Genomic DNA, 72,089 nt, shown 5'->3' with positions numbered 1-72,089 from the left:
GACCATAACATGGTTGAATTCCATATTCAATTAGAGGGTGAGAAGGTTGGATCTCAAACAAGCGTGCTAAGCTTAAATAAAGGAGACTATGAAGGTGTGAGAGCGGAATTGAGTAGAGTGGATTGGGAAAATAGATTAAAGGGTAAGACGATACATGATCAGTGGTGTACATTTAAGGAGTTATTTTACAACTTCCAAAAAATATATATTCCACTGAGAAGAAAAGGGTGTAAAAGAAAAGACAGCCATCCATGGCTAAGTAAAGAAATTAAGGATAGTATTCGACTAAAAACAAGGGCATATAAGGTAGCCAAATCTAGTGGGAGGATAGAGGATTGGGAAAACTTTAAAAGACAGCAAAAAATAACAAAAAGATTGATTAAGAAAGGGAAGATAGATTATGAAAGTAAATTAGCAAAAAATATAAAAACAGATAGTAAGAGTTTTTATAGTTATATAAAAAGAAAAAGGGTGGCTAAAGTAAATGTTGGTCCCTTAGAGGATGAGACCGGGAAATTAATGATGGGAAATATGGAGATGGCAAAAACACTGAATGAATATTTTACATCAGTCTTTACAGTAGAAGACACTAAGAATATCCCAACACTGGACAAACAGGGGGCTAAAGGGGGGGAGGAGCTAAACACAATCAAAATCACTAAGGAAGTGGTACTCGGTAAAATAATGGGACTCAAGGCGGATAAATCACCTGGACCTGATGGCTTACATCCTAGGGTCTTGAGGGAAGTGGCGGTAGGGATTGTGGATGCATTGGTAATAATTTTCCAAAACTCCCTGGACTCTGCAATGGTCCCGGCAGACTGGAAAACTGCTAATGTAACACCCTTATTTAAAAAGGGCAGTAGACAGAAGGCTGGAAACTAAAGACCGGTTAGCCTAACATCTGTAGTAGGTAAAATTTTGGAGTCCATTATTAAGGAGACAGTAATAGGACATTTGGATAATCATCATTTAATAGGACAAAGTCAGCATGGTTTTATGAAGGGGAAGTCATGTTTGACAAATTTGCTGGAGTTCTTTGAGGAAGTAACGTATAGGGTGGATAAAGGGGAACCAGTGGACGTAGTGTATTTAGACTTCCAAAAGGCATTTGACAAGGTGCCACACAAAAGATTATTGCTTAAGATAAAAAATCACGGGATTGGGGGTAATATTCTGGCATGGATAGAGGATTGGCTATCTAACAGAAGGCAGAGAGTTGGGATAAATGGTTCATTCTCAGACTGGCAATCAGTAACTAGTGGTGTTCCGCAGGGGTCAGTGCTGGGTCCCCAACTCTTTACAATCTATATTAACGATTTGGAGGAGGGGACCGAGTGTAACATATCAAAGTATGCAGATGATACTAAGATGGGAGGGAAAGTAGTGAGTGAGGAGGACATAAAAAACCTGCAAGGGGACATCGACAGGCTAAGTAAGTGGGCAGAGATTTGGCAGATGGAATACAATACTGGAAAGTGTGAGGCTATGCACTTTGGCAGGAAAAATCGTAGAGCAAGTTATTATCTTAATGGCAAGAAACTGGAAAGTACTGAAGTACAAAGGGATCTGGGAGTCCTGGTGCACGAAACTCAAAAGGTTGGTATGCAGGTGCAGCAAGTGATTAAGAAGGCCAATGGAATGTTGGCTTTCATTGCTAGGGGGATAGAATAAAAAAATAGGGAGGTATTGCTTCAGTTGTACAAGGTATTGGTGAGACCACACCTGGAATACTGCATACAGTTTTGGTGTCCATACTTAAGAAAAGACATACTTGCTCTCGAGTCATTACAAAGAAGGTTCACTTGGTTAATCCCGGGGATGAGGGGATGGACATATGAGGAGAGGTTGAGTAGATTGGGACTCTACTCATTGGAGTTCAGAAGAATGAGAGGCGATCTTATTGAAACATATAAGATTGTGAAGGGGTTGGATCGGGTGGATGCGGGGAGGATGTTCCCGATGATGGGTGAAACTAGAACTAGGGGGCATAGTCTTAGAATAAGGGGCTGCTCTTTCAAAACTGAGATGAGGAGGAACTACTTCACTCAGAGGGTGGTAGGTCCATGGAATATGCTGCCCCAAAAAGCTGTAAAAGCTACATCATTACATAAATTTAAAACAGAAATAGACAGTTTCCTAGAAGTAAAGGGAATTAAGGGTTATGGGGAGCGGACAGGAATTTGGACATGAGTCTAGGTTCGGATCGGTCATGGCCCTGTGGGTAGCGGAGCGGGCCCAGGGGCCGTGTAGCCTGATCCTACTCCTATTTCGTGTGTCTAATTCTGTTAGATTCAGGAGATGGTTCTGTGATAGTAGATTGGCGGTTAGGATCAGATCAGCCATGATCTTATTGAATGGCGCAGCAGGCTCGAGGGGCCGATTGGCCTACTCCTGCTCTTATTTCTTATGTTCTTATGTTCTTATGTTCTTATCCTGGCAGGTTGACAAGCGCGTGGCCTCCTCACAGCTGCAGCTCCACCACTAAAACGGAGCTTTCATCAGGGAGCAGTTGCAGGTGGCAGAACTTTTGTTCCAAAGGTCTTTCAGCACTTTTAGTAGGTCGACCAAAGTCGGAGGTGCTGCAGCTTCTATCTCTCAACTGCGGGACCTCCTTGGAAGACCCTCTCCCCGCTTGGACTGAGCGCTTCCCCAACAGAGGTATCTGCCAGCAGCATGGGAACCATTTATTTCCTTTCACCATGGACCTCAGAAACATAGAAACATAGAAGATAGGAGCAGGAGTAGGCCATTCGGCCCCTCGAGCCTGCTCCGCCATTCAATGCGATCATGGCTGATGATCCAAATTCAGTACCCTGTCCCTGCTTTCTCCCCATATCCCTTGATCCCTTTAGCCTTAAGAAATATATCCAACTCCTTCTTGAATATATTTAATGAATTGGACTCTACTGCCTTCTGTGGAAGAGAATTCCACAGGTTCATCACTCTCTGGGTGAAGAAATTCCTCCTCATCTCTGCCCTAAATGGCTTACCCCTTATCCTTAGACTGTGACCCCTGGTTCTGGACTCCCCGACCATCGGGAACATCTTTCCTGCATCTAGTCTGTCTAGTCCTGTTAGGATTTTATAAGTTTCAATGAGATCCCCTCTCATTCTTCTAAACTCCAGCGAGTACAAGCCCAATCGACCCAATCTCTCCTCATACGTCATTCCTGCCATCCCAGGTATCAGCCTGGTGAAGCTTCGCTGCACTCCCTCCATGGCAAGAACATCCTTCCTCAGATAAGGCGACCAAAACTGCACACAATACTCAAGATGTGGTCTCACCAAGGCCCTGTACAACTGCAGCAAGACATCCTTGTTCCTGTACTCGAGTCCTCTCGCTACAAAGGCCAACATACCATTTGCCTTCTTAACCGCCTGCTGCACCTGCATGCTTACCTTCAGCGACTGGTGCACAAGGACGCCCAGGTCTCGTTGCACTTCCCCTTCTCCCAATCTGTTGCCATTCAGATAATAATCTGCCTTCTTGTTTTTGACACCAAAGTGGATAACCTTGCATTTATCCAAGCTATATTGCATCTGCCATGCTTCTGCCCAATCACCCAACCTGTCTAAATCATACTGGAGTTTATCGGCATCCTCCTCACAGCACACATGCCCACCCAGCTTTGTGTTGTCTGCAAACTTGGAGATATTACATCTAGTTCCCTCGTCCAGATCATTAATATATATTGTGAATAGCTGGGGTCCAAGGACCAATCCCTTCGGTACCCCACTAGTCACTGCCTGCCACTCGGAAAAATAATAATAATAATCATAATCAACTTTATTGTCATTGTTAGTGCACAAGTGCAGTACAACGAAATGTAGGCTTGCGGCTCCCGAGAGTGTACATTTAGATTAAGACGTTTAAACATTTAACATTCATTTGGCTTGTAATACATGAACATAAACATAATAAAGTGCATTGGCAGATGTGCAGGCTTTAGAGTTTATTTGTGGAGTTCAGTAGGATGACAGCCCTGGGAAAGAAGCTGTTCCTAAATCTGGTCGTTCGGGTGCGAATGCATCTGTAGCGTCTCCCAGCCATTGAGCCGCGGAGAAGAAGGAAGAGCGCGGGAGACGCCATTTTTAGAAGCCGCAGCGGAGAAGAAGGGCAAGCGCGGGAAGGAAGGAAAGCGCGGGAGACGCCATTTTGTGCCAGCGGAGAAGGGGAAGCGCGGGAGACGCCATTTTTGACAGTTAAATCACACCCAGGGATGCCAAAGAGTGGCAGTATCTCTACGTTCGACAATGAAGTCGAAGATTGGGCGACATATGTGGAACGTATTGAGGTGTACTGCTGGGCGAATGAAGTGCCAGATGCTAGGAAAGCACTGGTTTTGTTAAATTCCATGGGTGCAAAAACTTACGGGTTACTGCGAAACCTAATAACCCCAGAGAAGCCTGTGGGCAAAAATTTCGAAAACATAGTAGAAATCCTACAGGACCACTTAAACCCCACACCGCTGCTGATAGCAGAACGATTTAAGTTCCATAAAAGGAACCAACACAAAGACGAAAGCAATGCTGAGTACTTAACGGAACTGCGCAAGCTATCGAAACACTGCCAGTTTGGAGTGGGACTAGCAGATACGTTAAGGGACAAGTTTGTGTGTGGGCTGCAAAGTGAAGGAACCCAGAAACGGCTTCTATCAGAAAAGGATCTTACACTGGACAAGGCTTTCAGTATGGCAGTATCACACGAAGCAGCTGCAAGGGGCGCTGCAGAGATACAACGGAGACCGCAAGAATATGGCACCAATGAAATGTCCTATGGAACAGAGAAATGCTATCGCTGCGGCAGAACAACACACGACCAGAAGGATTGTTGGTTCAAGGACCAAGTGTGCAGACAGTGTGGAAAAGCAGGACACATAGCAAGAGTCTGCAGGTCTGGGAAGAAAACCAACAGTAAGAAATCTCCACAGGAGAAGTACAAAAAGGTACACCAGGTGATGGACAGTAGTTCAGACGAACAGAAAAGTGACACAGACTCCAGAAGCAAGGAGCTGGGTTGTCTGAAACTACATAAGGTAAACAAAATGGAGGATCACCAGACTATCTGGGTTACACTCAAGATAGACGGAGTCCAAGTGAAAATGGAATTGGACACAGGATCAGCCCTAACAGTCAAAAACCAAAGGGACTACAAGCGGCTATTTTCACATATACCCTTGAAAGCTACAGAGATTGTCTTGAAGATGTACACGGGGCAAAAAGTCTACCCCAAAGGAAAAATAAGGGTGAAAGTGATATATAAAGGCCAGGAAATACCTAAAATGGACATATATGTATTGCCAGATGGAGGACCACCACTGCTAGGGCATGAATGGATCCGGAAGATACAATTAGATTGGCATTCCATACAGGCACTGAAGGTTGAGGCCAAAAAGGATGATGACGTCACACCTGGACGACTGTCAAAAATGCTAACTGACGCAAAAGAAGTGTTCCAGGAGGGACTCGGAACACTAAAAGGCATAACAGCAATGATTAAAATAGAGGAAAATGCAAGCCCAAAGTTTCTTAAGGCCAGACCAGTGCCTTATGCGATCAGGCCAGCAGTCGAAGCAGAGCTGGAAGGGTTGGAACGTTCAGGAGTACTGTCCAAAGTAGACTGGAGCGAGTGGGCTACACCCATCATTCCTGTAATGAAGAGGTCGTTGAGTAATACGCCTGGGGAACCAAAGAAGGTCCGCATCTGTGGGGATTTTAAGGTTACAGTGAACCCAGTCCTTCACACGGTACAATATCCGCTTCCACGAATTGAGGATATCTTCGCCTCGCTATCTGGAGGTAAACGCTTCACCAAAATTGATCTAGCCCAGGCGTACTTGCAAATGGAGGTAGATGAAGCCTCGAAACAATACCTTATGATTAACACTCATAAAGGTCTCTATCAATACAACCGGCTGGTGTTCGGGGTAGCATCGGCTCCGGCTATTTGGCAAAGGGCGATGGATCAAGTCCTGCAAGGGATTCCAGGGACCCAGTGTTATTTGGACGACATCCTGGTCACGGGCGAAAATGACAGTGATCACCTCGCCAACTTGGAGAAGGTGCTCACCAGATTAAAGGAATATGGGCTACGAGCTAATCGCCACAAGTGCGAGTTTTTCCAGAAGCAGATCTCGTATTGTGGCCACGTCATCGATGAAGAGGGGTTACATAAGTCCCCTGAAAAGATTGAGGCAGTAGTCAAGGCTCCAGCACCGGAAAATGTGTCACAACTGAGGTCGTTCCTCAGGCTGGTAAACTGCTACCATAAGTTCTTACCAAATTTGTCCACGGTATTACACCCACTGAACACCCTACTGCAAACAGGGGTACCATGGAAGTGGAATGACGAACATAGACGAGCTTTCCAGAAGTGTAAAGAATTGATCACATCAAAAGAGGTGTTGGCCCATTTCAACCCAGCACTACCAATTCGTTTGGCATGTGATGCATCACCCTATGTTATTGGAGCGATGCTGTCGCACAAATTCCCAGACGGGTTGGAGAGGCCAGTAGCCTTTGCGTCTCGGTCACTAACCTCAGCCGAGCGCAACTATGCCCAGATTGACAGGGAGGCCCTCAGCCTAGTATGGGGAGTAAAAAAATTCAACCACTATCTGCATGGGCAGAAGTTCACCTTGCTGACTGACCACCAGCCACTTGTCTCCATCTTTAATCCTAAGAAGGGCGTTCCAGTGATGACTGCACAACGGTTACATAGATGGTCCCTGTTTCTAGGGGTGAATCAATATGAAATGGAATATAAAGGCACGAAACAGCATGGAAACGCTGATGGGCTATTGTGCCTGCCACTGCCAACTGTGGAGGAAGCACCAGCAGTGGACCCTATCGAGATATTTTATTCGTCAATAATTGAACGATTGCCAGTAACGAATGCGGATATAGAGGAGACCCGCAATGATCCGATGTTGTCTCGGGTATATGATTTGACGGTGAGGGGATGGCCAACACATGGCGACTCACTGTTGCCAGCATTCTCATCCAGAAGAGAACAGCTGTCAGTATGGCAGGGGACAGTGATGTGTGGATCCAGAGTGGTGGTTCCACCCAAGTTAAGGGAGAGAGTGCTAAATGAACTACATGAAGGTCATCTGGGGGGAGTGAAAATGAAAAGCCTTGCTAGGGCTTATGTGTGGTGGCCGGGAATCGATCAACAAATCGAAGACCTAACCAAGAGCTGCTCAGGATGCCAGAAGGCCCAAAATGCACCACCACATGCCCCTCTACACCCATGGGAGTGGCCCTCCTCTCCATGGCAACGGGTGCATATTGATTTTGCTGGTCCATTCATGGACTCAATGTTCTTAATAGCAGTGGATGCTCATTCGAAGTGGCCTGAGGTGATAAAAATGTCCTCAACCACTGCAGAGAAAACGATTGCAGTCCTATGGACCATATTTGCCAGAAATGGCTTGCCAGAGCAGATTTGCTTTGATAATGGACCACAGTTTGTGTCCGAAGAGTTTCAAAAATTCATGAGAAGGAATGGGGTAAGGCATTACACATCTGCCCCGTATCATCCAGCCACAAATGGATTGGCTGAGAGGTTCGTACAAACCTTTAAGAAGGCGATAAAGGCCATGTGCGACGATGAAATTCCACTACAGCATAAGGTGGACAATTTCTTATTAGCCTACCGAAACGCGACACATGCACTTACCAACCAGACCCCAACCATGATGTTCTTTAACCGAAGGTTGAGATCTCGTCTGGACTTGCTCAGACCAAATGTGCGAAGAAATGTTGAGGATAAACAATTCCAGCACATCAATGAGAAGCCGACAAGGAGCTTCAACGTAGGACAACCAGTCTTGGCCCGTAACTACCGAACAGAGAAGTGGCAACCTGGAACGATATGCACACAGCAGGGGCCATTAATGTAAACAGTGGATGTCGGGGAGAACATTGTGAGACGCCACGTTGATCAGATCTTAGCGTCACAGGAACAAGTCAACCCCATGTCTTGTGTACCTGGGGATGAACCCGACATACCGGTAGCATCTACCTCCGAACCAGTAGCAGTGGAACCCGATGAACTAACCGATAAAAAGGGGCCAGAATCGCCTCCGCACCAAGAACAAGAACCTCAGGAAAGGCGCTATCCCGAAAGGATCAGGAAGCCGCCCCAAAGACTGAATCTATAAATGGACTATTGTTGTTTAATGTACATGTTAAAGTGTTAATTGTTATTTGAATATTATGGGTACTACTAATCTAAAAGGGGAGGAATTGTAGTGTATGTACCTTTAAGAGAGAACTACTTTTACAGCTCCTGTACACTGTAGTACCGGCAGTGACCACACCTGTATATAAGCCTTGAGCATGCCTCTGTACCCCAGTCTTGAGACTCCCCTACTCCAGTAAATACCTGTTGATTGTTAAGTTACAGCATCCGTGTGGTTATTGAAAAACATCATACTCTCAGAATCACGGATCTAACAGATGGGAGGAGGAAGAGACTTTGGGTTCACCGGCCTTTTGAACTTCGTGCCCTGCAGGAGCTGCCTGGGTCACATGGCATCGCCTCCCCTCCATACAGGTCTCACTCTGAAAGTGTCTCTCGCTCTTTGTCTCCAATCAGCAGCAGTCTGTTCCATTAGCCTCAGGGAAAAATTCATCTGCAGCACTTTGTTTGTCCATTAACAAAATATGTAAACGGTTCGTGTTATATTTGGTGCGTTTTTTATAAATGATTAAAATCAGCTCTCGCATTTCGATGTGTTTTCCCTCTCCTCATCTCCCTCTTTTTCTACTTGTTTTCCCTCCTTCTCATTTCTCATTTTGTATTTTCCTTTCTTTCTTTATCTGTCTTTCATATATTTTCTTTTCCCTACCAACATAATCCTCTCATCGATCTCATTTTTCTAATTACTGTTTTAGTCACTGTGAAATTTCACATTTTTCTATTATATTTTTCTTTCCTTCTTGTTATTTTTTTCTGTTGAGCTTTACCTCCGCAGAACAATTTTTGTATTTTCCTGCTTCTCTCCTTCTCATCCTACTCCTTTCCTTAGTTTTTCCTTCCCTCATTGTGCCCATTTTTATTCAGCCTTTCTTCTCCCCAAATCTTCCATGTTTCATCGCTTTCATTTTGATATTTCCTTTCTTTCTCCTGCTCGGCTTTTTCCTGCTTACTTTTCCTCATCTCATCATTATTATTTTCCATTTAGCTCATCCTAATTCTGCTGACCATTTTTTGATTTTCCCTTTTTTGTCCTTTTATATCAGCCGATTCCCTCTACTTATCTCCTTCATTTCCTACTTATATTTCCCTTTCCTGCTCTTTCACTTTCTTGTCTTGCCTTTCCTCTCCGCATCACTCTCAAATTGGCTGCTGCATCACATTCCTACATGAAAACATGACTAACTTCAAAAGGACTGCGATTGCTGTAAAGCACTTTGAGATGTCCTGAAGATGTGGAAGGTGCTATAGAAATTCAAATGTAAGAAGTCACACAACACCAGGTTATAGTCCAACAGCTTTATTTGAAGTCACAAGCTTTCGGAGCGCTGCTCCTTCGTCAGGTGAAGTGGAGAGATGCATAAAGACACAACTTATATAGTCAGAGAATAAGAGAATAAAGCTGTTGGACTATAACCTGGTGTTGTGTGACTTCTTACATTTGTCCACCCCAGTCCAACTCCAGCATCTCCACACCATAGAAATTCAACATCTTTCTTTCTTACTTATCTTTTCCTCTCCTCTCATTTTTCACATTTCAATATTTCTTATCGCTCTCATTTTCTCCTTAAATTATCTTTTCCTGTCATCTCAACTTCTTTTCTTCTCATCTCATTCATTTGTCTCTTTCCCATTTTGATCTTTCTATTTATTCTTAGTTTTTCTTTTCTCATCCCTCATTTTTGTTTTTCAAAACGCCCTGTTTCGCTTCCCTTATTACTCTCACTTATTACCTTTGGGGGTCGGTTCGGCAGTAAAAAAATCCCAGAAGTTGAGTGCGTCGGGAACCCGCCGTCATCCCGTCGCCTCGCGCATTCAACTCGGGCGGCTTTGACGGCGCGACACGGCCCTGATCGGCAGAGGCGGGTGACCCCATTCAAGTCGTTAAATGCTTGCTGAGAGAAACTTGAGGGTTTTTAACGCCAGCTTTTGACTTTTACTGCAGGAGCACGGGATTCGTGCAGCTCGGGAACCTCGCCTGTGAAGGGGAGGCGGAAGCTCAGTGGCCATTGTGCGAGTCCATTCATTGAGGGCTGGGAAAAACACATAAATACTACAACTCATGACTTGCCTCATGGAAAGGCTCTTGCTGACTCCTTTTTGTCCACAGATTTGGGTGCCAGCAGTTTGCAGGTCATTTCTGAAACCTCGGAAGCTACTCTCACCACATTGCTACTCAGCATCAGAGCATTGAGGGATTGGCCCTCTGAACTCCTTTACCTGCCATCTACTACATCAGCGCGGGTGCCACTTACACTGCAGCAAATCACGATGATGCGTCACATTCCGCCTGGGCGTATTGGAGGAAGCCCGCAGAACTGTCGAGGCATCAGGATTATTGATTGAAGCTTCCAATAGCGTACTTGACGATGGTTCTGGTGGATCTGACTGTATCTGTATTGGGCAGGTGTACATTGATTCCCAGAAGGGGTTGTAAATGGGTTAATTAACACACTCCGGAGACAGAATTGGGTGTAACATCAGAATGACCTCACCTCAGAGACCACAGCTGGGGTGGGGGGTGGGGGTGAAGGAGAGATTTGCCAGTAGCCTACACCTAAGAGGGAGGTAGCTGGTTTAATTGGCAGCTCCACTGGCCTGTTGCAGGCACGGAGAGCTGGAGGATGGTCTCTCAGAGATTAAGGCTGGAATTATGTCCAGTTAGGTGGGTTGGAGGCCTCTGCAGCGGGCAGGAAACCCGGAAGGCCAAAGGATCAGCGGGGCCGGCCTCGGCATCAGGGGGGGAGGCTCATGGTGGGGTATCTGATTGCGGGGGGGGTGGGTTAGGTAGGAACCCTGGATCCAAGAAGTAGTTATAAAGCCACTTACTTCCTGGATCCACCAGCCCCCTCCTCGGTTTAACTGCCAGGTTTCACGAATTGTGTGAAACCCGTCCACATGCAGTTAAATTCAAAAAAGGTAAAAAAAAAGTAGGCTTCTAGCTTCAATGCAAGTGGGTTGGGCGCCTGCACCCCCCTCCCCCCAGTCCAGCCTCCGTTAAAACCAAAAGTGGGCGGTTTGGAGGCGGGGTCAGGTTGGGAATCCCATTTTTAACACTTTAACTGCCCCCATGCTCCAAACCCACCCATTTTTTTGAGAGGAAAATTCTGGCCTAAGTTTTCAGCTTCTTGTTCTAGTTGGGAGAAAAAGGGTGGGGGGAAAAAAACCTCTTCTTAAGGTTAGCACCAAATAGTTTCGTAGCTTGGTTAGTCAGTGCCCACTAACAAGGCCTAGTTTGTTATTTTCTATGTTACGAAACTGAAATTCTCTGTAAACTTTATTCTGTTGGTTCATAGGTTAAGTGCATAAAAAAATAATCCAGCGAGTTGGTTTACAAGTGGTGTCGTTTCACTGGTGTTCATCAGTCTGCCTTCCGGAAGATCGGAGAGACTCATGTGGGGGATGGGGTGGGATATTCGAGATGATGGATCCGGTTCCCATGGTTACCACCCCTGCACCACACGTTCCTGTGACTGGACATTCGGCTGTAAACTCCTGATGGTGGGGGAGACCAGTGATGCTGAACTCAATAGAATATCCAGAGCAGGCCCAAACCTTCTACCATTACCACCTGTCACCTTGGTGACCTATTATCAATAATAATAATTAACTCAAAACATGTGAAGCAGTGTTTGTGTCTGCAGGGGGGCAGATTCTCCTGTTGTTGTACTTGGTGTAAAGGACAGGAGTGAAAATCGGACGGTGACGGTCGCACATCCTGAACAGAGCCGGCCCCCTTTTTCCATCCATTTAAATCAACGCCTGTTCCCCGGGTGCAAAGGTCAGGAGTCAGAGGTGGAGACTCATGACATCAGGCCTCCGGCCCACTTATGTGTTCCAAGGATTGTCGGTGTTTCTGCAGAGCAAGGCCTGCACCTGACATTCTCACTGAAGTGAGGCATCTCCCTACGGTTTGACCGGCACTCCCATAGTTTCCAAGGTAATTGCACCCTCTAGTGTTTGGACTGTTGAATATAAAAATAAATCCAAATCACCGCAACCAGACATTAACCACAGCTTGTATTAATCATACTCAGACACCAGAAACCCCGATATACAGCAAGTCTACTCGTGTGTTAACCATGAATCAGGTAAGAGCACGTGCCTGAGAAGTTTTATGGTGCATTTCACCCAACCAATAACAACAGTAATAATAATTGAAATATTCTTAAAAAGTGCGTGTTGTCATTTGGGCCTGCAAGCCCCGGCGATATTACATTCTCAAACATTCCCACATGACAGGATCGATGTTAAATATCATTGTCAACAGATCACCTCACACATGCAGAATGCTGAACTACTGAGCCAAAACAATACAGTAAATTGGAGGATGTGGTGTGACACTGTTTCCGTGCTGTGGCCACACCATACCTTGAGCACTGGGCCCTGTTCTGGTCACCAGGACAAGAAGAGAGATATTCAATACCACGATGCACTGCTCGAGATTGATCCCTGGGGTCAAAGGACTGAATTATGAGCAAAGATGGCAGAAACCTGGGCTTTCTAGCTGGAAAAGGGAAGTGTTTAGAGATACTTAAGTTAGTAAATTGTAAAGAAAAGATAAATCCAGAAATGGGGGAAATGGAGGCACAGGGTCAAAGTGGCAAATTAACTTTGATGTCAGGAAGTTTGTCACACAAAGAGTTGGAATGGACTTCCAGGTAGGGTAGTTGGGGCAAAAATCGGAGGAATTGTTTAAGAAACAATTGGATGATGTGATTGGTGGTCTGTAGAAAGTTTTTCTGGATGGATGAGCGAAGATGGGTCATTGGCTTTTCTGGTCTTTATCTCTCTTGTGATATGAGTTGTTTGGTTTCTGGCAGGGTGTTTTTCTTATTCATACAATGGCCAAACAGCCTGAGAGTGCGCCACTCGTGCTTATGCTTCAAAACCAGCTGGCACAGCTCGTGCCCTTTAGGAACAGACACAGTATTGTGCACAGTGTAAGAGCTCACTTCATCTTTTCTGAGGTGGATTGTGGGACAAGGTGGGGTTTTCTGGTTAATGTTGTGCAACTGCTGTGGCCCAAATCTTTTTCTTTAACTCACACGGCAACGGAAACAGAACCACAGCGCGGCTCTAGAGTAAACATTTAAACTAGGGAAGGCCCCGGGTTCAATCTCCGGCCTGTGTTAAGTTAGCTGACCTCAACTGGGCAACAATTGATGGGTAGACCATGAGAAAATAAGAATTAGGAGCAGGAGTAGGCCATACGGCCCCTCAAGTCAAAAATCTATCTATCTCAATCTTGAATATACTCAACGATTCAGCATCCACAGCCCTCTGGGGTAGAGAATTCCAAATATTTACAACCCTGAGTGAAGAAATTCTTCCTGATCTCAGTCTTAAATGGCCGACCCCTTATCCTGAGACTATGCCCTTAGTTCTAGACTTCCCAGCCAGGGGAAACAACCTCTCAGCATCTCCCCTCTCAATCCCCCTCAGAATCATCTATGTTTCAATGAAATCACATCTCATTCCTCTAACCTCCAGACAGTGTTGTTCCAATCTACTCAATCTCTCCTCATAGGATAACCCTCTCATCCCAGGATCAATCTCGTGAACCTTCGTTGCACTCTCTCCAAGGCAAGTATATCCTTCCTTAGATAAGGAGACCAAAACTGTGCACAGTACTCCAGGTGTGGTCTCACCAAGGCCCTGTACAATTGTAGTAAGACTTCCTTACTCTTATACTCCAACCCCCTTGCAATAAAGGCCAACATGCCATTTGCCTTCCTAATTGCTTGCTGTACCTGCAAGCTCATTTTCGGTGATTCCTGTACGAGGACATCTAAATTTCTCTGAAGACCAACATTTAAAGTTGTTCATCATTTAAAAAATATTCCCTTTTTCTATTCTTCCTACCAAAATGTGAATAACTTCACATTTCCTCACATTATACTCCATTTGCTACCTTATTGCCCACTCACTAACCTGTCTATATCCCTTTGCAGGCTCTTTGTATCCTCCTCACAGCTTACTTTCCCACCTAGCTTTGTATCGTCAGCAAACTTGGATACATTACACTCCGTCCGTCCCTTCATCGAAATCATTGATACAGATTGCAAATAACTGAGGCTCAAGCGCTGATCCTTGCGGCACCCAACTAGTTACAGCCTGTCGCCCTGAAAATGACCCATTTATCCCTACACTCTGGTTTCTGTCCATTAACCAATCCTCTATCCATGCTCATATATTACCCCCAAACCCATGAGCCTTTATCTTGTGTAACAACCTTTTATGTAGTACTTTATTGAATGCCTTCTGGAAATCTGCTGGTTCCCCTTTATCTACCCTGCTAGTTACATCCTCAAAGAACTCTAACAAATTCATCAAAAACAATTTCTCTTTCATAAAACCATTTTGAATCTGCCTAATCATATTATAATTTTTTTTAATTTTTTTTTTTTTTTTTTAAGTACTCTGTTACCACTTCCTTAATAATGGATTCCAGCATTTCCCGACGCCTGATGTCAGGCTAACTGGCCTGTGGTTCCCCGTTTTCTCTTTCCCTCCTTTCTTGAATAGCGGCGTTACATTTTCTACCTTCCAATCCACTGGGACCGTTGTAGAATCTAGGGAATTTTGGAAGATCACAACCAATGCAAGGGGGGTGAGGGGGGAGCTCGTTTCCCCACTCCTTATTGCTTGCATGTGCCTGTGTTTATGTATGTGTATATGGTGTGTGTTTATGAGTGCGTCTGTTTGTAAAGGGAGGGGGTTATTAGGTGAGGACAGTACTTCACCTATGATGACCTCATAATAAAACAGCACACCAGTAATCACGTTCTAGGCTCACAGATTAAGACTCTCGGGCATGGCGCTCGATTGCAGTGCACGCTGAGCTGTAGCCCGTCCGGCATCACCACTTTCAGGAGATGGGGGCTCTTTCTAATCATCATCATCACTCCTAACATTTGGCCGACTTTGATTGCTTTGGGTGTAGGACTGGTACAGTGCCAACACCCAACACATTCAGTCATGCTTTTACTAATTACAGTATAATTATAGTGATTATCCTTTCCATGATCCACGCCCATTGGTAATTAAAAGTCACGAACCTACAGTAAAGTTTTAAAACCCTCCTCCACTTTTTTTTTGTCTTACTCTTTCCCTCTATGCATTTTTCTCTGTTGTTGTTGTTCTGTAACTGCACATGTTCTGCCCCTGGGTTTTCCAGGGTCAAAGTCCGGAGACAGTGTTCAACCAGTCTTCTTCACGACGTGGATGAAATAGCACGGAGCATAATCCTGGCCGGGCTTGTGGGGTTTAAAGTCACCGTACAGGTTGTGCTGACATTTTCCTTGGAAAGCATTCTTCAGCAACTCGATGAAGTGGTCCACGCGGTGAGGGTAGTAGGATAGACGGAAGGTGCTGCGGAAGAGAAAAGGGGACAAAGGCTTTGGCTGGGTTGCATGGTAATGAATGAATCAATCAATCAATCGTTTAAAAAAAATGGCAGCCTTTTTTTTGCTCGTTAACATAGATGTTAAAGGGCAGGGTTTTGGAGACAGAACCCAAGGCACATGAAATAAAACAAGCGAATTAGAAGTGAAAATTCAACTAAAAGGGTAGGACGTAGTGACCATCACTGAGACCTGGCTACAAGCTGGGCATGACTGGCAGATAAATATTCCAGGTTATAAAGGTCTTTAAAAGGACAGGGAAATTGGAAAGGGAGGAGAAGTAGCAATATTGATAAAGCACACTATTACAGTAGTAGAAAGAGGTGATAATAATTATATATAATAATCAACTTTATTGTCAGTTAGTGCACAAGTGCAGTACAACGAAATGTAGGCTTGCGGCTCCCGAGAGTGTACATTTAGATTAAGACATTTAAACATTCAACATTCATTTGGCTTGTAATACATTAACATAAACATAACCATAATAAAGTGCATTGGCAGATGTGCAGGCTTTATAGAGTTTATTTGTGGAGTTCAGTAGGATGACAGCCCTGGGAAAGAAGCTGTTCCCAAATCTGGTCGTACGGGTGCAAATGCATCTGTAGCGTCTCCCAGATGGCAGGAGGGCGAACAGACTGTGGCTGGGGTGGGTAGGGTCTTTGATGATGGACCGTGACCTCCGTAAACAGCGTTTCTGGTATATGTGCTCTATGGTCGGTAGCCGGGTGCCGGTAATGCGTTGGGCAGTTTTGACTACCCGCTGCAGGGCTTTCCGGTCACAGTAGCTACAGCTGCCATACCATACTGTGATACAGTTAGTCAGGATGCTCTCTATTGTGCAGCGGTAAAAGTTAGAGAGGATCAGGGGTGACAGGTTACATCCCTTCAGCCTCCTCAGGAAATAAGTGTGTGCAGGTAGTAGAAACGCTATGGGTAGAATTGAAGAATAGAAAAGGATGCAAGAATTTACAAAGGACATATGGCACAGAAACAGGCCATTCGGCCCAACCAGTCCATGTTTATGCTCCACACGAGCCTCCTCCCATCTTTCCTCATCTAAATCTATCAGCATAACCCTTCTCTCTCATTTGCTTGTCTAACCTCCCCTTAAATGTGTCTATACTATTCGCTTCAACCACTCCCTGTGGTAGCGAGTTCCACATTCTCACCACTCTTTGGGTAAAAAATTCTCTTCTGAATTCCCTATTTGATTCTTGGCGACTATCTTATATTGATGGCCTCGAGTTATGCTCTTCCCCACAAATGGAAACATTCCCTCTGTATCCACTCTATCAAAACCTTTCATAATTTTAAAGGCCTCTATTAGGTCACCCCTCAGCCTTATTTTTTCAAAAGAGACCCAGCCAGTTTGGTGGAAGTTGTTTATAGACCTCCAGATAGCAGTGATAAAGTAGCAAGATACATAAACGTGGAGATCAGAGAAGCTGTTAGAAATCAGGGGTGTTAAAAATGTATATGGTTTTGTGGATAAAACGGTGACGCGAGTAATGCTGTATTTACATGATTGTATTAGAACTAGAGCCAGAAAGTCTCTCAGACTAGTATTAGAATAATTAGATAGATGCGTAGAATCTGCCTGTGTTTTGGTTCCCTGCGGATGTTATAGCATTCTGCAGTGTGACGGTCATAAATAATCTTGTTTTCAAGTTAGGATTTCAACCTTGTTTATGTTTTTCTAATTTTACCAACCAAGGCCCAATGTTATATTTCTTCCATTACTGCTAATAACCATGCAGGAAACTCTCTTTTAACCGGCATCTACATAACCAGAAATCTCTGTTAACCGGCAAAATTCAGGAGTAGGTTCAGGTAAGTTTTACTTCATATTAGTGGCAGTTTCTGGATCTGTGGCTGTGTAACTGGGGTTCGTGCACTTCTTGCTAAGCAACAGGGATGCTTGGTCTGTGGCCAGAGTTCCTGCACATGTTGCTAAGCAACAGGGAAGCCTGAATTTGTTGCTGTGTACGGAGCTCTCGTACCTTTTAAACTATACCTCTCTAATCTGGACTTTTTGATAAACTGGCACCACACCGGTCCCGTTGGTGCCGGATAATAAAGAGTTTCCTGTATTATAATGCTAAGTTAGGATTGTGACTTTGTTTAAAATGCATATTTTAACCAGTGTATGAGAATAGAATAGAAGATATCTTTGGGAATTTAATGATTCATTCCATGGTACAATAGTCTGATAATGAAATAGTTTGTTTTGCATAGCTAAAGCTGCATGAACATAAATAACTGATAACAAGCAGTTACGAACATCTGATGGCCAAGAATGGCACGTCTGACTCCAAACTAGGGAGGATAGAGACAAGAGAGATAAGACACAAATTCTTAAGGAAGAACCTTCAGAAAGATTAAACAATAAGACAAATTGAATGAGGTAATGAGACCCCGTTTTGGGGAGGGCTTTCATCCAAGAACCAAGACAAAGAACTTCGGCTGTCATTGGGTGATGAGGTTTTAGAGAAACCTCTATAGGTTAAATGGTCTTGTCAATAACTTGGCCTCAGGTCCACCCCTAAAAAGAGAATAAAAGTGACACCCCGAGTGCTTGTCCACACAGACGGTGGAGGGGAGAGTCAGACAGAAGTTGGGCTGGTCGAACGTTCTTTTGAGAGTGATCCCACACTCACCAACTCGAAGGCCAATAAAGCATTTGAATTGGAATTGGAATTGGAATTGGAGAGCAGAAGCCAAAGAACTGTTCATGCATGCCAGCCGTCTGTCCAATCAGGACCGGTACCAGCTGCTTGTCACGGTCATATGTTTTTGCTGTATAACTAGCATGTTATATTCCGTCTTAAACTCTGATTAAACACAATATACCCATCATATTGGTTTGCAGTCGATCCTGAATATTTGAAAGACGAGAGATAAGCTACCAATTGGCCTAATCTCTACAAAGCTTGTTGCAAAAACAGAGTAGTTATAATGGGTGACTTTAATTTTCACATAGACTGGGAGAAGCAGAACAACTCGAGCCCCAAAGGTAGCAGATTTTTGAGAGTGTATTCGGGACAGCTTCCTGCAACAACATGTTTTTGAACCAACAAGAGAACAGGTCATATTAGATTTAGTAATGAATAATGATCCTGAACTAGTTAATAATCTAACACGAAGGGACCACCTAGCTAACAGTGGCTGTAATATGATAGAATTCGGTATCAGGTGGAAAATGGTGAGTTACAAACCAAGGTTTTAAATTTAGGTAAGGCTGAGGCAGGAATTGACCACAATAGACTGGGCAGAACTACTAACTGACAAAACTGTGGGTGAACAGTGGGCAGTGTTGAAAGAAGTATTTGGTAGAATACAAGACCTGACAATACCCCTAAAGGGCAAGAGCTCTACTTGTGTAATTAAACAACCTTGGTCAATCAGAGAAGTGAGAGATAGTATAAAACTAAAAGGAAAGCTTTATACAAAGGCAAAGAACAGAAGAGATCCCGTGGACTGGGAGAGATATGAAGAGTGGAAAAGGGATAGAAAGAAAGTGGCAAGAGCCACAAAAAGGGATACGAGAGAAAGCTTGTGAGGGATATCAAGGGCAATACTCAAGGCTTTTACAAATATATTAAGAGAAAAAGAGGGTGGCTAAAAGTAAGGTAGGCACCTTAATAACAGTCAGAGGTGACACTGTAATTGGAAAACAGGAAATGGCAGACTTTGTATTGCTCTTCATAGTAGAGAATGAGAATAAAATACCAGAGATACAAAGAAAACTAAAAATAATCAAGTGGAGGAACTAACTCGGTTCAATATAAGTAAAAACATGGTGATGGGGAAACTAATGCTAGATCGATGGTTTCCATCCCAGGGCATTAAAAGGAAGTAGGTGAGGAAATTGTAGATGCTCTAGTCATCATCATCCAAAACTCTCTGGTTTCAGGAATTGTCCCCTTGGATTGGAAAATGGCCAATGTCACGCCATTATTTAAGATGGGTCAAAGAGATAAACTAGGTAATTATAGGTCTATTAGTCTAATGTCAGTTTTAGGGAAGTTGTTAGGGACAAAGTGACTGAGCATTTGGACAAATATGAGCTGATCGAGAGGACCAGCATGGATTTGTAAAGGGTAGGTTATGTCTAACGATCCCAATTGAAATTTTTGAGGTAGCTAGCTAACTTGGTAAATAAGAGATTGTGGATGTTATTTATATGGACTTTCAGAAGGCATTCGACAAGGTGCCATGTAAGAGACCATTAACAAAAATGAGAGCACATGGAATTGGAGGCAACTTATTGGCTTGGATAGGGAATTGGTTAGGAGATAGAGAGTAAGGATAATGGGTGTGTACGCAAATTGGCAGGATGTGACTAGAGATTAACTTAAAAGGCTAATGGAATGTTGGCCTTTATCTCAAGATGGCTGGAATACAAAGGGGAGGAAGTGATGTTACAACGGTACAGTGCTGTGATTGGACCCCATCTGGGGCACTACGCCTCAGGAAGGGTATATTGGCCTTGGAGGGGGTGCAGCACAGATTCACCAGAATGATACTGGGGGAAAAAGGGTTAAAGTATGAGGAGAGGTTGTATGGACTCGGCTTGTATTTCCTCGAATACAGAAGAGTAAGGGTTGATCTAATTGAAGTGTTGAAGATAATTAAATGATTTGAGGGGATAGAGAGAAACTATTTCCTCTGGTGGGAGTGTCCAGAACAGGGAGGCATAAACTTAAAATTAGAGTTAGGCGTTCAGGGGTGGTGTCAGAAAGTACTTCCTTGCACAAAGGGTAGTGGAAATCTGGAACTCTCTTCCCCCCCCAAAAAGCTGTTGAGGCTGGGGGTCAATTGAAAATTTCAAAATGGAGATTTTTGTTGGGCAAGGGTATTGAAGGTTACAGAACCAAGCAGGTCGATGGAGTTAAGATACAGATCAGCCACGATCTAATTGAATGGCGGAACAGGCTCGAGGGGCTGAATGGGCTACCCCTGTTCCTATGTAAGATGGGGAATCCATCCCATCACAAGCACAGTTCGAAAATGGTCATCAGCGCACTGGCCATTCGCTCAACCTCATTCGGACCCCAGGCAACAAACATCAGTCCTAAACAAACAACACTGAAGTTGCCCATGTGTGAAGAAGTGCAACGTGCTTGGAGGGAAATTCACAACTGAAAGATCCCAGCTCCAGGAATGGAGGAAGGCGCAGGCTATTGACAGGTGCAGCCAGTGCACCAATGGTAGCAAGTACAAATGAGAGAAATGGAGAGAGTGGGAATTGGGTGAGTGACATCTACGCACAGGTGGACCTTCTAAAATGGCAAGGGGTGGCACTGAATATAATGGGAAATGGAAAACGGTCATTGTGTCCAAAGCTCTTCTCACTTTAGCTTTTTTTTTTAAAGCTATGTGCTTGGTTCCTTCTTTAATGATTTTTTTTGGGAGAAATGTGTGTGATTGAGAGTGTTTATAGTTTATTCATTATGTTTCAGTAATTGTGAAATTAGATCCAGCCAGTTGGCATAATTCATGCCCTATGGACATACTGAACATATGCCAGCGCTAAACTTTTAAAAAATGTATTCATTCCTGTGATGTGGGCATCGCTGGCAAGGTCAGCATTTATTGCCCATCCCTAATTGCCATTGAGAAGGTGGTGGTGAGCCGCTTTCTTGAACCGTTGCAGTGCATGTGGTAAAGGTACTCCCACAGTGCTGTTAAGGAGGGAGTTCAGGATTTTGACCGAGCAACGATGAAGGAACAGCAATATATTTCCAAGTCAGGATGGTGTGTAACTTGGAGGTGAACTTGAAGGTGGTGGTGGTCCCATGCACCTGCTGCCCTTGTCCTTCTAGGTGGTAGAGGTCGCTGGTTTGGGAGGTGCTGCTGAAGAAGCCTTGGCAAGTTGCTGCAGTGCATCTTGTAGATGGTACACACTGCAGCCACAGTGCGCCAGTGGTGGAGGGGGTGCAAATCAAGCGGGCTGCTTTGTCCTGGACAGTGTCAATCTTCAGTGTTGTTGCAGCTGCACTCATCCAGGCAAGTGGAGAGTATTCCATCACACTCCTGACTTGTGCCTTGTAGATGGTGGAAAGGCTTTGGGGAGTCAAGAGACGAGACACTCACTGCAAAATACCTAGCCTCTGACCGGCTCTTGTTGCCACAGTATTTATGTGGCTGGTCCAGTTAAGTTTCTGGTCAATGTTGACCCCCAGGATGATGATGTTGGGGGATTCGGTGATGGTAATGCTATTGAATGTCAAGTGGTGGTGGTTATATGCTCTCTTGTTGGAGATAGTCATTGCCTGGCACTTGTATGGCGCAAATGTTATTTGCCACTTATTAGCCCAAGCATGAATGTCATCCAGGTCTTGCTGCATGCGGGCATGGACTGCTTAATTATCTGAGGAGTTGCGAATGGAACTGAACACTGTGCAATCATTAGCAAACATCCCCACTTCTGACCTTATGATGGAGGGAAGGTCATTGATGAAGTAGCTGAAGATGGTTGGGCCAAGGACACTACCCTGAAGAACTCCTGCAGCAATGTCCTTTGGATGAGATGATTGGCCTCCAACAACCATCTCCCTTGGTGCTAGAGATGACTCCAGCCAGTGGAGTTTTTCCCCTGATTCCCATTGACTTCAGTTTTACAAGGGCTCCCTGATAGCACACGCAGTCAAATGCTGCCTTGATGTCAAGGGCAGTCACTCTTACCTCACCTCTGGAATTCAGCTCTTTACAGCCTTGGTCCAAACATGGAGCAGAGGTCTGGAACCGAGTGATCCTGGCGGAACCCCAACTGAGCATCGGTGAGCAGGTTATTGGTGAGTAAGTGCCGCTTGATAGCACTGTCGACAACACCTTCCATCACTTTGCTGACGACTGACAGTTGACTGATGGGGCGGTAATTGACCGGATTAGATTTGTGGACAGGACATACCTGGGCAGTTTTCCACATTGTCGGGTAGATGCCAGTGTTGTAGCAGTACTGGAACAGCTTGGCTAGAGGCGCCACTAGTTCTGGAGCACATGTTTTCAGCTCCACAGCCAGAATGTTGACGGGGCCCATAGCCTTTGCTGTATCCAGTACACTTCGCCATTTCTTGATATCACGTGGAGTGAATTAAATTGGCTGAAGACTGGCTTCTGTGATGATGGAGACCTCAGGAGGAGACCGAGATGGATCATCCACTCGACACTTCTGGTTGAAGATGGTTGCTAATGCTTCAGCCTTGTCTTTTGCACTCACATGCTGGGCTCTGCCAGCATCGAGGATGGGGATGTTCATGGAGCCACCTCTTCCAATCAATTGTTTAATTGTCCACCACTATCTTTCATGACTGGATGTGGCAGGACTGCAGAACTTTGATCTGATCAGTTGGTTGTGGGATCACTTAGCTCTGTCTATAGCATGCTGCTTCCATTGTTTAGCATGCATATAGTCCTGTGTTGCAGCTTCCCCAGGTTTGCAACTCATTTTTTTTTAGGTATGCCTGGTGCTGCTCCTAGCATGCTCCTCATTGAACCAGGGTTGGTCACCTGGCTTGTTGTTAATGGTACAGTGAGGGATATTCCGGGCCATGAGGTTACAGATTGTGGTGGCATACAAATCTGCTGCTGCCGATGGCCCACAGTGCCTCATAAAATCATAGAAAATTACAGCACGGAAGGAGGCCATTTCGGCCCATCGTGTCCGCGCCGGCCGACAAAGAGCTATCCAGCCTAATCCCACTTTCCAGCTCTTGGTCCGTAGCCCTGTAGGTTACGGCACTTCAAGTGCACATCCAAGTACTTTTTAAATGTAGTGAGGGTTGCTGCCTCTACCACCTTTTCAGGCAATGAGTTCCAGACCCCCACCACCCTCTGGGTGAAGAAATTTCCCCTCAAATCCCCTCTAAACCTCCTACCAATTACTTTAATCTATGTCCCCTGGTTGTTGACCCCTCTGCTAAAGGAAATAGGTCCTTCCTATCCACTTTATCTAGGCCCCTCAATTTTATACACCTCAATAAGGTCTCCCCTCAGCCTCCTCCGTTCCAAAGAAAACAAACCCAACCTATCCAATCTTTCCTTGTTGCTAAAATTCTCTACTCCCGGCAACATCCTCCTAAATCTCCTCCGTACCCTCTCTAGTGCAATCACATCTTTCCTGTAATGTGGTGACCAGAATTACACGCAGTACTCTAGCTGTGGCCTAACTAGTGTTTTATATAGTTGAAGCATAACCGCCCCCTGCTCTTGTATTCTATGTCACGGCTAATAAAGGCAGGTATTCCGTATGCCTTCTTAACCACCTTAGCTACTTGTCCTGCTACCGTCAGGGAGCTGTGGACCTGCACTCCAGAGTCCCTTTGTTCCTCTACACTTCTCAGTGTCCTACCATTTAATGTGTATTCCCTTGCCTTGTTAGCCCTCCCCAAATGCATTACCACTGTTATGTCCATGGATGCCCATTCCTGAGCTGCTAGATCTGTTCTGAATCTATCCCATTTAGCACATTGGTAGTGTCACACAACATGATGGAAGGTGACCTCAGTGTGAAGACGGGACTTCGTCTCCACAAGGACTGATGTATAGATTGTTAATAGCAAAGAACTATTGTAAAACTGCTGATGGTGTTACATTAAATTTATTTAATATCACTCCTATTTTCAAAATTGAATTTTGATTTTGCCTCCAAGACTTTTACCATCTACTCCTGTTCCCAGGAACAATCCTACCTCACATCAGGTTGTCCATCATCGTCCTGGTTTGGGACATGAACAGTATAATCCAATGTCACCATGTGAGGCTTGTTGTCTACATACAGCACAGAAGTGTTAATATCCCTGGTGAGGTCACTCTGGAAGACACAATTTGCAGAACGTTTATTCTTCTATACTGACTTTGCTGCTTGTGATTCTGTTCTTTGTCTGAATATGCAATAAAAACAGGACTAATACAAGCCATTCTCTGCCAATCATATTGGTGTGAATATCTTCTCATTGGTAACTCGTAACACAATGCAAAATGGGAAAATCAAATCAAATGGGACTTTTCCCCTCTGGCATCTGGGTTTGAACCAAGCCCAGACCAATGAGGTGAACATCCCCTAAATTGTTATTCTCTGTTAGAGGCCACAAGGCTCAAGCTGGTGCAGTAGGGCACCGTTGTTGTAGAGCAGGAGCTTTAGTTTGCAGATGTCTGTTCTATATCTGGCCTGGAAGTGCGTGATTTCTACAGTGGGCACTTCCAATGACAATGCATTCTGATCCTCAGCGTTAAGGTCCCTCGTCTTGATGAGCACAAAGGCCTCGAAAATCCACGGCCCTCCCAGTGTTGGAGCGAAGAGTTAAACTAAAGGAGGAAAAAGGTGCTGTGACCTGATGAGAATCTACAGTACAGAAGGAGGCCATTCGGCCCATCGTGCCTGTGCCAACTCTACGACAGAACTACCCAACTAGTCCCACCCACCTGCACTTTCCGATAGCCCTGCAAATTTTTCCTTTTCATATATATCTCCTGTTGCTATATGAATGTTGAATCTGCTTCCACCACCCATTCGGGCAATGCACTTCAGCTCATAATAACGGCGTAAAAATAATTTCTCCTCATCTCACCTCTGGTTCTTTTGCCAATTATATTACATGGTTCTATTGAGAGGGATTGTGTGCACATTTTCAAAAAAGGGTGACTGAGTGGTCTCAAGTAATTACAGGCCAGTTAGTCCAACATCTGTGGTAGGGCATCATTTGGAATCTTTAACTAAAGCTGAAATTACTAAGTGTCTAGATGAAGAGAAAATACTTAGGGGTGCAAATCCAGCACAGATTACAGAAAGGAAACTACATCGCAAACCTGATGGCACTTCTTAGAGGAGACGACAGATCTGGCGGATGGTGAAATGCAGTGGATGTGGTGTACATAGACATTCAGAAAACTTTTGATAAGGTACCATACAGGAAGCCATATGAGGAAACTAGGGTGTATAGTTTTAGGGGAAAGAGTAGCAAATTGGATCAAAAACAGGGGAGAGAGAGAGAATTAGGAATTAAGGAATGTTTCTTCAAAGTCAAGATGTAATGGTTAACCTATATAAAACCTTACTAAGACTACAGTTGGAGAACTATGTGCAATTTTGGGCTCCACAGTGTAGGAGGGATGTTGAGGCAATAGAGAGGGTACAGCTCAGATTCACTAAGTTGCTGCCTAGTATGAGGAAATAAAAATACAAAAAGACTTGAAAATTGGGGCTGATTTTACTAGCGCGAAGAGATTAAGGGGGGGGGCTTTGATAGGTGTTTAAAATTATGAAGGAATAGGTCAGGTAGATAGAAACAGACAGTTTCCAGGGTTTGAGTAGGATCTAGAACAGGGGGACATAGATACAAGATTAAATATAAGTGCAACATTATTTGGATACGAATGCCAAATATTATTGGAAACTCAGAAAACACTTAAAACAAATGCATAGCATCTTTGGACATAACACAGCCAAAACAAATGAATGGCGCCTTTGGACAGCTCCAGTTCTGTTGAAGTGAATTACCTTATAATAAATATTTTTGCCCTTCGGAGCATGGCCAGTTTCCAGGATAGCATCATAGTTCTGGTGGTCGATGATTAAAATCCCGCCTGGTTTCACCATGCTGGCAATATTTGTCAGCGCCAGCTTCTGTTCACTCTGGTCACCTGAATCAGAACAAAACTCAAGACAGTTCCAACTGGCCATTTATGAGTTACAAAGGGGATCATTTTAACCCCCCGAAAAAGGCGAGTTTGGGTCAGGTGGTAAGTTAAAATGTAAAAAAAAAAAAAATCTAAAACAGGAACCCAAACCGCCCACTTCCAGTTTGAATGAAGGCGGGACAAGGTGCAGGTGACCAATCCGCTCTCAAGAGGCAGGTTTGTCGTTGAAACCTTTTAAAAAGGAGGCTGCGTGCCTTCATTTTAACAGTGTTTCTATTTTTAACAAAAGTAAGCCGGGTTTCCCAGGACTCAGGGCAACCCGGCAGGTAAAAGGAGACAAGGGCCAGATCCCAGATCCATCAGACTAGTGTGCCAGGAGGAGCAGGAGCGTTTCCCATGGCCCAACAAGCTAACCTGCAACCCCCACCCACCACCCATCTCCCTACCGTTTCTTTGTCACAAAAGAATAAGAGGTCGGATAAAACTTTACCTTTTAAGTCTGGCAAATGTGCAAATGAATTTCCTAAACAAATAACAGCATCAAATCCATCACCGGGCTTCTGGATGTCCTTAGGCAATGTCAACCAGTTAGCTTCTTCAATCACTGCAAAGCAAAGCAAGGTGGTTTATGGGGATACTTAAAGAATCAAGGAGGGAGAATTATGAAATATAAATCACCAGGGTCAGATGCAGAAATGACGCAAGGAGCCAGTCTCGCCAACTCAATCATGCTCTGAAAGAAAGGAAGACATGGATTTATCAGGATGTCAAGGCCTTGGAGAGGGTGCAGAGCAGATTTACTAAAACAGTACCAGGGATGAGAGGCTTCAGTTATGTGAAGAGACTCAAAATTAGATGGGTGTAGTTAATACAGGAGGAGGACTGCGACAAAATACAGGAAGACATTAATAAAACTTGCAGGATAGGCATGCAATTGGAAATATAGATAAGTGTGAGCTGTTACATTTTAGTAGGGAGAATAAAGAAGGCCACATACTACTTGGAAAGTAAATGACTAAATGGGGTAGAGGAACAGAGAGATCTGAGGGGTACAGATACACAAATCAAAGTATCGACGCAGGTCCATAAGGCCATCAAAAAGGCAAACAAAGCACTGGAATTTATTATTGGAGGCACAGAACTGAAAAGCAGAGAAGTTGTGTTAAACTTGTATACAAGTGTGGTCTAACCACGGTTCGAGTACTGTGCACAGTTCTAGTCTTCATATTATAAAATGGATATGGAGAAGGAGCAAAAAGATTTACTAGAATGATACCAGAACCGAGAGGTTATACGTATCAGGAAAGAGTGAACTGGGACACTTAGAAACATAGGAGCAGGAGTAGGCCATTCGGCCCTTTGAGCCTGCTCCGCCATTCAATATGATCATGGCTGATCCTCTATCTCAATACAGGAAACTTTGTTATATCCAGCACCGACGGGACCGAGCTGTTGCCGATCTATCAAAACTGCCGGACATACAAATTTAATGTTGCAGCATATGGAGGTTTTCATCTCCGTATCTGACAACAAACACTGTTGCTTAGCAACAGCTTGTAAACAGTCGGCCCGTACATTGGAAGCGTCTCTGTAGCTTAGCAACAGCTTCAGAGAGACTTTCCAGAGCCCGACTGTTGAAAACAAAGCCACGAGAAGAAAAAAAAACTAACAAAACGGCTCCTGATTTCTGCCGGTAGATCGAGGTTTCCGGACATACAACCTCCAGAGTAACCAAAGTTTCCTGTACCATATTCCCGCTCTCTCCCCATACCCCTTGACGCCTTTTGCATCTAGAAATCTATCTATCTCCTTCTTAAATATATTCAGTGACTTGGCCTCCACAGCCTTCTGTGGTAGAGAATTCCACAGGTTCACCACCTTCGGAGTGAAGAACTTTCTCCTCATCTCAGTCCTAAATGTCCTACCCCATATCCTGAGACTGTGAACCCTCATTCTAGACCCCCCCCAGCCAGGGGAAACATCCTCCCTGCATCCAGTCTGTCTAGCCCTGTCAGAATTTTATACGTTTCAATGAGATCCCCTCTCATTCTTCTAAACTCTTGTGAATACAGGCCTAGTCGACCCAATCTCTCCTCATAAGACAGTCCTGCCATCCCAGGAATCAGTCTGGTGAACCTTTGCTGCACTCCCTCTATGGCAAGTATATCCTTTCTTAGGTAAGGAGACCAAAACTGCACACAGTACTCCAGGTGTGGTCTCATCAAGGCCCTGTATAACTGTAGTAAGACATCCTTGTTCCTGTACTCAAATTCTCTTGCAATGAAGACCAGCATACCATTTGCCTTCCTAACTGCTTGCTGCACCTGCATGTTTGCTTTCAGTGACTGGTGTACAAGGACACCCAGGTCCCTTTACATCAACATTTCCTAATCTATCACCATTTAAATAATACTCGGCCTTTCTGTTTTTCCTACTGTGTTTGCCCACTCACTCAACTTGTCTAAATCACCTTGAAGCCTTTTTGCATCCTCCTCACAACCCCACCTAGTTTCGTGTTGTCAGCAAACTTGGAAATATTACATTTGGTTCCCTCATCCAAATCATTGATATATATTGTGAATAGCTGGGGCCCAAGCACTGATCTCTGTGGTACCGCACTAGTCACCCCGAAAAGGACCCATTCATTCCTACTCTCTGTTTCCTGTCTGTTAACCAATTTTCAATCCATGCCAGTATATTACCCCAATCCCCTCGTATGGGTTGTGGGAGCCCGTAAAACCCTCCCGCCATAGGACTAACCACCCTAATGGCTGGTACGAAGATGGTTATGGTCACGGAAGGAGCGTTAATCGCGGCCAGAAATCCTTCCACCATTTCATACAGTTCCCCAAAGGGAACAGAGTGAAGACACGTACGACGACGACCCCAATCCCATGTGCTTTAATTTTGCACACTAACCTCTTATATGGGACTTTATCAAAGGCCTTCTGAAAATCCAAATACACAACATCCACTGGTTCTCCCTCATCTATTCTACCAGTTACATCCTCAAAAAACTCCAGTAGGTTTGTTAAACACGATTTCCCGTTCATAAATCCACGTTGACTTTGTCTAATCCCGTTGATATTTTCTAAATGTCCTGTTATCACATCCTTTATAATAGACTCTAGCATTTTCCCTACTACCTGTACTGATGTTAGGCTGACCAGTCTGTAGTTCCCCGTTTACTCGCTCCCCCCTTTTTTTTTTTTTAAATAGTGGGGTTACATTTGCCACCCTCCAATCTGCAGGAACTGTTCCATAATCTGTAGAATTTTGGAAGATGACAACCAATGCATCCATTATTTCCATGGCTACCTTTTTTAGTACTCGGATACAGATTATCAGGCCCTGGGGATTTCTCAGCTTTCAGTCCCATTAATTTCTCCAGCATTATTTTTTTTTACTAATACTAATGTCCTTTAATTCCTCCTTCTCACTAGACCCTTGGTTCCTTAGCATTTCTGGGAAGTTATTTGTGTCCTCTACTGTGAAGACAGAACCAAAGTATTTGCTTAATTGCTCAGCCATTTCCTTGTTCCCCATTATAAATTCTCCCGTTTCTGACTAAGGGACCTACATTTGTCCTCACTAATCTTTTTCTTTTTACATACTTGCAGAAGCTTTCACAGTCCGCTTTTATGTTCCTTGCAAGTTTTCCTCTCATACTCTATTTTTCCCCTCTGAATCAATCGCTTGGTCCTATTTTGCTGAATTCTAAACTGCTCCCAATCCTCAGGCTTGCTACTTTTTCTGGCAACTTTATATGACTCTTCTTTGGATCTAATACTATCCCTAATTTCTTTTGTTAGCCATGGTTGGGCCGCTTTTCCTTTTGCGTTTTTGCACCAGAAAAGAATGTATAACTGTTGTGAAAGAAGATGCATAAAAGTTAGCATAGAGTGGGGCTGCATGTTGGGGATTTGGCTCTTTACAAAAATGGACAGGAGAGGCAGTGCATAGCATTACCTCACAATCATGTGACGTAGGCTACAAGAGATATAATCAAAAACATAGACATGCAAATGTTGCAAGACAAGGGGGATGCTCAAGATGTGTAGCCGCCTAGAAACCAGACGGCCTAACAATATCCCAAGGACATTAAGTAGATCAGGAAGCAGACACGAAGTCAACGATTCTTGGGATTAGGACAAAGGGCCAGTAAACAAATGCTAATAAGAACAAAATGATGTTATAACGCAGAACATTCTAGAAGGTAGATGGGAACAATGTATAGCACATCAAACCTGTCTGCATAAATATCTACCAACTGCTGCAACAATTAGAAGAAGCTTGACTAAGGCGGGAGCAGGCTGTCTTCCCACTGGTGCGAATAAAGGCGGTTTGGACTCTCGATCTCAGACTTGTGTCGAGTGATTTGAAATTCCTCCACAACAACTGGCGTGGACAGCAGACAGAAGCATGTCAACCGCGTGAGTATGTTTAAAATAACCACGCATAGTTAGGACAAAGTAGAAGTCTGCTACGTGTCGGCTGCCTGAGATCCGAATCTGCAGGTCTGAACGAGATTCCACGCAACCTACGGATAACAACCCCAGGTGAAACGACTCGACTCCTACTAATACTGTTATCTAGATTGAATCGGTAGCGTAACGGTGCGAGGTCGGTATAAGTTGCAAGTGTCCGTCTCACTCGGGAGAGTCTTGGAAAAAGAGAGAGATACCTCCGACAACAAATAGCCATGGGGGAATGTTATCTAGATTGAATCAGTACACAGAGTAATGTTGCGAAAGGCGGTATATGTTGCAAGTATCTGTCTCACTCAGGAAGAGTCTAGGTAAAAAAAAAGGGAAGATACCTCTGACAACACAGAGCAACGTTGAAAAAGTCGGTATAAGTTGCAAATATCTGTCGCACTCGGAAATAGTCTTGGGGAAAAAAAAAAAAGGATGATACCTCTGACAACAAATAACCATGGGGGATAGGGAGATGGATTGGGGACCAGAAGGGTCCCTGACTGAATATGTGGCCAAAAAGAATAAGCCAGAATACTAGCAAGTAATTGGGATCCCAACCCTGTCCCTGCCAAACAAAGAGAATGATGGGAAGGCAAAAAGAAAAACAAAGAGAAGGCAGTGATAATAATAACCCGATCGTATTGCAAATAAAGTACGAGAACTGATGAATTCATAACAGCCCAGAAAAAGGAAAAATAATAAAGGATGTCGAAGGATTAGTACGAGCAAAAATGCCAGGAGATAAATGGGGGTAACAGAACAAAGGAGCATTGGCTAGTGAATATGGGGAAAGGAAATTCCAGATCGTCCAAGCACATTCAGGAATAGTGGCAGGCCTTACCAATGACAAGATAGCCTTTCTAAAAATGTTTAAGGAAGGGTTCGCCCCGCGGTGGACAGGACCCTATGAAGTGATAATGACCAGTGATACGTGTGCATGTGTGGATATGAATGGTAAAGGACAGGGGAAACACTGGTCCCAGCTTAAAAAATATAGTGCATAAGAAACTGCTTTAATAGATGGCCACTAACTCTTGGTGATGACCAAGACCACATTATGTTCCCACAGGTAAAACACCACGATGGAGTTACTACTGATATTTGGCATGGCTTTAACTTTAACCGGCAACACAGAGGGAGGCACGGGCATGCGCTGGTGTAACATCGGGACACTCGTACACCAAACACCAATAGAGCATTCCCTGCACAGAGGGGAAACCGGTCTGCCTCGAAGGCTGGAACAAGACCGAATGCCAGTGGTTGACCTGCTGGAAGAGGGGGGATACCACACGAGTGCTGACCCTACCCAGAAAACGAGCAGACACCCTGCAGGGGTGGAGCAGGAGAGAATTCCTGGTGGAACTAGTGCTGACCCTACCCGGAAAACCAGAAAACAAGCAGACACCCTGCAGGGGTGGAGTAGGAGAGAATCCCTGGTGGAACTAGTGCTGACCCTACCCGGAAAACGAGCAGACACCCTGCAGGGGTGGAGCAGGAGAGAATCCCTGGTGGAAGGCCTGCAAGCCAAACACAACAACTATCCCCAGCACCAAAAGGACGACTGGTATTAGTGGACAATGGCAGAATATATGATAACATGCGCCATGAGCTTGTATCAGTGGTATTGAACGTGTCAACAGTATATCCCCCAGCGTGGTGTAGCCCACAAGCCCAGCGGTTGTATAAAAAAATAGCCTGATACAAAATGTTATAGACCAAGCTACCCAGACGTCGGGAACGCGGAGAAGGAGGGTTAGAAGGAAAAGAAGTGTGCTAGGAGATGCGGGAGCAGTATCTAACACAGGGACATCACTAGTTAATGCCTTAGACATTGAGGCAGTAGACAGGGAACTCAAAAGTCTGAGTGAAAAACTGAAACAGGTATTGAAGCAGACAAACACTGAGGCTCAACAAGAGAGTCAGCTAGGGACCCAGATGGTGGTAACCCCATTGGGAACTACCCATATCCTTGAAGCAAAAGCAAAAACCACTAACCGTCTAATAAGTGCCATTGTGTATAATGAAGGGCAAACTAGGGCGGAAATGTCGTGTCACGCTTATGGGTCATGGATAACAGACCAAGTCCGTGCCAACATGAACCAGTTACATCAGGGGGAGGTTCCCAGCTGGATAAGCAACAAGAAATTGAAAGGCTTAGCCAGTAGCTCAGGTATGTCAATTACGAAGCCTGATCCGAGTATATCCTATGAAAACACAGTAACGTGCCCGCACCCAGTAGGAACTGGAGAACAGGCATGATGTGGATTCAATAAGACTACAAATTGTACTGTAGAAATCTCACAGGCCCAATACAAGCCAACTCGTGTTGCATACTGGGGCAGAGGGGAATACTGTGTGGCCACAAAAGAAACAGTACAGTTATGGGCCTCTCATGTGCCTAATCGACAATGCAAGCTTTTGCTTCTACCCCCGAACCCCTGTGACTATTGGGCCCCAGCAGTTAGTGGCAATATATATAAGAGACCACAAGTATCCCTCAATGCCACAGAAAACATTAAAGGGGAATTGTGAAATTACATAATACCTGAAGGACATAAAATCCCAGAACTCCCAGAGCACTTAACTGAGATTAACCACAAACCAGACAATATGGTTAAGCAGTATCACAAGTTACAGTGGGAAATCAAGAAAACTGAGAGGGAGATCAAAAACTAGGGCAACGCTCCATGGTATGAAACAATCTGGAATCGGGGCCTAATTGTGCAGGTACACCCTTGGATAAGAATATCTCACGTGCCTACAAGTGATAGTCATGATATACCTGTTATTAAACTGCTGTCGCAGATGTAGAAAGCAAAAGGTAGAGAGACTAGTAAGAGCCATGAAGAAGGTAGAAAGCGGGGAACATGGGAATCGATATCAGTTGTAAAGTAGCCATATGGCCACCTTGGGCCAGTGTGGCCAAGGGCCAAAAGGGGGAAAAAGATGCATAAAAGTTAGCGTAGAGTGGGGGTGCATGTTGGAGATTTGGCTCTTTACAAAAATGGTCAGGAGAGGCAGTGCATAGCATTACCTCACAATCACGTGACATAGGCTACAAGAGATATAATCAAAAACATAGACTTGCAAATGTTGCAAACAAAGGGGATGCTCAAGATGTGTAGCCGGCCTAGAAACCAGACGGCCTAACAATATCCCAAGGACATTAAGTAGATCAGGAAGCAGACACGAAGTCAACGATTCTTGGGATTAGGACAAAGGGCCAGTAAACAAATGCTAATAAGAACAAAATGATGTTATAACGCAGAACATTCTAGAAGGTAGATGGGAACAATGTATAGCACATCAAACTGTCTGCATAAATATCTACCAACTGCTGCAACAATTAGAAGAAGCTTGACTAAGGCGGGAGCAGGCTGTCTTCCCACCGGTGCGAATAAAGGCGGTTTGGACTCTCGATCTCAGACTCGTGTCGAGTGATTTGAAATTCCTCCACAACAACTGGCGTAGTCAGCAGGATCTCGCAGCGGACAGCAGACGGAAGCGTGTCAACCGCGTGAGTATGTTTAAAATAACCACGCATAGTTAGGACAAAGTAGAAGTCTGCTACGTGTCGGCTGCCTGAGATCCGAATCTGCAGGTCTGAACGAGATTCCACGCAACCTACGGATAACAACCCCAGGTGAAACGACTCGACTCTTACTAATACTGTTATCTAGATTGAATCGGTAGCGTAACGGTGCGAGGTCGGTATAAGTTGCAAGTGTCCGTCTCACTCGGGAGAGTCTTGGAAAAAGAGAGATACCTCCGACAACAAATAGCCATGGGGGAATGTTATCTAGATTGAATCAGTACACACAGTAATGTTGCGAAAGGCGGTATATGTTGCAAGTCATAGAGAGTCATAGAGTAATACAGCACGGATACAGGCCCTTCGGCCCATCGTGTCCACGCCGGCCATCAAGCCCTGTCTAATCTAATCCCATATTCCAGCACTTGGTCCGTAGCCTTGTACGCTATGGCATTTCAAGTGCTCATCCAAATGCTTCTTAAATGTTGTGAGGGTTTCTGCCTCCACAACCCTTTCAGGCAGTGAGTTCCAGACTCCAACCACCCTCTGGGTGAAAAAGTTCTTTCTCAAATCCCCTCTAAACCTCCTGCCCTTTACCTTGAATCTATGCCCCCTAGTTATTGACCCCTCTACTAAGGGAAAAAGCTCCTCAGCATCCATCCTATCTATGCCCCTCATAATTTTATACACCTCAATCATGTCCCCCCTCAGCCTCCTCTGCTCCAAGGAAAACAAACCCAATCTGCCCAGTCTCTCTTCATAGCTGAAGCGCTCCAGCCCTGGTAACATCCTGGTGAACCTCCTCTGCACCCTCTCTAACGCGATCACATCCTTCCTGTAGTGTGGCGACCAAAACTGCACACAGTATTCCAGCTGTGGCCTAACCAGTGTTTTATACAGCTCCATCATAACCTCCTTGCTCTTATATTCAATGCCTCGGCTAATGAAGGCAAGTCTCCCATATGCCTTTTTTACCACCTTATCCACCTGTTCCGCCGCCTTCAGGGATCTGTGTACTTGCACACCTAGATCCCTCTGACCCTCCGTCTTGCCTAGGGTCTTTCCATTCATTGTGTATTCCCTTGCCTTGTTAGTCCCCCCAAAGTGCATCACCTCGCACTTTTCCGGGTTAAATTCCATTTGCCACTGTTCCGCCCATCTGACCAACCCATCTATATCGTCCTGCAGACTGAGGCTACCCTCCTCGCTATTTACCACCCTACCAATTTTTGTATCATCCGCGAACTTACTGATCATACCTTTTACATTCATATCCAAGTCATTAATGTAGACCACAAACAGCAAGGGACCCAGCACCGATCCCTGTGGTACCCCACTGGCCACAGGCTTCCAGTCACAAAAACAACCTTCGACCATCACCCTCTGCCTTCTGCCACTAAGCCAGTTTTGTATCCAATGTGCCAAGGCACCCTGGATTCCATGGGCTCTTACCTTCTTGACCAGTCTCCTGTGCGGGACTTTATCGAAGGCCTTACTGAAATCCATGTATACCACATCCACTGCGTTACCCTCATCCACACACCTAGTCACCCCCTCAAAAAATTCAATCAAATTAGTCAGACATGATCTTCCCTTGACAAAGCCATGTTGACTATCCCTGATTAATCCTTGCCTCTCCAAGTGGAGACAAATTTTGTCCCTCAGAATTTTTTCCAATAATTTTCCTACCACTGATGTTAGGCTCACTGGCCTGTAGTTCCCCGGTTTTTCCCTACTACCCTTCATGAATAATGGTACTACATTAGCGGTTCTCCAGTCCTCTGGCACATCCCCTGTGGCCAGAGAGGTCCTGAATATATGTGTTAGAGCCCCCGCAATCTCTTCCTTTGCCTCACACAGCAGCCTGGGATACATTTCATCCGGGCCTGGGGATTTATCCATTTTTAGGCCAGCTAAAACCGCCAATACCTCCTCCCTCTCGATGTTAATATGTTCGAGCATATCACAGTCCCCCCGCCCTATTTCTATGTCTCACTCAGGAAGAGTCTAGGTAAAAAAAAAGGGAAGATACCTCTGACTACACAGAGTAATGTTGCGAAAGGCGGTATATGTTGCAAGTATCTGTCTCACTCAGGAAGAGTCTAGGTAAAAAAAAAAGGGAAGATAACTCTGACAACACAGAGCAACGTTGCAAAAGTCGGTATAAGTTGCAAATATCTGTCTCACTCGGAAAGAGCCTTGGGGAAAAAAAAATGATACCTCTGACAACAAATAACCATGGGGGATAGGGAGATGGATTGGGGACCAGAAGGGTCCCTGACTGAATATGTGGCCAAAAAGAATAAGCCAGAATGCTAGCAAGTAATTGGGATCCCAACCCTGTCCCTGCCAAACAAAGAGAATGATGGGAAGGCAAAAAGAAAAACAAAGAGAAGGCAGTGATAATAATAACCCGATCGTATTGCAAATAAAGTACGAGAACTGATGAATTCATAACAGCCCAGAAAAAGGAAAAATAATAAGGATGGTCGAAGGATTAGTACGAGCAAAAATGCCAGAAGATAAATGGGGGTAACAGAACAAAGGAGCATTGGCTAGTGAATATGGGGAAAGGAAATTCCAGATCGTCCAAGCACATTCAGGAATAGTGGCAGGCCTTACCAATGACAAGATAGCCTTTCTAAAAATGTTTAAGGAAGGGTTCGCCCCGCGGTGGACAGGACCCTATGAAGTGATAATGACCAGTGATACGTGTGCATGTGTGGATATGAATGGTAAAGGACAGGGGAAACACTGGTCCCAGCTTAAAAAATATAGTGCATAAGAAACTGCTTTAATAGATGGCCACTAACTCTTGGTGATGACCAAGACCACATTATGTTCCCACAGGTAAAACACCACGATGGAGTTACTACTGATATTTGGCATGGCTTTAACTTTAACCGGCAACACAGAGGGAGGCACGGGCATGCGCTGGTGTAACATCGGGACACTCGTACACCAAACACCAATAGAGCATTCCCTGCACAGAGGGGAAACCGGTCTGCCTCGAAGGCTGGAACAAGACCGAATGCCAGTGGTTGACCTGCTGGAAGAGGGGGGATACCACACGAGTGCTGACCCTACCCAGAAAACGAGCAGACACCCTGCAGGGGTGGAGTAGGAGAGAATCCCTGGTGGAACTAGTGCTGACCCTACCCGGAAAACAAGCAGACACCCTGCAGGGGTGGAGTAGGAGAAAATCCCTGGTGGAAGGCCTGCAAGCCAAACACAACAACTATCCCCAGCACCAAAAGGGCGACTGGTATTAGTGGACAATGGCAGAATATATGATAACATAAGAACATAAGAAATAGGAGCAGGAGTAGGCCAATCGGCCCCTCGAGCCTGCTCCGCCATTCAATAAGATCATGGCTGATCTGATCCTAACCGCCAATCCACTATCACAGAACCATCTCCTGAATCTAACAGAATTAGACACACGAAATAGGAGCAGGATCAGGCTACACGCCCCCTGGGCCCGCTCCGCTACCCACAGGGCCATGACCGATCCGAACCTAGACTCATGTCCAAATTCCTGCCCGCTCCCCGTAACCCTTAATTCCCTTTACTTCTAGGAAACTGTCTATTTCTGTTTTAAATTTATGTAATGATGTAGCTTCTACAGCTTTTTGGGGCAGCATATTCCATGGACCTACCACCCTCTGAGTGAAGTAGTTCCACCTCATCTCAGTTTTGAAAGAGCAGCCCCTTATTCTAAGACTATGCCCCCTAGTTCTAGTTTCACCCATCATCGGGAACATCTTCCCCGCATCCACCCGATCCAACCCTTTCACAATCTTATATGTTTCAATAAGATCGCCTCTCATTCTTTTGAGCTCCAATGAGTAGAGTCCCAATCTACTCAACCTCTCCTCATATGTCCATCCCCTCATCCCCGGGATTAACCGAGTGAACCTTCTTTGTACTGACTAGAGAGCAAGTATGTCCTTTCTTAAGTATGGACACCAAAACTGTACGCAGTATTCCAGGTGCGGTCTCACCAATACCTTGTACAACTGAAGCAATACCTCCCTATTTTTATATTCTATCCCCCTAGCAATGAAAGCCAACATTCCATTGGCCTTCTTAATCACTTGCTGCACCTGCATACTAACCTTTTGAGTTTCGTGCACCAGGACCCCCAGATCCCTTTGTACTTCAGTACTTTCCAGTTTCTTGCCATTAAGATAATAACTTGCTCTACGATTTTTCCTGCCAAAGTGCATAACCTCACACTTTCCAGTATTGTATTCCATCTGCCAAATCTCTGCCCACTTACTTAGCCTGTCGATGTCCCCTTGAAGGTTTTTTATGTCCTCCTCACTCACTACTTTCCCCCCCATCTTAGTATCATCTGCAAACTTTGATATGTTACACTCGGTCCCCTCCTCCAAATCGTTAATATAGATTGTAAAGAGTTGGGGACCCAGCACTGACCCCTGCGGAACACCACTAGTTACTGATTGCCAGTCTGAGAATGAACCATTTATCCCAACTCTCTGCCTTCTGTTAGATAGCCAATCCTCTATCCATGCCAGAATATTACCCCCAATCCCGTGATTTTTTATCTTAAGCAATAATCTTTTGTGTGGCACCTTGTCAAATGCCTTTTGGAAGTCTAAATATACTACGTCCACTGGTTCCCCTTTATCCACCCTATACGTTACTTCCTCAAAGAACTCCAGCAAATTTGTCAAACATGACTTCCCCTTCATAAAACCATGCTGACTTTGTCCTATTAAATGATGATTACCCAAATGTCCTGTTACTGTCTCCTTAATAATGGACTCCAAAATTTTACCTACTACAGATGTTAGGCTAACCGGTCTTTAGTTTCCAGCCTTCTGTCTACTTCCCTTTTTAAATAAGGGTGTTACATTAGCAGTTTTCCAGTCTGCTGGGACCATTGCAGAGTCCAGGGAGTTTTGGAAAATTATTACCAATGCATCCACAATCCCTACCGCCACTTCCCTCAAGACCCTAGGATGTAAGCCATCAGGTCCAGGTGATTTATCCGCCTTGAGTCCCATTATTTTACCGAGTACCACTTCCTTAGTGATTTTGATTGTGTTTAGCTCCTCCCCCCCTTTAGCCCCCTGTTTGTCCAGTGTTGGGATATTCTTAGTGTCTTCTACTGTAAAGACTGATGTAAAATATTCATTCAGTGTTTTTGCCATCTCCATATTTCCCATCATTAATTTCCCGGTCTCATCCTCTAAGGGACCAACATTTACTTTAGCCACCCTTTTTCTTTTTATATAACTATAAAAACTCTTACTATCTGTTTTTATATTTTTTGCTAATTTACTTTCATAATCTATCTTCCCTTTCTTAATCAATCTTTTTGTTATTTTTTGCTGTCTTTTAAAGTTTTCCCAATCCTCTATCCTCCCACTAGATTTGGCTACCTTATATGCCCTTGTTTTTAGTCGAATACTATCCTTAATTTCTTTACTTAGCCACGGATGGCTGTCTTTTCTTTTACACCCTTTTCTTCTCAGTGGAATATATATTTTTTGGAAGTTGTAAAATAACTCCTTAAATGTACACCACTGATCATGTATCATCTTACCCTTTAATCTATTTTCCCAATCCACTCTACTCAATTCTGCTCTCATACCTTCATAGTCTCCTTTATTCAAGCTTAGCATGCTTGTTTGAGATCCAACCTTCTCACCCTCTAATTGAATATGGAATTCAACCATGTTATGGTCACTCATTCCAAGGGGAACCTTTACTAGGACATTTTTAATTAATCCTGTCTCGTTACACAGGACCAGATCTAAGGTTGCCTGCCCCCTGGTCGGTTCCGTTACATACTGCTCAAGAAACCCATCCCTAATACACTCAATGAACTCATCCTCAAGGCAGCCCTGCCCAATTTGATTTGCCCAATTAACATGCGCCATGAGCTTGTATCAGTGGTATTGAATGTGTCAACAGTATATCCTCCAGCGTGGTGTAGCCCACAAGCCCAGCGGTTGTATAAAAAAATAGTCTGATACAAAATGTTATAGACCAAGCTACCCAGACGTCGGGAACGCGGAGAAGGAGGGTTAGAAGGAAAAGAAGTGTGCTAGGAGATGCGGGAGCAGTATCTAACACAGGGACATCACTAGTTAATGCCTTAGACATCGAGGCAGTAGACAGGGAACTCAAAAGTCTGAGTGAAAAACTGAAACAGGTATTGAAGCAGACAAACACTGAGGCTCAACAAGAGAGTCAGCTAGGGACCCAGATGGTGGTAACCCCATTGGGAATTACCCATATCCTTGAAGCAAAAGCAAAAACCACTAACCGTCTAATAAATGCCATTGTGTATAATGAAGGGCAAACTAGGGCGGAAATGTCGTGTCACGCTTATGGGTCATGGATAACAGACCAAGTCCGTGCCAACATGAACCAGTTACATCAGGGGGAGGTTCCCAGCTGGATAAGCAACAAGAAATTGAAAGACTTGGCCAGTAGCTCAGGTATGTCAATTACGAAGCCTGATCCGAGTATATCCTATGAAAACACAGTAACGTGCCCGCACCCAGTAGGGACTGGAGAACAGGCATGATGTGGATTCAATAAGACTACAAATTGTACTGTAGAAATCTCACAGGCCCAATACAAGCCAACTCGTGTTGCATACTGGGGCAGAGGGGAATACTGTGTGGCCACAAAAGAAACAGTAGTTATGGGCCTCTCATGTGCCTAATCGACAATGCAAGCTTTTGCTTCTACCCCCGAACCCCTGTGACTATTGGGCCCCAGCAGTTAGTGGCAATATATATATATAAGAGACCACAAGTATCCCTCAATGCCACAGAAAACATTAAAGGGGAATTGTGAAATTACATAATACCTGAAGGACATAAAATCCCAGAACTCCCAGAGCACTTAACTGAGATTAACCACAAACCAGACAATATGGTTAAGCAGTATCACAAGTTACAGTGGGAAATCAAGAAAACTGAGAGGGAGATCAAAAACTAGGGCAACGCTCCATGGTATGAAACAATCTGGAATCGGGGCCTAATTGTGCAGGTACACCCTTGGATAAGAATATCTCACATGCCTACAAGTGATAGTCATGATATACCTGTTATTAAACTGCTGTCGCAGATGTAGAAAGCAAAAGGTAGAGAGACTAGTAAGAGCCATGAAGAAGGCAGAAAGCGGGGAACATGGGAATCGATATCAGTTGTAAAGTAGCCATATGGCCACCTTGGGCCAGTGTGGCCAAGGGCCAAAAGGGGGAAAAAGATGCATAAAAGTTAGCGTAGAGTGGGGGTGCATGTTGGAGATTTGGCTCTGTACAAAAATGAACAGGAGAGGCAGTGCATAGCATTACCTCACATAATCACGTGACGTAGGCTACAAGAGATATAATCAAAAACATAGACATGCAAATGTTGCAAGACAAAAGGGGATGCTCAAGATGTGTAGCCGGCCTAGAAACCAGATGGCCTAACAATATCCCAAGGACATTAAGTAGATCAGGAAGCAGACACGAAGTCAACGATTCTTGGGATTAGGACAAAGGGCCTGTAAACAAATGCTAATAAGAACGAAATGATGTTATAACGCAGAACATTCTAGAAGGTAGGCGGGAACAATGTATAGCACATCAAACTGTCTGCATAAATATCTACCAACTGCTGCAACAATTAGAAGAAGCTTGACTAAGGCAGGAGCAGGCTGTCTTCCCACCGGTGCGAATAAAGGCTGATTGGACTCTCGGTCTCAGACTTGTGTTGAGTGATTTGAAATTACTCCACAACAGTTGCAATTCATGCATTCATTCCTTAAATGTTAGCCACCTATCCACCATCATGCTTTTTAATGAAGCTCCCCAATCTATCATAGCCAACTCCCTCCTCATACCTTCGTAGTTTCCTTTGTATAGATTTAGGACCCTAGTTTCGGATTGGACTACTTCACTTTCCATCTTAATGAAGAATTCTATTATGTTATGTCACTTTTCCCTGAAGGACCCGCACAATAATATTATTAATTAACTCCTTCTCATTGCACAATACCCAGTCTAGGATAGCCTGTTCCCTCGTTGGCTCAACGTACTGGTCTAAAAAACCATCTCATACACACTCCAGGAATTCATCCTCCACAGTATTATTGCTAATTTGGTTTGGCCAGTCTATAGATTAAAGTCACCCATGATTACTGTAGTACCCTTGTTACATGCATCTCTAATTTCCAGTTGGATGTTGTCCCCTACATTACCACTATTGTTTGGAGGCCTATAGACAACTCCCACCAATGTTTTCTGCCCCTTGGTGCTTCTTAGCTCCACCCCACCTCCTTTTCCTTTTTGCCTGTCCTTCCTAAATATCGAATATCCTTGGATATTCAGCTCTCAGCCTTGGTCACTATGCAGCCGTGTCTCCGTAATCGCAATTATATCGTATCCATTTTCACTGTTAATTCATCTACCTAATTATGAATGCTTCGCGCATTCCGATACAGTGCCTTTCGATTTGTCTTTTAACATTTTTTTGTACTATGGCCCCATTTGTCTTGCCATCTTTTCTTACCCGGACCCTATTTGTTAGTGCACTCTTTTGTTTGTACTCTCTACCCTTCCTGACACAATCTGGTTATCCTTACCCCAATCACTTTCCTGCACTGCTTCCTTGTCTTTTCTCTTTAGCGTTCTAGATTTCTCTCCACCAGGACCGCGCCCCCCCCCCCCCCCGCCTTATTTAGTTTAACGCCCTATCTACCTGCCTAGTTATTCAATTCGCTAGAACTCTGGTCCCAGCATGGTTCAGCTGTAATCCGTCCCAACAGAACAGCTCTCTTTCCCCAGTACTGGTGCCAGTGCCCCATGAATCGAAACCCACTTCTCCCACACCAATCTTTGAGCCACGCATTCATCTCCCTGATCCTATTGACCCTATGCCAATTTGCTCGTGGCTCCGGTAATAATCCAGAGATTGTGACCTTTGTGGTGCTTTTCTCTAGAAAAGAGAAGATGGAGGGGTGACCTGTTAGAGGTCTTCAAGATTCTGAAACAGTTTGATAGGGTAGATAGAGAAGATGTTTCCACTTGCCGGCGAGACCAGAACTAGGGGCCATAAATACAAGATCATCACTAATAAATCTGAGGCCATTCAGGAGAAACTTCTTTACCCAGAGAGTGGTTAGATTGTGGAACTCGATTCTACAAGGAGCAGTTGAGGCGAATAGAATAGATGCATTTCAGGGGAAGCTCGATAAACACATGAAGGAGAAAGGAATAGAAGTTTATGTTGATAGGGTTAGATGAAGAAGGATGGGAGGAGGCTCGTGTGGAGCATAAACATTGGCATAGACCTTATGGGCCGAATGGCCCGTTTCTGTGCTGTAAATTCTATGAAGATTCGAGAAGCTGGGATTGTTCTCCTTAGAGCAAAGATGGTTAAAGGGAGATTTAATTGTTCTAAATTATGATGGATTTGAGAAACTGTTTCCACAGGCAGGAGAGTCGGTAACCAGAGGACACCGATTTAAGATAATTGGCAAAAGAGCCAGAGGGGAAAAGGGGAATTGTGTTATGGTCTGGAATGCACTGCCTGAAAGGGTGGTGGAAGCAGATTTAATAAAATCTTTCAAAAGGGAATTGGATATACACTTGAACAAGACAAATGTGCTGGGCTATGGGGAAAGAGCAGGGAGAATGGGACTAATTGGATAGCTCATTAAAAGAGGCAGCACAGACACAATGGTCTGGATAGTCTCCTGTGCTCGATGGGGGAGAAATTGGGTGCCTGTGCACCTCCCATTAGCGCCTCCAGGGGGCGATAACGGGGCGCTAACCACTTACCTGCCGGGCGCGGCGAGAATATCGTCTCCCGCTAAATTCGGCGGGAGGTTTGCGGCGGTGGTATGGCATTGCGCCCCAATATCCTTCGCCCAGAGATCGTGACGTCATCGGCGTGCGCATCACTCTCGTGGCCCCCCGGATCCGAACTTCGGTTTCGCCCCTGCAGTATCGCCGGGCGACAACACCGGCAGCTGCAGGAGGCGTTCATCGCGAGGCCCGGCACTTCAGAGGCGATACTTAAAGGCGAGATAGGGAATAAAATAATCAAATGCTCATTGTGTGTGTTTTTTCCCCCCCATTTTCTCATTTTTTCCTCCAGCGCTCGATCAGCCCGGCACTCTGCTGCAGTGCATCAGGCTGATCGAGCTGGATCACGGCTGCTGTCGGGGACCAGGTAAGTTTGCCTCTCGCAGAGCCTGCAGTGATGGCCCTTCCCTTTAATGGAGGGAAGGAGCCTTCCAGCGCGGCAGGGCTGCACGGCCCAGTGCGCAGCGCTGCTCACCTACCGCCCCACCTGCTGCCTGTTGCAGGATGGAAGTGGAGCGCTTGATTTAGCGTTCCACTTCCTTCCTGGAGCGCAAAACCAATTTTTTTTTTAAAAAAGTCGAGACACATTAGCGCCTGGTGCTAATTTTTTCAACTTTAAAGAGTTAGCTCCCCAAACAGGGCTATAATGAATTTCTCCCCCTGTGATTCTTTCACAACCTCAGTATTGTTTGCTGACGAAACAAAGCTAGGTGGGAAAGTAAGCTGTGAGGAGGACACAAAGAGCCTGCAAAGGGATGAAGGCAGGTTAAGTGAATGGGCAATAAGGTGGCAGATGGAGTATAATGTGGGGAAATGTGAGGTTATTCACTTTGGTAGGAAGAATAGAGAAACAGAATATTTTTTACATGGTGAGAAACTGTTAAATGTTGGTGTTCAGAGAAATGTAGGTGTCCTAGTACAAGAAACAGAGTTAGCATGCAGGTACAGTAAGCAATTAGGAAGGCAAATGGTATGTTGGCCTTTATTGGAAGGGGGTTGAAGTACAAGAGTAAGGAAGTCTTGCTACAATTGTACAGGGCCTTGGTGAGACCGCACCTCGAGTACTGTGCACTGTTGTGGTCCCATTATCTAAGGAAGGATATACTTGCCTTAGAGGACCAAGAAATTGATAAAGAAAGGGAAAATAGAATAGGAGTGTAAACTAGTAAGAGACACAAAAACAGACTGTAAAAGCTTCCATAGGTATGGATGTAAAAAGGAAAAGATTAGCGAAAGTAAATGTGGGTCCCTTACAGGCTGCGAATCTTTGGAATTCTCTGCCCCTAAAGGGCTGTAGATGCTGAATTGTTGAGTGTATTCGAGGCTGAGATAGAGAGAGTTTTGGACTTTTACAGGAATTAAGGGATATGGGGATCGGGAAGCAAAGTGGAGTTAAGGTCGAAGATCAGTCATGATCTTACTGTATGGCCTACTCCTGCTCCTAATTCTTATGTTCTTAGAATGTCCTAAAGTACTTCACAGCCAATGAAGTACTTCTGGAACTGCAGTTACTGTTGTAGTGTCAGAAAAGCAACAGCTAATATGCACACAGCAAGGTCCCACAAAAAGCAATGAGGAGATAATACATTTTTTTTTAATGCTGCTGATTGAGGGATACATATTGGCCAGGACACGATATTACAGAGCTACCCAGTGAACAGACTCGATATTACAGAGCTACCCAGTGAACAGACTCGATATTACAGAGCTACCCAGTGAACAGACTAGATATTACAGAGCTACCCAGTGAACAGACTCGATATTACAGAGCTACCCAGTGAACAGACTCGATATTACAGAGCTACCCAGTGAACAGACTCGATATTACAGAGCTACCCAGTGAACAGACTCGATATTACAGAGCTACCCAGTGAACAGTAGAAGGACCCACCAACCTGCACTCACTGGTGAAAGAAAAGGCCCAATGAGCCTCTCCAAAGATTCTAATGGTTAGTGGGAAGTAACACTAAGCCATGTACACGTACAAATGTGCAAATAGAGGAACGGTTTCCAATGGTTGATGGGTCGATAACCGGAGGGCACGCATTTAAGGTGATTGGCAAAAAAAAGAGGCAACATGAGGAAAAACTTTTTTTTACGCAGCGAGTGTTTAGGATTTGGAATGCACTGCCTGATAGGGTGGTGGAAACAGATTCAATAGTAGCTTTCAAAAGGGAACTAGATAAATACTTGAAGGAGAAAAAATTGCAGGGATATGGGGAAAGAGCGGGGGAGTGGGATTAACTAGATTGCTCTTCGAAAGAGCCGGCGCAGACTCGATGGGCCGAATGGACTCCTTCTGTGCTGTACTATTCTATATAGACCAGAATGGTCCCAGGTACTAGCCGAGCCCTAGTCTGTGCCGAGTTCACTAATCTCAGTCGGGGCAACAGGTTAGATGCTGAAATTAGCTCGGTGGTCCTGGTTTTTGGGTGGGTGCGGAGGGGAGAGAGAGTTCTCATTCTGGTCAGTGACTTCTGATATAAGTGTGTATGTAGTGCATGGCCGTCGAGGGAGGCTGATCGGGCTTGACTGAAATTCCTTCCCATGGGGGAATAACCTATGAAAGCTACTTACAAACCAAGAGAGGCCACTTAGGAGAAGTACTGGGTGGCAGTCAGTGATGTTGGAGCTGGCTAAAGTCAGCATGTTAAAGGGGGGGGGGGGGGCACAACTGGGGAAGAAATGAAATAAATAGCTGAGAGCAAAATCAGACTATTCCAAGTGAAACACTTTCTTGCAAAATCCAAAAACACAAACAAGAGTTTCCAGTGTGAACAAGTGCAAGGCACTGGGAGCTGCTGATAAAACATCTGGCCAGGGGAGAAATTTCAGTATCGCCCCGTTTGGGGCGCTAACTTTTCAAAGTTGAAAAAATTAATGCCAGGCGCTAATGTTTCTCGACTTTAAAAAAATTCAGTTTTGCGCTCCAGGAAGGAAGTGGAGCGCTAAATCAAGCGCTAGGTGAGCAGCGCTGCCGCGTTGGAAGGCTCCTTCCCTCCCTTAAAAGGGAAGGGCCATCCCTGCAGGCTCTGCAAAGGGACCAGTTAGCTGATCCCCGACGGCAGTCGTGATTCGGCCCGATCAGCCCGCTGCACTGCAGCAGAGCGCCGGGCTGATTGAGCGCTGGGGGAAAAAAAAAGGAAAAAAAACAGAAAACGAGCATTTGATTTCCCCCCCCCCACCTCGCCTTAAGTATCACCCCCCGTAGCGCCCGGGCTCCCGATGAAGGCCTCCTGCAGCAGCTGGTGTTTTCGCCCGGCAATGCTGCAGGGGTCGGAACCGAAGTTCGGATCCGGGGCGATGACGTCTCGATCTTGGGTTGAAGAAGATTAGGGCGCAACACCATACCGCCGCCGCAAACCTCCCGCCGAATTTAGTGGGAGGTGATATTCTCGCCACGCCCAGGCCTAAGTGGTTAGCGCCCCAGCAGCGATAACTGGAGACACAAAGGTACCTAATTTCTCCCCTGAACTTTTCAATTAGATTCCAGTCTGTATTCACTCCCAGATATCCATTACCCCTCGATTAGATTCCCGCTTTCCTATAACTTGACATATTCTCCACCCACATAGCTTCGTATCATCAGCAAATTGAAGACGACAGACAACCTGTCCTCCTCGCCTCTCAAGGTGCTGACTCTTGCAGGGTTAGTTCCACAGCAACAGCAACCGGTCAATCCCTTAGCCCAGCCATTCTTTTTGGCAAAGTCTAGACGGAGGCCCTCAGCGGGCTATTTGACCACAGGGCAAGCTGATCCAACCCTTACCCGACATCCACAGTTATACTTTTCAGCATGTGTCAAGGGACTGTGATCACCTAGATGTTTTACAGTCCTACAAGAGGTAGGTATCTTGTAATATAAATCAGGGTCTAAGTGATCTCCTCGACTAGTTTCAATCCCCTAAAGTGGTCGGAGGGGAATTGTCCAGATTCTGTTTCTCCCTAATTGGACTGGCTTTTTAATCTGGATTTTTTTTCACCTCTCCCAGGAAATGATATGGCTAAGGAGTATCTGTATGGTGATACATAGGATGTCACCACTATATGGGACAGGCTAGATGAACCAATGGATCTATTCCTGTCTGTTATTTTTGTATGATCACATGCAAGTGTTGCTTACCACAACATCCTTTTACACGTTCGGACCAGGAGTAGGACATTCAGCCCCTCGAGCCTGTTCCGCTATTCAATTAGATCATGTCCGGTCTGTATCTCAACTCCATTTACCTGCCTTTGATCCATATTCCTTGATATCCTTACCTAATAAAAAAAAAAAATCTATCGATCTCGGTCTTGAAAGGCCTAATGTCCCCCAGCATCCGCAGCCATTAAAATATCTGGTTTAAAGTAGTCGAAAGTAACGGGCAGATCCTCTCTCTTTAGAAAGCTGTCATAAAGCTCGGCCTTTCAGAAGCGACATCAGGAAGCACTTCTTCACACAAAGGGTAGTGTAAATCTGGAGCTCTCCCCCAAAAAGCGGTCGAGGCTGGGAGTCAGTTAAAAATTTCAAAACTGAGCTTGATAGACTTTTGTTAGGTAAGGGTATTAAGGGTTACGGAACCAAAGCGGGTAGATGAAGTTAAAATACAGATTAGCCACGATCTCATTGAATGGCGGAACAGGCTCGAGAATCTGAATGGCCTACTCTGGTTCCTATAAGCTACGGAGCATTCTCCTTTTCTGTTTCTTCTCGTTACCGGATACTTACCCCATTTATCGAATGCCACTTCTTTCCGTCGGTTCCATCTCTCCTTCAATGCATATTTCAGCATTTTGTCGCTGGCGTCTGCACTGACCATGGTGAAGCCTTCTTCCACCAGCATTATGGAATCCACTCTGTCGAGGCAAGCAGACGGTGCTATTAGTGCAGGGCTCGCCTGCTGTGGTAAAAGGACTTTGACAGTGACCACCTCAGGATCTCGGCCCCTGACAAGGGGACGTCGGGCTGTTCGCAGGGTGGCTGCGGATGAGAAGGGCCCTTTTGGGCTCGAGCTCACTCATCCAGAAGGAAGGGACCCGCAATCACCCCATCACAGCAGACAGAAAGAACTTGCATTTATATAGCGGCTTTCACAACCTCAGGACGGTCCGAGGTACTTTAGAAGCGTCGTCATGCGCTGCAACGTAGGGAAAGGTGGCACACAGCAAGATCCCACAAGCAGCAATGAGATAATGACAAAATTTCACTTCAAGAAATTATTCGGATATCAGCTTACAATCGCAAATTAGGAGCGCAGTAAACTGTAAGCAAGAATGCAATAAATTGAGGAGATAGATAGGTTAGCTGAGAGACCTAAATTATTTATTATTAGCTGATTCAATAGTAATTTCATACAAAAAAAATGTAAAGCAGTATATTTTACGTGAAAGAACACTGCAAGGCAATTTGCCATGAATGCAACTCCCGACAGAGGCTTCCCTCTCACTGCCCCCACACTGTATCAATACTCCTCTCACTGCCCCCTACACCTCCTGATATTCACCCAATGACCCCTGCTAGCAAGTGTTAAGTCTATGAACGTTCAGAGGGAATATTGGTGTCATTATAAGCAGCTGCCTATTGAGTCTATTTAAAGAGTCTCTATGAACGAAAGCAAACTGAACTCGTGACCGAAAACGACAGCAGTCTCCCAATAAAAGCAGGGCGATTTCTCCAACTAAATTGCAGTGACTGGAGGATAGTTGCGTACAATTTATGTGCATAAATAAAGTCAATCCCAGTCACTTGCAGCAAACAGTGCAGTCTCCAGCTATGATTGACGGGGGAATGACCAAATCCTCCATTCTGGTCGGGATTCGTGCTGCCACTATAGTGCTCTCCCCTCACTGTTCCCTACAGCTGGTAAGTCTGCTCCTCTGTCTCACGGCTCTCAATAGCTCCTGATATTCATCCAATGACCCCTACTGCTAAGTGTTGGTTGCAGCTCTTCATTTGTTGAGTCTACTTGGACTCCTAGGTTTCTTTCAGCTTCACTATTTCACCGTTCATTGAGTACTACGCATGTCGTGTATTTTTTTCTTCCGATGTGTAGCACTTTACCCTTGTCTGCATTACATTTCATTGCCTATTGTTCTGCTCACTTACAGATCTTGTCCAACTCATTTTATAATTTCTGAGCTGCCGGCTCGGATTTCACTATTCCTCCTAATTTGGTATTATTTACAAAATTGGCCACTTTGCATTCAATTTTTGAATCCAGGTCATTGATGTAAATTAGAAACAATAAGCGGTCCCAACACAGATACCCGACTCAGTACTCACTCTCCCTAACCCAAAATAACTCATCCAATGAGTGCACCTTGTTTCTTACCCGTCAGACAGTTTCCTATGATTCTAAACCCTGAGAATTGATGAGTCATAGAATCATAAAGAACAGGAGTCCATTCAGCCCATCATGTCTGTGCCGGCTCTTTGAAAGAGCTATCCAATTAGTCCCACTACCCTGCTCTTTCCACATAGCCCCATCATTTTTTCTTTTCAAGTACAGGAAACTTTTTTTTAATCCGGCACCAACGGGACCGACGTGGTGCCGGTTCATCAAAAATTCCGGATAACCGAAAGCTATAGTAAAAGATACGGAGAGCTGACAGCTCCATATAAAGCAACAAACCCTGTTGCTTAGCAACAAGTGCAGAACAATGGCCAGAAGTTGCAAGCGTCTCTGTAGCTTAGCAACAGCTGCAGCCACACCCTTGCACAGCAACAGATGGAGGAAGGCAAGTAGAATATGAAGTAAAACTTACCTGAACCTACTCCTGAATTTTGCCAGTTAACTGAGATTTCTGGTTATTTAGGTGCCGGTAAATCGAAAGTTTCCTGTATATATCGAATTTCCTTTTGAAAGTTACTACTGAATCTGCTTCCACCACCCTTTCAGGCAGAGCATTCCAGATCATCACAACTCACTGCATTAAAATAATTTCTCATCTCCTCTGGTTCTTTTACCAATTACCTTAAATCTGTGTCCTCTGGTTACCTACCCTTCTGCCAGTGGATTCAGTTTCTCCCTACTTACTCTATCAAAACCCATGATTTTGAACACCTGTATTAAATCTTCCCTTTACCTTCTCTGCTCTAAGGAGAACAATCCCAGCTTCCCTAGTCTCTCCACATAACTGAATTCTAGTTAATTGTCTCTGCAGCCTTTCCAAGGCTTTGACATCCTTCAGAAACTGTGGTGTCCAGAATGGGACACAATACTCCAACTGAGACCTAACTAGTGATTTGTAAAGAGTTACCATAACTTCTTTGCTTGGTTGTTGAAAGTTGTGAAGTGCTTTGGGACTACCTGTAGATGTGATAAAGCACTATATCAATTCATGTTTTTTTCTCATTTCATTATATTACACTCTATTTAAAGAGATAATGAGGGGAACTAATATTATAACAAGCTGGATTATATGGTATGGGGTTGTTTACTTCAGCTGTAGTGACACATCAATAGCCATTCTGGCAAAATCAGTTTAAATATCTCCAACTTTTACAGAACATCCTGGATAATTATAGCTCTGACCAAGACTTTTGGGCTCCCACCATTTGCCCAAAAGTCTTGGTCAGAGCTATAATTATCCAGGATGTTCTGTAAGAGTTGGAGATATTTAAACTGATTTTGCCAGAATGGCTATTGATGTATCACTACAGCTGAAGTAAACAACCCCTCACCATATAATCCAGCTTGTTATAATATTAGTTTTCGAAAACCAGGATTGACACTGGCTGATTAGCAGGACACATGATTGTCCACTTCGGTTTGTTACACCCTAGTCCAATAGTTCAGCTACACAATGAAAGGCTTCCTGAGTGTGTGTGTGTGTGTGTGTGTGTGTGTGTGTGTGTGTGTGTGTGTGTGTGTGTCATGTGACACTCGTGCTCATATATGTGCTAGAATGGTCCCTTTCAAATACCCGCAGTGCGCTCCAATTGCTCAGTGGGTAGACTGTGCATTGGAGGACTGATCTATACAGATCAGATGTCTGACCACCTTCCGCCACCCCCACCGTCTAATGCTTAGTTTGTTGATCTCTGAAGGAGGTGGTATCTGTAGAATAGGAAGCTTGAAAAAAATAAATCAGCTAAGGTTCCTGCTTCCAATTACTATGCAGTGACCGTTGGGGATTCTAGGACTACGGAAGACAGCATAAAAATTAGAGCCAGATCTTTCGGGAGTGAATTTAGGAAACATTTCTACACACAAAGGTTGGTAGAAGTTTGGAACACTCTTCCGCAAACGGCAATTGATAGAAACATAGAAGATAGGAGCAGGAGTAGGTCATTCGGCCCCTCGAGCCTGCTCCGCCTTTTAATGAGATCATGGCTGATCATCCAAATTCAGTACCCTGTCCCTGCTTTCTCCCCATATCCCTTGATCCCTTTAGCCTTAAGAAATATATCCAACTCCTTCTTGAATATATTTAATGAATTGGCCTCAACTGCCTTCTGTGGTAGAGAATTCCACAGGTTCACCACTCTCTGGGTGAAGAAATTCCTCCTCATCTCAGTATTTGTCAGGTTAATTGTTAATTTTAAATCAGAGATTGATAAGATTTTTGTTAACCTAAGGTATTAAGGAATATGGGGCAAAGGCGGGTATATGGACTTAGGTCACTGATCAGCCATGATCTCACTGAATGGTGGAACAGGCTCAAGGGGCTAAATGGCCTACTCCTGTTCCTATGTTGCTGAGTCGCTGGAAAGTGTGGGTGTGTTGGATAATGGCTATGAATTTAGCTTCGATGACCCTCCCTCTCTTAGGCAGTCCCTCGGAACCGAGGAGGACTTGCTTCCACATTAAAAATGAGCTCGCAGGTGACTGATTAGTCCAATGCGGGACCTACAGTCTCTGTCACAGGTGGGGCAGACAGTGGTTGAAGGGGTGGGTGGGTGGGGTGCTTGGGTTGACGTGCGCTCCTTGCGCTGCCTGTGCTTGGCTTCCGCTTGCTCCCGGCGAAGAGGCTCAAGGTGTTCGATGCCTTCCCGGATGCTTCTCCTCCACTTTGTGCGGTCTTGGGCCAGGGATTCCCAGGTGTCGGTGGGGATGTTACACTTTTTCAAGGAGGCTTTTTGAGGGTGTCCTTGAAGCGTTTCCTCTGCCCACCTGGGGCTCTCTTGCCGTGCCGGAGCTCCGAGTAGAGCGCTCGTTTTGGGAGTTTCGTATCGGGCATGCGGACAATGTCACCCGTCCATCGGAGCTGATCGAAGCTCTGACCACGCTCAATGCTGGGGATGTTGGCCTGAGCAAGAACACTGACGTTGGTGCGCCTATCCTGCCAATGGATTTGCAGGATCTTGCGGAGGCAGCGTTGGTGGTACCTCTCCAGTGCTTTGAGGTGCCTGCTGTACATGGTCCATGTCTGAGGCATACAGCAGGGTGGGTATCACTGCTGCTCTGTAGACAGGAGCTTAATGCCGGGTTTGAGGTCCTGGTCTTCAAACACTCTCTTCCTCAGGCAACCGAAGCCTGCACTGGCATACTGAAGGCGGCGTTGGACTTCGTCGTCGACGTCTGCTCTTGTTGACAGTAGGCTCCCGAGGTATGGAAAGTGGTCCACGATGTCCAAGGCCTTGTTGTGGATTTTGATAATCCGGGGGGGGGGGGGGGGGGGGGCGGGCAGCACTGTGTCGCAGGGGCAGGTTGGTAGAGGACCTTTGTCTTACAATGTTTAGTGTAAGGCCCATGCTCTCGTATGCTTCGGTGAAGGTGTTTACGATGGTTTGGAGTTTGGCCTCCGAGTGAGCGCAGACGCAAGCATCGTCTGCATACTGTAATTCGACGACAGAGGATGGGACGACCTTGGATCTGGACTGGAGGCGACGGAGGTTGAACAGTTTCCCGTTTGTTCTGTAAATTAGCTCCACTCCAGTGGGGAGCTTACTGAGGGTGACATGGAGCATTGCAGCAAGGAAGATTGAGAAGAGCGTTGGTGTGATGACACAGCCTTGCTTGACCCCGGTTCGTACGTGAATTGGGTCTGTGGTGGAACCGTTGGTCAGGATCACGGCTTGCATGTCGTCGTGAAGCAGGCGGAGGATAGTGACAAACCTTTGAGGGCAGCCGAATTTGAGGAGAACACTCCATAATCCCTCACGGTTGACAGTGTCGAAGGCCTTTGTGAGATCAAAAAAGGCCATGTACAGCGGTTGGTGCTGTTCCCTGCATTTCTCTTGTAATTGACATGCGGTGAAGATCATGTCCATTGTGCCTCTCAGTGGGCGGAATCCGCATTGCGACTCTGGGAGGAGCTCTTCGGCCACTGGGAGAAGGCGATTGAGGAGGATTCTTGCGATGACTTTCCCTGTGGCAGATAGCAGGGAAACTCTTCTGTAATTACCGCAATCGGACTCGTCACCTTTCTTGAAGATGGTCACAATTACGGCGTCTCCGAGATCCCCTGGCATGCTCTCCTCCTTCCAGATAAGAGAAATGAGTTCATGAATTCGCGCCAGTAGTGCTTCTCCGCCATGCTTTAGTGCCTCGGCGGGGATTCCATCTGCTCGAGGCCTTGTTGTTCTTCAGTTGTCGGATGGCCTTTTCAACCTCATGCCGGGCTGGGGTTGTGCTGAGATGGTGGCAGGTAGCATGCTGTGGGATGGAGTTGAGGACACTCATGTCGAAGACAGAGCCTCGGTTAAGGAGATCTTCGAAGTGCTCCTTCCAGCAGGCACTGACTGCCTCTCTGTCCTTGATGAGTACCTCTCCATTCTTGGCCCGCAGTGGGGAAGGGCCTTGGGTGCTTGGGCCGTAGATGGTCTTGACTGCGCTAAAGAATCCACGCACGTCGTGGTTGTCGGCTAGCTGCGGGATCTCCTGCGCTTTCTCCACCCACCATCTGTTCTTTAGGTCGTGAGTTTTTTGTTGGACCTCGGCCTTCAGGCTTCTGTAGAGCTGCTTTCTTGCTCAAGTTCTGTTGCTGTTTCCAGAACAGAAATGCCTTGCGCTTGCGGCTTATTAGCTCCTGGATCTTCTGGTCATTCTCGTCGAAACAGTCTTGGTGTTTCCTGGTCGAGTGACTGAGCGTCTCTTCACAGGTGCTGATTATGAAAGTGTGGGTGTGTTAGATAATGGCTATGAATTTAGCTTCGATGACCCTCCCAATGGTAGGTCAGCCTGCAGGCACTCGCTGTCTGGATTCCTACATTAAAATGTTTGCTTGGGCAAGGCACCACAGAGTATCACCAACAACAACTTTATATAGCTGCCCTTATGTAGAAGTGGGACTCGGAGCACTTTACAAAGAGGAGAGGACACCAACACAGGAGGGGGAAAGAGGTGAAAGAATGGTGAGAGGGATTCATTTTTTTTTTTTTAAAAAGGAGACTCTTGGAGGAAATGGAGAAAGTTAGTCAGCCAAAGTGGTTTGGGGAACGTTCCAAGAAGCAGGTGTGGAGAAGTGGGGGGGGGGGGGGGGGGGGAGTGGTAGTACGTGGTGTACTGGCTGAAAGGTGACCTGCCAATGGAGTGGAGAAAGCAGGGCAGGAGTCCTTTGGAATCGGAGCAGATGGGGGGAGAGATGCAGCTACAGTAGATCTCTGGGGTAAGTTGCAGTGAGACCAAGGAACCCGTAGAACATTAACCCAGCAAACACTCAGACATGGACGGAACAGGAACTGGAAAATGTAAAAGGAGGGACCTTTTCTCCCTTTTCGCATTTGTCTGAAGCTGAACATGTGAATGACTTTACAGGATGCTTGCCAAGTCAGCAGCAGAATTGTACCGGTGTCAGTTACGTGATGCTAGTGATAAGGCATAGAGAGCAATATGCCAAGCACTGGCACTATTTATTACCCCCAGCACAGATAGCCTGCTGTATAGGGTTACTTTTGGCACTTAAATAATAAGTTGTTTATCCCACTGACTGAAATCAATCTTGAATTCTGTTGCGATTGCGTGATGGGCGAGTCAGCACAGACTTGTTGGGGAGGAGGAGGGGGTAAGTGGATGGTTAAACACCTGCTCCATGTAAAGTGGAAGATCATTACCAGTTACCACAGTTCTTCAGCAATTCTAGCAATCCTGCACCCACACACTGTGGCTCCACAGCTCCAGGGTCTGATCTCACGCAAGGCAGCGTGATGTTTGAAGAGCAGATGGATCAAACCTGGGTTTACAACCACTGGATTTTTTTGGCCAAAGAAAAAACGGTCGTGAGCAACAGCGAAACTTCCCGATCGTGCACACCTGAAACAGCTCGTTCACTCACAACGGGGTGGTATGCATCCCTAGCACAATGGAGTGGCTCGCTAGGCCACTTCAGAGAGCAGTGTAGAGGCGACCAAATTGGTGTGGGACTGGAGTCACCTATAGGCCAGACCGGGTAAGGACCGGGCGGGTTTCCTTCCCTAAAGGACATTAGTGAAAATGGGTTTTTAATGACAATCAGACAGCTTCATGTGCATTTTAATTGATGCCAGTTTTATTGTTCCAGATTTATTTATTTATTTTAAACTGAATTCAAATTTTAAAACGGTCATGGTGAGATTTGAACTCACCTTCTCTGGATTATTAATCCAGGCCTCTAGATTACTAGTACCAGTTACATAACTACTGCATTATGGTAGACTTGGCCTGTTCCCCATTTGCACCAGGACAACCAGGCTGTTTCACGCTTTTGCAAGTGTGCATCCACACCAGGCACTAAGCCTTGGATCAGTCGTCATGGTGTCCACACCAGGCGCTGGGCCTTGGATCAGCCGTCATGGTGTCCGCACCAAGCTCTGAGCCTTGGATCAGTCGTCATGGCGTCCACACCAGGCGCTGGGCCTTGGATCAGTCGTCATGGCATCCACACCAGGCACTGGGCCTTGGATCAGTCGTCATGGCATCCACACCAGGCACTGGGCCTTGGATCAGTCGTCATGGTGTCGAACACCAGGCGCTGGGCCTTGGATCAGTCGTCATGGCGTCCACACCAGGCGCTGGGCCTTGGATCAGTCGTCATGGCATCCACACCAGGCACTGGGCCTTGGATCAGTCGTCATGGTGTCGAACACCAGGCACTGGGCTCTGAGCAGTGGCCTTTTATAGTCTCCTTGGAGCTGACCTCCAATCTCACTGTGCTTCCTGCAAGTGCTCGTCTTAACACCCGACAAACATGTTTACACACAGCTCAGCAGCCGGGTTGGGTTCCAACTATTCCCCGAATAGGACTGTTTGCTCGAGCAGACTTACAGTAACAGAATCAGGCCAGCCGCAAGACTTACCAAGATACAAAGGGGGGGAAATTCAGTTGGTTAGCGCCTGGCGGGGGCACTGATGCATGTAGTGCCGGGGCGAGGCAAAGCGAATCCAGCAACGCATGCCCAATCCGGTCCCCCCAACCGCCCCCCTCCTTAGCGCCGCCACTACGAGTTACTGCCGGGAACCTCAGCGCCAAGCAGATTGTGAAGTCAGTAAGCATTACCGCACATTCCTGGGTTATAATGAATTATAATGAATTTCTCCCCCAAAAGAATCTCACTCTGTTCTAGGCTGTTATCATTCTCTCAAACCAAACCAAACTGATATTTTCCTTTAAACTCCCCAACACAGAGAAATTGCTCTTGACAGTACTTCAGACAAACACATTACTGTACCATGTTCACAAGAAAAATAACAGCAACAACTTGTATTTATATAGCGCCTTTAACGTAGTAAAACGTCTCACGGCGCTTCGAAGGAATACAAGACAAAAAATTTGACAGTGAGCCACATAAGGAGAAATTAGGGCAGATGACCAAAAGCTTGGTCAAAGAGAACTTTTAAGGAACATCTTGAAGGAAGAAAGAGAGGTAGAGAGGCGGAGAGATTTAGGGATGGAATTCCAGAGCTTAGGGCCTTGGCAACAGAAGGCACGGCCACCAATGGTTGAGCGATTATAATCAGGGATGCTCAAGAGGGTAGAATTAGAGGAGGAGTGTTGTGGGGCTGGAGGAGATTAGAGATAGGGAGGGGTGAGGCCATGGAGAGATTGAAAACAAGGTTGAGAATTTTGAAATCAAGGCGTTGCTTAACCAGGGGCCAATGTAGGTCAGCGAGCACAGGGGTGATGGGTGATGGTGCGAGTTAGGACATGGGCAGCCGAGTTTTGGATGACCTCAAGTTTACCTAACAACTCGCACACAGCGTCGGCAGCACGCACAGCCCCAATTCTCCAACCGGAAAGGTGCCTGGGGTTTACTGAGTGCAACCGAATCCTGGAACATTAAACTAATTACAGACAAATCAAGGGAGGGAGGTCTAATTGCTTAATTGTCAGCATCTGAGCCATTGGCAAGTTCCAGAACGTGGATTAAGTGGCCAGAGGGTCAGGTAAATTACAAAGTGAATTGGACAATTTAGGAAGGAAAGAAAAAAGACTTGCATTTCTACAGCGTCTTTCATGACCACCGGACGTCTCAAAGCGCTTTACAGCCAATGAAGTACTTTTTAGAGCGCAGTCACTGTTGTAATGTGGGAAATGCGGCAGCCAATTTATGCACAGCAAACTCCCACAAACAGCAATGTGATAATGACCAGATAATCTGTTTTTGTTATGTTGATTGAGGGATAAATATTGGCCTCAGGGGATAACTCCCCTACTCTTCTTCGAAATAGTGCCATGGGATCTTTTACATCCACCGGAGAGAGCAGACGGGGCCTCGGTTTAACGTCTCATCCGAAAGACGGCACCTCCGACAGTGCAGCACTCCCTCAGCACTGCACTGGGAGTGCCAGCCTAGCTTTGTGCGCTCAGGTCCCTGCAGTGGGACTTGAACCCACAACCTTCTGACTCCGAGGCGCGAGTGTGCTACCCACTGAGCCACAGCTGACACTGTATGCAGAACAGTGGTAGATAAGATTGAAATTGGACACGTGTAAAGTACTGCACGTAGGAAAGAGAAATGGGCAGCATTTGTTTTCCACGAATAGTGTGAAAAAGGTTGAGGATGAAGTTAAAAGGGACAAATGCAGAGCAGCAATCCTACATTACAACAGTGACTCCATTTCAAAACTACTTCACTGGCTGGAAAGTGCTTTCAGATGTCCTGAGGTTATGAAAGGCGCTGTATAAATACAAGTTCTTTGTTTTATTTCTTTAACAAAACCAACAGAATGTTGAACTGCATACAACAGAAGTCAAAGGAAATCATGATCAAACTGGACAGATCACACCTTGAATACTACATCCAGGGCTATGGGGAAAGAGCAGGGGGGGGGACTAAGTGGATAGCGCTTTCAAAGAGTCAGGCACAGGCACAATGGGCTGAATGGCCGCTTTCTGTGCAGTCTGATTCTCTGATCTAGTTCTGGTTGCCAAGACACAGGAAAAATATTCAAATATTGAAGGCAGTGCAGGGAAGAGCCTGAGGCTAATACCTAGTATACGAAGAAAAACTGGTCAAATAAAAGACAGCTTTAGGATGGATATCAGGAGGTTCATCTTCACAGAGTGATTAAGACATGGAATGGACTCCCAGATAGTGTAGTGGAGGTGAAAAGCCTGGAATCATTTAATGGCCAATTGGATACGGCAATGGGAAAGTTTTTTTTCCCCGTTTTTTTATGGGATGTGGGCGTCTCTGGCAAGGCCAGCATTTATTGCCCATCCCTAATTGCTCTCGAGAAGGTGGTGGTGAGCCGCCTTCTTGAACCACTGCAGTCCGTGTGGTGAAGGTACTCCCACAGTGCTGTTAGATACATAGAAGATAGGAGCAGGAGTGGGCCATTCGGCCCTTCGAGCCTGCTCCGCCATTCAATGAGATCATGGCTGATCATCCAAATTCAGTACCCGGTCCCTGCCTTCTCCCCATATCCCTTGATCCCTTTAGCCTTAAGAAATATATCCAACTCTTTCTAGAATATACTTAATGAACTGGCCTCCACCGCCCTCTGTGGCAGAGAATTCCACAGGTTCACCACTCTCTGGGTGAAGAAATTCCTCCTCATTTCAGTCCTAAATGGCTTACCCCTTATCCTTAGACTATGACCCCTGGTTCTGGACTCCCCGGCCATCAGAAACATCCTTCCTGCATCTAGTCTGTCCAGGCCTGACAGAATTTTAATAGGCTTCGATGAGATCCCCTCTCAATCTTCTAAACTCCAGTGAGTATAAGCCCAATCGACACAATCTCTCCTCATACGTCATTCCTGCCATCCCAGGTATCAGCCTGGTGAATCTTCGCTGCATTCCTTCCATGGCAAGAACATTCTTCCTCAGGTAAGGCGACCAAAACTGCACACAATACTCAAGGTGTGGTCTCACCAAGGCCCTGTACAACTGCAGCAAGACATCCTTGTTCTTGTACTCGAACACTCTTGCTACGAAGGCCAACATACCATTTGCCTTCTTAACCGCCTGCTGCACCTGCATGCTTACCTTCAGCGACTGGTGTACAATAACACCCAGGTCTCTTTGCACTTCCCCTTCTCCCAATCTATTACCATTCAAATAATAATCTGCCTTCCTATTTTTGCCACCAAAGTGGATAACCTCACATTTATCCACATTATAGTGCATTTGCCATGTTTCTGCCCAATCACCCAACCTGTCCAAATCGTGCTGGAGTTTCACGACATCCTCCTCACATCATACCCTCCCACCCCCCAGCTTTGTGTCGTCTGCAAATTTGGAGATATTACATCCAATTCCCTCGTCCAGATCATTAATATATATTGTGAACAGCTGGGGTCCTAGGACCGATCCTTGCGGTACCCCACTAGTCACTGCCTGCCACTCGGAAAACGACCCGTTTATTCCAACTCTTTGCTTTCTGTCCGCCAACCAGTTCTCTATCCAAGTCAATACCTTGCCCCCAATCCCATGTGCCTTAATTTTGCACGATAATCTCTTATGCAGGACCGTCACGAAAGCCTTCTGAAAGTCCAAATACACCACATCCACTGGTTCTCTCTTATCTATTTTACCAGTTACATCCTCAAAAAATTCCAGTAGATTAGTCAAGCATTATTTACCTTTTGTAAATCCATGTTGACTTTGTCCGATCCAGTCACTGCTTTCCAAGTGCTCTGCTATTACATCTTTTATAATGGACTCTAGCATTTTCCCCACTACTGACGTCAAGCTTACCGGTCTATAATTCCCCGCCTTTTCTCTACCTCCTTTTTTGAATAGTGGGGTAACATTAGCTACCCGCCAATCCATGGGTACCGTTCCAGAGTCTATCGAGTTCTGGAAGATGACCAGCAATGCATCTACTATTTCTAGGGCCACTTCCAGAAGTACCCTGGGATGTAGATTATCAGGCCCTGGGGATTTATCGGCCTTCAGTCCCATCAATTTTCCTAACACCATTTCCCTACAAATACTGATTTCTTTCAGTTCCACCCTTTCATCAGACCCTATGTTCCCCGGCATCTCTGGGAGGTTATTTGTGTCCTCCTTTGTGAAGACAGAACCAAAATATGTATTTAGTTGGTAGGGAGTTCCAGGAATTTGACCCAGCGATGATGAAGGATCAGCGATATACTTCTAAGTCAGGATGATGTGTGACTTGGAGGGGAACTTGGAGGTGGTGGTGTTCCCATGTGTCTGCTGCCCTTGTCCTTCTAGGTGGAAGAGGTCGTGGGTTTGGGAGGTGCTGCCGAAGAAGCCTTGGTGATTTGCTGCAGTGCATCTTGTAGATAGTACACACTGCAGCCACAGTATGCCGGTGGTGGAAGGAGTGAATATTTAAGGTGGTAGAGGGGGTGCCAATCAAGCGGGCTGCTTTGTCCTGGATGGTGTCGAGCTTCTTGAGTGTTGTTGGAGTTGCACTCATCCAGGCAAGTGGAGAGTATTCCATCACACTCCTGACTTATGCCTTGTAGATGGTAGAAAGGCTTTGGGGAATCAAGAGGCGAGACACTCACCGCAGAATACCTAGCCTCTGACCTGCTCTTGTTGCCACAGTATTTATGTGGCTGGTCCAGTTAAGTTTCTGGTCAATGGTGACCTCCAGGATGTTGATGGTGGGGGATTCGGCGATGGTAATGCCATTGAATGTCAAGGGGCAGTGTTTAGACTCTCGCTCGTTGGAGATAGTCATTGCCTGGCACTTCTGTGGCACGAATGTTACCTGCCACTTATCAGCCCAAGCCTGAACATCATCCAGGTCTTGTTGCATGCGGGCATGGACTGCTTCATTATCTGAGGAGTTGTGAATGGCGCTGAACACTGTGCAGTCATTAGCGAACATCCCCACTTCTGATCTTATGTTGGTGGGAAGGTCATTGATGAAGCAACTGAAGATGGTTGAGCCTGAGGAACTCCTGCAGCGATGTCCTGGGGCTATGATGATTAACCTTCAATCACCACAACCATCTTTCTTTGTGCTAGGTATGACTCTAGCCAGTGGAGACTTTACCCCCCAATTCCCACTGACTTCAGTTTTACTAGTGCAGGATAAAGTAACTAAAATGGGTCAAATAGCTTCCCTCGTCCAAAATTACCTGGTGATTTTGTCATGTTGACTTTAATGGAAAAGAAAATCGAGTTGTGTAGCTCTATATCCTGGTGCTCTAACACACTACTCTGCGGCAGAGTGGCACTGAATCCCTTTGTGAAAGGATTTTCAGGAGAAGAAAGAACGCAAAGGATTATTTACTTGGTTGCATCACCTTTTATGGTTCCACGCCAGGCTGTGAAGTCAACAACAAACAGTTGTAACGTAATCACTGCTATTACACACTGTGCCAGCTCCACCTCAAACTGTGCCGAATCACATTTAGTCCTTATTAGGGCCCAAAGGTAACTTTCTCCAGCATTTGCCTACGTCATCGTCTCACTGTCAGATGAAAAGATTGCACATGAAGGGAGTTTGGGGCAGTTTCAACACTGCTCCTGATGGGTGTAGGCCCAGAACACAATCTGCCCACAATATGGCACCAGTCCACTGTCTCACTCAAATGAGGCATTGGAGCAATTTTCACATTTTCTGCAAGGGGATCCCCCACAAATAGTAACCCATTCCCGAGGGCTTACACCAAATAATTATACCTTCCTCAGGAGTCCCTTATTCTAACGTCACAAAAAGAGAGCGTCAGCTACCAAAAGGAAATGGTGCTGTCACTGCAGAAAACGTTGTCTTATACAGCAACTAAAATAACATAGAATCATAGAACGATCGAGCAGAGAAGGAGGCCATTCGGCCCATCATGCCTGTACCGGCTCTTTGAACGAGTGAGCATAGAATCATAGCTATCAAATTAGTCCCACTCCCCTGCTCTTTCCCCACAGCTTTGCAATCTTTTCCCCTTCAATTATTTATCCATTTCCCTTTTGAAAGATGTTACTGAATCTGCTTCCGCCACCCTTTCAGGCAGTGTGTTCCAGATCATAACTCGCTGTGTAAAAAGAATTCTCCTCATCTCCCCTCTGGTTCTTTTGCCATTTACCTGTAGAAGCCCCGCAAAGAGACTATAGGGTCGCAGCACCCTAAATGAAAAGTAATGCATTAGAATAAGGGTATCCAAAACGTGACTGGTCGGCCACATGTGGCCTGTCGGCCCCAAAAACTCAGCCTGCAAAGCCCAGGCCTTTCTTTAAAAAAGTGTTCTCCTGAAGTGGTCATCATTAGCAAGGCCAGCATTTATTGCCAATGCCTAGTTATTCTAGCTTGCTAGGCCACTTCAGAGGGCAGAACGGAGTCAACCACATTGGTGTGGGACTGGAGTCACATATGCGCCAGGCCGGGTAAGGACGGCAGGTTTCCTTCCCTCAAGGACATTAGTGAACCAGTTCTTTTTTTTTTTTTTAAAAACAACAATCCGACAGCTTCATGGTCACCTTCACTGATCCCAGCTTTTTATTTCCATGTTTTTGTTAACGAAGTTCAAATTCTCAAACTGCCATGGGTGGGATTGTGAACTCGTGCTTTATGGATTATTAGCCCTGGATTACTCGTCCAGTAACATAACCATTACAGTAACGTATCTTCCACTACAGGGTTTGGAAAGGGCCGGTTTCAGCATGATTCCTTCACTGGTGGATAAATCCTAAACCAGAACATCGTGATCAGCAACTGGAGGTGCAGATTAACATGCAAATGAACCGGCTGAAGGATTCAAATGCTGCTGGGTTGCTCGTGGGAATCTGTGCTCCTGACATTGACATTCATTCACCTGGAACACACAGCGGGAATTTGGGCGAGGAGGTCAATGGATCCAACAAGACCTGCTGACCACCCTGCCTGAATTCTGGATGTGCACTCCTGGTGGGCAATGCTCTCTACCGGGTTCGCAATGATGTAAAATCTACCCTTATTTGTTGCCCCTCCCACCCAATGGCTCCATGCCTACACACCTAGACAACACCCCCCCCGAAACAAAATGCCCAATGCCTGTACACTAGGGCAGAGTAGAGAGTCTCGCTGAAGTTTAGGCTAAGGCGGAGGCATATTGTGGGTGCAGCTGGCCCTACTATACACTACAAGGGGTGACGCTTGATGTTGATGTCAAGTGCCTAAAGGAGGAAAAGTCTCGCACACATGACCGAGTGCAAAATATTTGGGAGCAGAAAAACTTTTGGGTCGTATGTTACTTTGAAAACCAGGAATGGGTTAGTTGAAATGGGGTCAATCAGGGTGTGCAGGCCCTAGAGATTCTTAGGGGATGCCACAGGATTATGATAACCCTTCAACGATTTGATCACAGCCAGAGCCACAGGCTTTCAGTGACTGAATAAATCATGTGTTTATGAAATCAGGTTCTGGGACTTTTACCATCGTTTTGGAGATTGCATTCTGCGATTTTGTGTGTCTTTCCATCAAAGCGGAAAAGCACTGGTCTTGCCTATAGCATACAAAGGGGCTGCTATTCACCATAATCTCCGGATTATGGTGACTGCATAAAACAAATTCCATTTAGACTAGAGGATTTGGGGGGATTGCATTCCACAGTGCTATCCTTTTGGACTTTGAAAATTACTTCTCACCTTCAATCCAAATATTCATCTGGCTCTCTGATAGCTGTGCCTGAACTGTTGGCTATACGGGAAAGTTATTTGCGGGCAACCAGATGAGCCTTATGCGAGTCCCGAATGTTTCGCTCACAAACCAAAAGCTTCGAACTCAACAGACTTCCATAGGAAAGTCACAGGGGGTTGGATGGCTTTTTTTTTCTTTGTAGCAACACTGAACTCATGCCTTTGTGTATACAGAGTGTCAATGAGATACGAAGTCATATTGTAGTTGTGCAGACACTGGAAAGCATGGAATGCACTTGCTGCTGGCCTACAGAGAGAGAAAGAGAATGAGAGAGGGAAAAGAGAGACATATTACAGCTTGTATTTCAATGCAGGGAACTGCATTGACTTACTGAAGATGATTATTTGTATTTCAAATGTAATGGAGATTTAGGATAAACTGCTGGAATTAGCCTGGGCACTGTTATCTAGTGTAATATTCTCCTAGAGACGGGCAGTCCCACTTCAGTGTGCCCATTTAGGGGGGTGTAAATCCACTGCTGCAGGACTCCTGCACACACACAAGGCGAGGTCACGGCAGAGATACAGAAGCAGAGAAAAGCGGGCATGTCGGAAATCTGTAAATAAAGGAGGAAGTGCGTTTACGCAACGATCTGCCAGCATCTGAAAAGAGGAACGGCAAGTTCAGTGCCTCAGTTCCAACGTAGGGCCTCGATCCAAAACATTAACCTGTCCTTGATCCATCACTGCTGATGGAGTGCCTGCTGTGGATTTGCAGCATGGGATTTTTTTTTTTTAGGCTTGCTGTCAGAGGCCATGGCCAACTTGTAGGTGCAGGAAACCCCTGGACTTTCTGGATCAGCCATTTAAAAAAGGTTTCCAGCTGCAGAAAAGGTTGTCTTATTAGGATACAGCAACTAAAATAACATAGAAACATAGAGCATACAGCACAGAAGGAGACCATTTGGCTCATCGCGCCTGTACCGGCTCTTTGAACGAGCTTTCTGATTAGTTCCACTATTCGGTTCTTTCCCTGTAGCCTTGAAAAAGTTTCCTTTTCCAATATATATGCAATTCCCTTTTGAAAGTTACTATTAAATCTGCCACAGTAAGAGGTCTACCCTTCTCGTTCCCATCAAGGGTCGGTACTAGGACCACTGCTTTTCTTGATATATATTAATGTCTTGGACTTGGGTGTACAGGGCACAATTTCAAAATTTGTAGATGACACAAAACTTGGAAGGATGGTGAAAGACTTCAAGAGGACATAAACAGGCTGGTGGAATGGGCGGGCACGTGGCAGATGAAATTTAATGCAGAAAAGTGCAAAGTGATACATTTTGGTAGGAAGAACAAGGAGAGGCAATATAAACTAAAGGGTACAATCCTAAAGAGGGTGCATGAACAGAGAGACCTGGGGGTATATGTGCACAAATCATTGAAGGTGGTAGGGCAGGTTGCGAAAGTGGTTAAAAGCGCATACGGGATCCAGGGCTTCATAAATAGAGGCATAGAGTATAAAAGTAAGAAAGTTATGATGAACCTTTATAAAACACTGGTTCGGCCTCAACTGGAGTATTGTGTCCAATTCTGGGCACCGCACTTTAGGAAGGATGTGAAGGCCTTGGAGAGGGTGCAGAAAAGATTTACGAGAATAGTTCCAGGGATGAGGGATTTCAGAAGCTGCAGTTGTTCTCCTCAGAGCAGAGAAAGTTGAGAGGAGATTTGATAGAGGTGTTCAAAATCATGAGGGGTCTAGACAGAGTAGAGAGATACTGTCCCATTGGCGGAAGGGTCGGGAACCAGAGGGCACAGATTTAAGGTGATTGGCATAAGAACCAAAGACAACATGAGGGAAAACTTTTTACGCAGCGAAGGTTAGGATCTGGAATGCACTGCCCGAAAGGGTGGTGGAGGCAGACTCACAAAAGGGAGTAGGATAAGTACCTGAAGGAAAATAATTTGCAGGGCTATGGGGAGAGGGCGGGGAAGTGGGACTAGCTGAAGTGCTCTTGCAGAGAGCCAGCATGGACTCGACAGGCCGAATGGCCTCCTTCTGTGCTGTAACCATGCTATGATTCTATGAGCCAGTCTGGCCAGCATATAGTAAGAAATCAGAGGGAGAACCGGAATAGAGGTCAGTGCGCCCAATTTGCCAGTGCTCCCACTGAGTGAGGCTCCGTGCCGCAAGGGCGGCTTTGCAAAATTTGCCCCAACGTGACAACTTGCTGCATTACTTTGGGGCAAAAAAAATTACATTTTTAATGTAGATTATTTTTATTGACTCTTAACTCTGCACATACAAGAACATGTATTTCTATTCTGCCTTTCGCAACCTCATGACATCCCAAGGTGATTTACAGCCAATAAAGTACTTTCGAAGTGTAGTCACGGTTGCAATGTAGGAAATGCGGCAGCCAATTTGTGCACAGCAAGCTCCCACCAAAACAGTAATGTGATAACGACCAGATAATCTGTTTTAATGATGTTGGTTGAGGGATAAATATTGGCCAGAATATTGGAGAACTCCCCTGCTCTTCAAAATAGTGCTGTGGGATCTTTTACATCTGCCCGAGAGGGCAGATGTTAGTTTAGCATCTCATCCAAAAGAAAGCACTGGTCAGTACTTCACTGGAGTGTCAGCCTAGAGTTTGTGCTCAAGTCTCTGGAGTGAGACTTGAACCCACGACCTTCTGACTCAGAGGCGAGAGTGCTACCAACTGAGCGATAGACTATGAAAGTCCCACGAGCCTTCCCCAGAGGAGCTGGCACGCTACTGTTTTCTCTCAGACCAGTGTTGGATTTGCATTATATTGAACAGACTAACAACAGATGCACAACGACAGCTGGGCTCCCCATCCCCCCACAATTCTTTCCTTGTGGGTCTGGCCTCCATTCAGCATCCCCCCACGACGGCACGGCTGAGATCGTCATTCCCACACCCCTCACCTCCAGTACAAAACCTAACCTTCCCAGAAAAACACATGAGATTGCAATCAAACTACAGTACCAGTAATGTAATTCAAAATTAATACCAAGACAAACATCGTCATCAATCAAATGGTTTTAAATAAACTGTTCAGCCAAAATTCAAATGGTTGCCACTAAAGTCACTAATACAATTATTCCATTTCTAAACTGCGAAAGAGCCGGCACAGACTCGATGGGCCAAATGGCCTCTTTCCGTTCTGTACTATTCTATGATTCTATGACAAACACTTCTTAAGATGAATATCCAGGGCTTGCTGCTACTTCACACAGCAGACTCATTGCAGAATTGAGTCAGCTTCAGGCAATGAGTGCCCACCTTTCTCCAAGCTAATCTCCTTTCTCTGGCTGTTTAAAACAGTAACACACTACCTCACCTACTGTTGTCCCTGACACTCAAGGGATGCAGAGGCAGATGGGAAGAGCCATCCGAGGGTGTCCTAAATAACCACAAAAAACAAGGCTGTATAGTGACACCACTATTCCAGAATGGAGTCGATTAGATAATTCCCCCGTCAATCACGGCTGGAGATTGCACGACTGTAAATGACTGGGATTGACTTGAAGCATAGAATTTGCATTATGTATCTATCCTCCACTCATTGCATTTTGTTGGAGAAATCACCCTGCTTTTAAATCGGGAGAAGACACACAAGTTCGCGCTCACATAGGAAGCTGACTTGAGACAGTTGACAGCACCTGGTGAACTACAACTTACTGGGAGTCGCCACATAACCGAGTGGAATGGAGAAAGCTGGGGGAAGGGCGAAGAAAAAAAGCTGAACGGTATCTTCATTTTGAAAATCTCCTCATTTGCAAAGAAGTATTCTTAGTATCTGAAAAATGAGATCCACTTACACAACCAAGGAGGTTTAATGAAAATAGCAGCTACCAGCTACAGCAACCTTGCTACCCCCATCACCCTATGATTTATTTTTAGATGTACTTGCTTGTTATTTGCATGCCCTTGCACATGTAAACAGAAAGGTACATTCTCTCAACCAATAGGGTGGGCAGAAGTCCTGGAAGAAAAGACAGACTTACATTTATATAGTGCCGTTCACAACCTCAGAATGTCCCAAAGTGCTTTACAGCCAATTAAGTACTTTTTGAAGTGCAGTCACTGTTGTAATAAAGAAAAATGTAAGAAGTCATACAACACCAGGTTATAGTCCAACAGCTTTATTTGAAATCACAAGCTTTCGGAGCGCTGCTCCTTCGTCACCTTGATTTCAAATAAAGCTGTTGGACTATAACCTGGTGTTCTGGGACTTCTTACATTTGTCCACCCCAGTCCAACACCGGCATCTCCACACCATGCGTAATAAAGAAAACACAGCAGCCAATCCTCACACAGCAAGCTCCCACCAACAGCAATGTGATAATGACCAGATAATCTGTTTTAGTGATACTCATTGAGGAATAAAGAGTGGTCAGGACACCGGGAATAACTCCCCTGCTCTTCTTCGAAAAAGTGCCATGGGATCTTTTACGTCCACCCGAGAGAGCTCGGTTTAACATCTCATCTGAAAGATGGCACTTCCGACAGTGCAGCACTCCCTCAGTACTGCACTGGGGTGTCAGCCTAGATTTTTGTGAGTACCCAGGGTTGCTAGGTGCTGAGTGGTTTATGGAAGTATATTAAAGAGCCAGTTAAATAAATCCTTCAACAGTTTGAAGTCTTTACTTCCTCGCCCATTTTCCTTCTGCTGGCACTCGTGTGTTCTCAGGAGTCGTCGTGCCATTGTTTCTATTTTTGTTGTACATTTTAATGAGATCACCTCTCATTCCTTTAAACTCCAGAGAATATAGGCCCATTCTACACAATCTCTCCTCATAGGACAATCCCCTCATCTGTACAAGGACCCCCAAATCCCTCTGCATACCAGTCTGCTTTTCCATTCTTCCAACCAAAGTTCTACATTACAACAGTGACTACACTTCAAAAAGTACTTCATTGGCTGTAAAGCACTTTGGGATGTCCGGTGGTAGCGAAAGGTGCTATATAAATGCAAGTCTTTCTTTTCTTACCAAAGTGAATAATTTCGCACTTCCACCTTGGGGCTAGTGCAGCGGCGTGGCACAGAGATCATCCCACTTCCCGGCCTCCTCACACCACACCGCCTCCCTTTCACAGGCGTCAAACAAAGCGGTTGGGTGCTGGGCCGCTCTGATATTTGATTGCAGCCTGCGCCACACGTTTCTTTCTCCTTCACTTCCATCTGCCCCTGCTTAATGCCTTCCCTTCTTGCCCTTAGCAAAGCACACTGCAGGCCTGCTGCCTTCCGATTCAGTGATCACACGGTTACGAAGATCATCTGGCGATCGTAGAATCGTACAGCACAGGAGGCCGGTCGGCCCACCGTGCCTGTGCCAGCTCTCTGAAAGAGTTATCCAACTAGCCCCACTCCCTCCCCCTCTATAGCCCTTGCCGAATCCACTGGAGGCTAAATTCTGAGACAGACTGGCAAAGATTACATCACCAGATCAAACCTCTGATGGCAACTTCATGGCAATTTAATCGAGAGTGGCGTCCCAACCATCAATACCAACCATGGCAGCCGCCCCATGAGCAAAGTTGCCAGCTTTTACACAGAATCACAACAGAATCACAGAAACCCCACAGTGCAGATAGAGGCCATTCGGCCCATCGAGCCTGCACCGACACATATCCCACTCTATCCCCATAACCCCACGTATTTAATCCCCCTAACACTAAGGCTCAATTTATCATAGCCAATCAACATAACCCACACATCTTTGGACTGTGGGAGGAAACCGGAGCACCTGGAGGAAACCCACGCAAACACGGGGAGAATGTGCAAACTCCACACAGTCACCCGAGGCCGGATTCGAACCCGGGTCCCTGGCGCTGTGAGGCAACAGTGCTAACCACTATGCCACCGTGCGACCCAGTTGGAAAGCAGCCAGGAATTGGTACACTTTTTTTTAAAGAGACAAGCACATCTGCCTGTACCTATGTAAAGACAAAACGGCTCATTTAAAAAAAGACAGCAATGGGTAAACAGTCTTTTACTACAGTCCGGTGCCCTGGCTGGGCGGGCAACACACTGCCCTGGCTGGGCGGGCAACACACTGCCCGGTTTCGGAACCAGAGGGCAGACTGATAGATCAGTGGATTTTATGACACGTGGGTGCGAAACTTCCCCAGGCAAGCGCTCCCGTTGTTATTTACATATAGCGAGTACTGTGCTGCAGGTTCAGAATCCTTCAACGGCAGCAGAGCCTCGCCAATTGCAATGCAAGCCTCTGGAAGGCACAGATTTGTAATCACTTCCATGGGAAGAATACTGAGAGGGCTTCCCCTACCCGGTGCCGCACGCCACGTCCAGGATCCGCTGACACTTGTGCTGGCGCAGCAGCTGCACCACGGCGCTCCGGTACTCGTCCGTCCTGCTCCTGGTGTCGCCAATGTACAGCTGCCAGATCTTGGCGGCTTTGCCGTCGGCGTACTGGTCGGGCAAGCCGACGACCCCGACCCCGAGCGAGCGGGTCCGGTAGACGTTGTCCACCATCCCTTGAAATGGAGACAACGGTGGGAAGAGAAAGAGCTGGTGGATGAGAATGGAAAGCGAGATCTCCGAAGAGGAAACTGGCTCCGAGCACCCGAGCCTGTGCAGCCAGCCGGCCGCTCCGCACCAAAACTTTTCGCTGCAGAAACTAAACTTTTGTGGAACTTTGGCAGCCAATCGCCGACGTCGGTTCTCGACGCACCCCCCCCCTCGTGTCCCCGCCCCTTTCCCTGCGTCACAATCGACAGCCCCGCCCATTTCGCACGAGGGAAGGTCCCGCCTCCTCTCAGTGCTGATTGGTTCCTCCGCCGCTGGCCTTTGAGGGTCGCTTGGTCGTGATTGGTTCTTGCTCACTGTCACTCCTCCCAGGACGCGAGTCACTTTCTCCCTGAGGGAAAAATGGTATGGTGTGGGGATGAGTCAAGGAAAAGGTTGCAAGAAAGAAAGACTTGCATTTATACATTAATCTTCCGATTAGGCACTTTACAGCCTTCCGGACTCAACATCGAGTTCAACAATTTCAGATCATAACCTCGGCCCCCTTTACATTTTTGCTTATATTTTATCCACATCTTTGTTTT

General features: G+C 45.6%; 1 protein-coding gene across 1 annotated transcript; it reads right to left on the bottom strand.

Annotated features, from left to right (window-relative positions):
- Positions 1-12,209: 12,209 nt before the first annotated feature.
- gnmt (glycine N-methyltransferase) lies at positions 12,210-71,671 on the bottom strand. Its single transcript, XM_085997948.1, has 6 exons — positions 71,306-71,671; positions 48,819-48,946; positions 26,747-26,860; positions 26,117-26,259; positions 24,309-24,430; positions 12,210-15,580 (listed from the first exon to the last, which is right to left on the bottom strand). The coding sequence occupies exons 1-6, from the start codon at positions 71,509-71,511 to the stop codon at positions 15,409-15,411; spliced, it is 885 nt and encodes a 294-aa protein (XP_085854074.1). The 5' UTR covers positions 71,512-71,671; the 3' UTR covers positions 12,210-15,408.
- Positions 71,672-72,089: the final 418 nt, after the last annotated feature.

Source organism: Somniosus microcephalus, chromosome 9 (genome assembly GCF_052327205.1).
Source record: "Somniosus microcephalus isolate GS21.2 chromosome 9, FLI_Smic_1.0, whole genome shotgun sequence".
Lineage (NCBI taxonomy): Eukaryota > Metazoa > Chordata > Chondrichthyes > Squaliformes > Somniosidae > Somniosus > Somniosus microcephalus.
The sequence above is the reverse complement of the archived record's forward strand: the minus strand, read 5'-3'. Positions and strand labels throughout refer to the sequence as shown.

What these genes read in the sequence shown, in the direction of transcription:
- gnmt (XM_085997948.1), bottom strand. Translation starts at nt 71,511, where the DNA reads ATGGTGGACAACGTCTACCGGACCCGCTCGCTCGGGGTCGGGGTCGTC. An exon ending in GACGTGGCGTGCGGCACCGG is followed by an intron (nt 48,947 to 71,305) that starts GTAGGGGAAGCC and finishes TTGCCTCGACAG; the next exon opens with AGTGGATTCCATAATGCTGG. An exon ending in AGTGGCATTCGATAAATGGG is followed by an intron (nt 26,861 to 48,818) that starts GTAAGTATCCGG and finishes TTTGCTTTGCAG; the next exon opens with TGATTGAAGAAGCTAACTGG.